The sequence below is a fragment of the Nicotiana attenuata genome, unplaced genomic scaffold (assembly GCF_001879085.1).
Source record: "Nicotiana attenuata strain UT unplaced genomic scaffold, NIATTr2, whole genome shotgun sequence".
NCBI classification, from domain to species: Eukaryota; Viridiplantae; Streptophyta; class Magnoliopsida; order Solanales; family Solanaceae; genus Nicotiana; species Nicotiana attenuata.
In genome coordinates this window covers 85,555-157,643 of record NW_017672176.1, presented here as the reverse complement: position 1 = coordinate 157,643, position 72,089 = coordinate 85,555, and the positions used below count along the sequence as shown (strand labels likewise).

Here is a 72,089-nt window from a genome sequence, read left to right as displayed (position 1 = left end):
TAATTTCACCGAAAAATTCATTTCTCGGGCTCTAGACCTCGTAATTCGACTCCGGGCTTATGCCCGAGTCTCATATTTTTCTACGGACCCTCCGGGACCATCCAATAACGGGTCCGGGTCCGTTTACCCAAAATGTTGACCAAAGTCAACTTTAATCATATTAATATCAAAAATTAGCATTTTTCACACGGAGTTCATATTTAAGCTTTCCGGCTACGCGCCGGGACTGCGCACGCAAATCGAGGCTACTAAAAATGAGGTTTTCAAGGCCTCGGAAGTGCGGAAAAGACAGAAAACGGCTCCGTGTGAAACAACCGTTCGTCCTCGAACGGAACAAGGAAAGAAGTACCTGAGTTGGGGAAAAGATGAGGATAACGGCTTCGCATATCAGACTCAGACTCCCAGGTCGATGCCTCAGGAGGCTGACCTCTCCACTGAACACGCACTGAAGGAAAACTCTTCGACCTCAACTGTCGAACCTGCCGGTCTGGGATAGCTACCGGTTCCTCCTCATAAGACAAATCCTTGTCCAACTGGACAGTGCTGAAATCTAACACGTGGGCTGGATCGCCGTGATATCTCCGAAGCTTGGACACATGAAACACTGGATGCACGGCTGACAAGCTAGGCGGCAAGGCAAGTCTATAAGCCACCTCTCCCACACGATCGAGAATCTCAAATGGACCAATGAACCTAGGGCAAGAACTAATCCCACGAACCTCCAAAGTCTATAACACAAGCTCGGAGCATATCCTCCAATATCTGAATAGTCCGCTCGGACTGTCCGTCCGTCTGAGGATGGAAAGCTGTGCTCAAATCAACCTGGGTGCCCAACTCTCGCTGAATTGCTCTCCAGAAGCGCGAGGTAAACTGCGTACCCCGGTCCGAAATGATAGATACCGGCACCCGATGAAGGCGAACAATCTCTCTGATGTAGATCTCAGCTAACCTCTCGGATGAATAAGAGACTGCTACAGGAATGAAATGTGCTGACTTGGTCAGTCTATCAACAATAACCCATATCGCATCGAACTTCTTCCGAGTCAACGGGAGTCCGGTAACGAAATCCATGGTAATCCTCTCCCACTTCCACTCGGGAAGCTCAATCCTCTGAAACAGTCCACCAGGCCTCTGATGCTCGTACTTAACCTGCTGACAGTTCAAACATCGAGCCACATATACAACAATATCTTTCTTCATTCTGCGCCACCAATAGTGCTGCCTCAGATCCTGATACATCTTCGCGGCGCCCGAGTGAATAGAGTACCGGGAGCTATGGGCCTCCACTAAGATCAACTCTCGAAACCCATCAACATTGGGCACACAAACTCGCCCCTGCAGTCTCAATACACCATCATCATCTAAGGTCACCTTCTTGGCACCTCCACGCTGCACCGTGTCTCTCAGGACACACAAATGGGGATCATCAAATTGCCGATCACGGATACGCTCCAATAATGAAGAACGAGCAACCGTGCAAGCTAACACTCTGCTAGGCTCAGAAATATCCAACCTCACAAATCGATTGGCCAAGGCCTGAATATCCAAAGCAAGCGGTCTCTGGCTGACCGGAATATAAGCAAGACTACCCATGCTGGCGGACTTCCTACTCAATGCATCAGCCACCACATTGGCTTTCCCCGGGTGGTACAAGATAGTAACATCATAATCTTTCAGCAACTACAACCACCTCCTCTGCCTCAAATTCAACTCCTTTTGCTTGAACAAGTACTGAAGACTCTTGTGATCAGTGTACACCTCACACGTCACACCATAAAGATAATGCCTCCAAATCTTCAAAGCATGAACAATGGCTGCCAACTCTAGATCATGAACCGGATAATTCTTCTCGTGGATCTTCAACTGCCTCGAAGCATAGGCTATGACTCTGCCATCCTGCATCAATACTGCACCAAGCCCAATACGGGAAGCATCACAATAGACTGTATAAGGCCCTGAACCTGTGGGCAAAACCAATACCGGTGCCGTAGTCAGAGCTGTCTTGAGCTTCTGAAAGCTCGCCTCACACTCATCCGACCATCTGAACTGGGCACCCTTCTGGGTCAACCTGGTCATCGGGGCTGCGATAGATGAAAACCCCTCCACGAATCGACGATAATAGCCTGCTAACCCCAAGAAACTCCGAATCTCTGTAGCTGAAGCTGGTCGAGGCCAGTTCTTGACTGCCTCAATCTTCTTCGGGTCCACCTGAATACCCTCTGCTGATACGACGTGACCCAGAAATGCAACCGAACTCAACCAGAACTCGCACTTCGAGAACTTAGCATATAACTGACTATCCTTCAGGGTCTGAAGAACCACTCTGAGGTGCTGCTCATACTCCTCCCGGCTGCGGGAGTACATCAAAATATCATCAATAAAGACTATCACGAACAAGTCCAAATAAGGCCTGAACACTCGGTTCATCAACTCCATAAATGCTGCTGGGGCATTGGTCAACCCAAATGACATGACCAAAAACTCATAATGCCCATACCGAGTGCGGAATGCTATCTTAGGGACATCGGATGCCCTAATCCTCAACTGATGGTAGCCAGATCTCAAGTCTATCTTTGAAAACACCTTCGCACCCTGAAGCTGGTCGAACAAATCGTCAATCCTCGGCAGTGGATACTTGTTCTTTATCGTCACTTTGTTCAATTGCCGGTAATCAATGCACATCCTCATCGAACCATCCTTTTTCTTCACAAATAACACCGGCGCACCCCAAGGCGAGACGCTGGGTCTAATGAAACCCTTCTCAAGCAAATCCTGCAACTGACCCTTTAACTCTTTCAACTCCGGCGGGGCCATGCGATACGGCGGGATAGAAATGGGCTGTGTGCCCGGAGCCAGATCAATACAAAAATCAATATCCCTGTCGGGCGGCATACCCGGCAGGTCTGAAGGGAAAACCTCGGGGAACTCCCAAACAATAGGTACAGAATCAATAGAAGGGACCTCTGCGCTGGAGTCGCGAACATACGCCAGATAAGCTAAACACCCCTTCTCGACCATGCGTCGAGCCTTCACATATGAGATAACACTGCGAGTGGCATGACCTGGGGTCCCTCTCCACTCCAAACGGGGCAAATCTGGTAAAGCCAAGGTCACGGTCTTGGCGTGGCAATCCAAGATGGCATGATACGGGGACAACCAATCCATCCCTAATATGACGTCGAAATCCACCATGTCTAAGAGCAATAAATCAACACGGGTCTCAAGACCCTCAAACACTACCACACAGGAACGATGAACTCGGTCGACCACTATAGAATCACCCACCGGTGTAGATACATATACAGGAACACCCAAGGCATCACTAGGCATAACCAAGTACGGTGCAAAATAGGATGACACATACGAATACGTAGACCCAGGGTCGAATAGCACTGAAGCATCCCTATCACAGACCAGAATAGTACCTGTAATAACTGCATCTGAAGACTCAGCCTCTGGCCTGGCTGGAAGAGCATAACACCGGGGCTGGGCCCCACCTCCCTGAACCATATCCTTGGGACGATCGGCTGCTGGCTGGCCTCTACCTCTGGCGGTCCGAGCTCTACCTCTATGATCTCTACCTCCACCTCTATGACCTCTACCCCCGCCTCTAGCTGGCTGGGCGGCCTGTGGATCACCTGATGCCTGTATCATAGGACGAGGACCCTGCTGCTGGGAACTGCTCGAAGCTCGAGGGCAAAATCTGACAATGTGACTCGGGTCACCACAAGCGTAACAAGCCCTCGGCTGCTGAGGCTGCTGACCCTGTCGACCTGAATGTCCTCCCCGGAAACTCTGAAGTGGTGGTGCACTGATGGGAGCTGGTGGTGCACTGAAAGACTGCTGATCAGAATAATGCGGCTGAGAACCACTACCGCCTGAAGTACCATGAGAGACCTGGAGAGCTGACTGAAAGGGCCTCGGAGGATGGCCTCTACCATAAGAATCTCTACCTCCAGACGAGGTACCACTGAATCTACCTGCATGACGGGGCCTCTTATCTGACCCATGACCACCTCCCTCGTGCAAGAGCCATCTCAACTCTACGGGCCGCATTGGCCGCCTCCTGAAAAGAAATCTCACTCCCGGCTCCCATAGCCATCTGGAGACGGATCGGCTGAATCAATCCCTCAATAAACCTCCGCACCCTCTCTCTCTCTCTCGGTAGGGAGTATAACAATAGCATGGCGAGCTAGATCAATGAACCGGGTCTCATACTGTGTGACTGTCATAGAGCCCTGCTGAAGGCGCTCAAACTGCCTGCGAAGAGCATCTCGCTGAGTAACGGGGAGAAACTTCTCCAAGAACAACTCTGCAAACTAGTCCCAAGTCAGAGATGGCGACCCTGCTGGTCTGGCTAAGCAATAGTCCCTCCACCAAGTCTTAGCGGATCCAGATAGACGAAAGGTGGCGAAGTCGACCCCATTGGTCTCCACAATACCCATAGTCCGAAGAACCTCATGGCAGCTATATAAGAAATCATGGGGGTCCTCTGAAGAAGCACCGCTGAATGCGGTGGTGAAGAGCTTGGTGAACCTATCCAGCCTCCACAAAGCATCTGCGGACATAGCCGCTCCATCGCCGGTCTGAGTTACAATACCCGGCTGAACTGCCACAGCTGGCTGAACCGCTGGAACCTGAGCTTGGGGAGCTACCTGCTCCGGAGTACGTGTAGCAGGAGTCCGAACCCCTCCTCCAGCCTGAGAAGTGGCTGGTGCTACTGGAAGCAAACCCGCTTGAGAGACGCTCTCCATAAAGCCTACCAACCTGACCAAAGCGTCCTGAAGAACCGGGGTGGCTATAAACCCCTCTGGGACCTGAGCTGTGCCCACCAGAGCTGCTGGGGCTGGAACCTCCTCGTCATAACCAACATGAGGCTCCACCTTTGGGACTGCTGCTCGGGGCTAAGCTCTGCCCCTGCCTCGGCCTCTGGCACGGCCTCGGCCTCGCCCTCTGCCCCTCGTATGAGCTGCTGCTGGGGGCTCGGGCTGCTGCGCGGTAGAAGAGGAAGTACGTGTTCTCGCCATCTGCGAAAGAACAGACTAGAGAGACAATCAGTATTTGAGAAACAGAATCGCACGACAAGAAGGAACAAAAATGAAATTTTCCTAACTCTGTAGCCTCTGGGATAAATACAGACGTCTCCGTATCGATCCCTCAGACTCTACCGAGTTTGTCCGTGAGTCGTGAGACCTATGTAACCTAGTGCTCTGATACCAACTTGTCACGATCCGGATTTCCCACCCTCGAAAGTCGTGATGGAGCCTACTATTAGGAGCTAGGCAAGCCAATTATTTATTACCTCTTTTAGCAAACCTCGACATTAATAAAACAGCGAAACATTTAATAGAAAAGCGAAAGTCTTAAATATAAATAAACTGGTAGCAACGCGAAAGTTCAATACAATTCTACCCACGAACTGGAGTCACAAACTCACGAACGTCTAGAGAATGCTAAATACAATGTCTGAATAAAAACATAGTTCTGTTTGTTCCGGTACAAAGGATAACAAACTAAAGTAAAGATAGAAGAGACTCCGGGCCATGCGGACGCCAGCAAGGCTACCTCGGGATCTCTGGACTGAAGGCAGCTCCCAAAACTCCTACTGCTGTCCAAAAGCTGCTCCGGCACCGTGATCTGTGCAAAAAGATGCACATAGTGTAGCATCAGCACAACCGACCCCATGTGCTGGTAAGTGCCTAGCCTAACCTCGGCGAAGTAGTGATGAGGCTATACCAGGACTACCAAACAAACCTGTGCAGTTCAATATATATGTATGCAATATAAAGGTATACAGAAATTAACCAGTCAAGGGGGAGGGGGGAGCATGTTGTAGGGGCAGTAACAGTTCAGGTATAAAATCAATAATTAAGGAATGAAATAGTTCAACAATAATATCAACGAGAGTAGGAAATCAACAGTTGCACGGCACCACCCTTCGTGCTTTTACTCTCATTCTCACCCAAACAATCATATATAGTGCACGGCATCACCCTTCGTGCTTTGCCTCACAAAATGATGGCACGGAATGATCCTTCGTGCATAAACACTCATATCATGGCACGGAATGTTCCTTCGTGGAATAGTAATCAAAACAGGGCACGGAATGTTCCTTCGTGCATTAATAATCAAATCAGGGCACAGAATGTTCCTTCGTGCATTAATAATCAAAACATGGCACGGAATGTCCCTTCGTGCATTAACATATTCTCAACACAAGTTGGGCACGGCATCAACCTTCGTGCTTTATCACTCTTCCTCACCCAAACAATAATTACAACCAATGGGACGAGGGGATAGACAAACAGTAATAGAAGTCCCGGCAAGGGAAACACAAGTAGACAATTAAATCCGGCAAGGGAACAACAATAATAACTTTCACATCCCGGCAAGGGAGGTAATCAATATACGAATACGGCCCGGCAAGGGAATAATCACAATTCTTTCTCTTTCTTTCTTTTCTTACTCAATAATTACTTTATCATTCGAGCCAACGCTCCAAAGAGTTCACAAATCATAATTCTTTCTCATACTCTTCACATTATATAGAGTTCATCAATTACACAAGGAAGAGTCACAACAAAATAGGAATAAACACAATATACGGACTCACTGTCAAGCTAGACACCTGTGTATAGATACTCGTCACCATGCCTATACACCGTACTCGATCAATTAGCAAATAGCAAACAAGACTCAACTCCTATTCCCTCAAGCTAGGGTTAAACCAAACACTTACTTCAACTTCCACAGCTAAATCAATCCACAACGACCGCCTTCCCTCCCGAATTCGGCTCCAACTCAATCAAATCTATGAAATAACGACTTTACAACATTAATATAAGCTAAACAAATCAAAACCAATGCCTAAATATAGTTTTCTAAGCTTTCTTCCCAAAATTTCAATAATCGACCCCGGGCCCGCTTGGTCAAAACCCGAGGTTCGAACCAATTTCATATCACCCTTTCCCCCACGAGCCCGGATATACAATTTGTTTTCACATTCGACCCCAAAACGAGGTCTAAATCAAAGAAAATCGAAAAGCCCTAACTCTACCAAATTCCCCCAATTTCAACCCTAGATTACATGTTTTAGGCCTAGGATTTCAATGGATGATGATAGAAAATGGAGAAAGCGAGTTAGATAATACTTACCCAAGAAGATTTGGTGAAGAATCACTCTACAAGTCGCCTAGGGGCTGTGGAGAAGAAGAGCTCGTGTGAATTTTTGAATAAAACCCGTCACTGTTCTGTTTTTAGGCTTTTAAATTAACTGGGCAAAAATGCCCTATGCGTTCGCGACACAGGGGTCGCGTTCGCGAAGCAGGGGGAACTGGAAGCATCGCGTTCGCGATAGGTGTCTGCGAACGCGTAGAGTTAATTACTGGGGTCCCAGATTTTGGCTTATGCGAACGCGTGAATGAATACGCAAACGCGTTGAAGAGGGGCTGGCACTACGCGAACGCGTGAAATTGAACGCGAACGCGAAGAAGGGGACACCACAGGCAGTGCGAACGCGAGCTGAAGGCCGCGATCGCGAAGAAGAAAAAGCCTGTGCAAAAATTGCAGAAAGTCTGATACTTTTCCTAAGTTCAAAACATCCCGAAACACTTCTGAAACACTCCCGAGCCCTCGGGGCTCCTAACCAAACACACACACTAACTCAACAACATCCTACGGACTTAGCCGTGCGACCAAATCGCCAAAATAACATCAAAACAATGAATTAAACCTCAAAATCATCACTTTTTCATCAAACTTCATAAACTATCATTTTTAGAGATTTAGGTCCGAAACACGTCAAATGACATCCGATTTCAACCAAATTTCACAGAAGGCGCTTAAACCACATATAAGACCTGTACCGGGCGCCGGAACCAAAATACGGGCCCAATACCAACACGTTCTAATCAATTTCCTTTTCAAATTTCCATATTAATTTCTGAAAAACAATTTCACAGAAAAATTCATTTCTCGGGCTCTAGACCTCGGAATTCAACTCCGGGCATATGCCCGAGTCTCATATTTTTCTACGGACCCTCCGGGACCATCACGGGTCCGGGTCCGGGTCCGTTTACCCAAAATGTTGACCAAAGTCAACTTTAATCATATTAATATCAAAATTCATCATTTTTCACACAGAATTCATACTTAAGCTTTTCGACTACGCGCCCGGACTGTGCAGGCAAATCGAGGCAAGCCTAAATGTGGTTTTCAAGGCCTCGGAGATACAGAATGAGTGAGAAAACAGGTGATGACCCTTTGGGTCGTCACATTCTCCACCTCTAAAACAATCGTTCGTCCTCGAACGGACAAAAGAAAGAAGTACCTGAGTCGGGAAATAGATGAGGATAACGGCTCCGCATATCGGACTCGGACTCCCAGGTCGATGCCTCAGTGGGCTGACCCCTCCAATGAACTCACACTGAAAGAAAACTCTTCGACCTCAACTGTCGAACCTACCGGTCTAAAATAGCCACCGGCTCCTCCTCATAAGACAGATCCTGGTCCAACTGGACAGTGCTGAAATCTAACACGTGGGCTGGATCGCCGTGATACCTCCGAAGCATGGACACATGAAACACTGGATGCACGGCTGACAAGCTAGGCGGTAAGGCAAGTCTATAAGCCACCTCTCCCACTCGATCAAGGATCTCAAAGGGGCCAATGAACCTAGGGCTAAGCTTGCCCTTCTTCCCAAATCTCATCACGCCCTTCATAGGCGTCACTCGGAGCAAGACCCGCTCACCAACCATGAAAGCTACATCCCGAACCTTACGATCTGCATAACTCTTTTGTCGCGACTGAGCCAAACGAAGCCTGTCCTGAATGATCTTGACCTTATCCAAGGCCTCCTGAACTAAATCTGTACCCAATAACCGAGCCTCTCCCGGCGCAAACCATCCTACTGGGGACCGACATCGCCTACCATACAACGCCTAATATGGAGCTATCTGAATGTTGGACTGGTAGCTGTTGTTGTAGGCAAACTCGCTAATGGCAAGAACTGATCCCACGAACCTCCAAAGTCGATAACACAAGCTCGGAGCATGTCCTCCAATATCTGAATAGTCCGCTCGGACTGTCCGCTTGGACTGTCCGCTCGGACTGTCCGTCCGTCTGAGGATGGAATGTTGTGCTCAACTCAACCTGGGTGCCCAACTCCCGCTGAACTGCTCTCCAGAAGCGCGAGGTAAACTGCGTACCCCGATCCGAAATGATAGATACCGGCACCCCATGAAGGCGAACAATCTCTCTGATGTAGATCTCAGCTAACCTCTCGGATGAATATGAGACTGCTACAGGAAAGAAATGTGCTGACTTGGTCAGTCTATCAACAATAACCCATATCGCATCGAACTTCTTCCAAGTCAACGGGAGTCCGGTAACGAAATCCATGGTAATACTCTCCCACTTCCACTCGGGAAGCTCAATCCTCTGAAACAGTCCACCAGGTCTCTGATGCTCGTACTTAACCTGCTGACAGTTCGAACATCGAGCCACATATGCAACGATATCTTTCTTCATTTTGCGCCACCTATAGTGCTGCCTCAGATCCTGATACATCTTCGCGGCGCCCGGGTGAATAGAATACCGGGAGCTATGGGCCTCCGCTAAGATCAACTCTCGAATCCCATCAACATTGGGCACACAAACTCGCCCCTGCAGTCTCAAGACACCATCATCATCTAAGGTCACCTTCTTTGCACCTCCACGCTGCACCGTGTCTCTCAGGACACATAAATGGGGATCATCAAACTGCCAATCACGGATACGCTCCAATAATGAAGAACGAGCAACTGTGCAAGCTAACACTCGGCTAGGCTCAGAGATATCCAACCTCACAAATCGATTGGCCAAAGCCTGAACATCCAAAGCAAGCGGCCTCTGGCTGGCCGGAATATAAGCAAGACTACCCATGCTGGCGGACTTCCTACTCAATGCATCGGCCACCACATTGGCCTTCCCCGGGTGGTACAAGATAGTAACATCATAATCTTTCAGCAACTCCAACCACCTCCTTTGCCTCAAATTCAACTCCTTTTGCTTGAACAAGTACTGAAGACTCATGTGATCAGTGTACACCTCACACGTCACACCATTTAGATAATGCCTCCAAATCTTCAAAGCCTGAACAATGGCTGCCAACTCTAGATCATGAACCGGATAATTCTTCTTGTGGATCTTCAACTGCCTCGAAGCATAGGCTATGACTCTGCCATCCTGCATCAATACTGCACCAAGCCCAATACGGGAAGCATCACAATAGACTGTATAAGGCCCTGAACCTGTGGGCAAAACCAATACCGGTGCTGTAGTCAGAGCTGTCTTGAGCTTTTGAAAGCTCGCCTCGCACTCATCCGACCATCTGAACTGGGCACCCTGCCTTTTGGTCAAATCTGGTCAGTCGGCGGTGCGATAGGATTGAAAAAACCTCCCGAACCGACGATTGTAGCCTGCTACCTCACAAGAACTCGGAATCTCTGTAGCTGATGCTGGTCGAGGCCAGTTCTTGACTGCCTCAATCTTCTTCGGGTCCACCTGAATACCCTTCTGATTGACAACGTGACCAGAAATTCAACCACTCAACCAGAACTCACACTTGGATTGAACTGGGCATATAACCTGACTATCCCTCAGAGTCTGAAGACTACCCTAAGTTGATGCTCGTGCTCCTCCTGCTGCGGAGATATACCAAAATATCATCAATAAAAGACTATCAACGAACATGTCCAAATATGGCCTGAAACACTCGTTTCATCAAACTCCGATGAATGCTTGGGCATTGGTCAACCCAAAGACACCATGACAAGGAACTCAAATTGCGCCGAGCTACCGAGTGCGGAATGCTGTCTTACCGGGACATCAGATGGCTGCCTAATCCTCAACTGATGGAGCTACATTCTCAAGTCTATTTTGAAAACACCTTCGCACCCTGAACTGGTCGAAGACAATCATCAATCCTCCGGCAGTGGATACTTGTTCTTTAGGTCACTTGTTCATATTAACCGTAAATCAATGCACATCCTCATCGACCATCGTTTTCTTCACAAGTAACACCGGCGCACCCCAAGCGAACGCTGGGTCTAATGAAAACCTTCTCAAGCAAATCCTTGCAAACTGATCCTTTAACTGCTTTCAACTCTGGCTGGGCATGCAATAGGCGGAATGGAAATGGGCTGAGTGCCCGGAGCCAGATCAAGTACAAAAAATCAATATCCCTCGTCGGGCGCATACTCCCGACAGGTCTGAAAGGGAAAACCTCGGGGAAACCTCCGAACTTATAGGACAGAATCGATAGAAGGGATCCCCTGCGCTGGAATCGCGAAACATACGCCAATAAGCTAAACACCCGTTCTCGCCATGCATCGAGCCTTCACAATGAGATAACACTGCGAGTGCATGACTGGGGTCCCTCGCACTCCAAACGGGGCAGAATTGTGGTAAAGCCAAGGTCACGGTCTTGGGCGTGGCAAATCAAGGATGGCATGATACGGGGAACAACTCAATCCATTCCCTAATATTAACCGTCGAACATCCAACCATGTCTAAGAGAAATAGATCAACACGGGTCTCAAAGACCCTCAAAAAACGTACCTCAACAGGAACGATGAAAACTCGGTCGATCCACTATAGAATCACCCCCGTGTATGATACATAAAGCAGGAATACTCAAAGCATCACTAGGCATTACAAGTATGTGTGCAAAATAAGGACGACACATACGAAATACGTGGACCCAGGGTCAAATAAGCACTGAAGCATCACCATCACAAAGACAGATAGCTACCTGTAATAACTGCATCCTGAAAGACTCAGCAACTGGCCTGCTGAAAGAGCATAACACCGGGGCGCTGGGCCACCACCTCCTTGAACCATATCCCTGGGACAGTCCGCTGCTGGCCTGGCCCTTTACCTCTAAGTCGAGCTCCACCTTCTATGACTCTACCTCGCACCTCTAGACCCTACCCCCGCCTCGTAGCTGGCCGGCCGCGGACTGTGGATCCACCTGGTTGCCTGAATCGTTGGGCGAAGACCCTGCTGCTTGGAACTACCCGGAAAGCTCGAGGGCAAAATTCTAACAAATGTTGACTCGGGTCGCCACCAACCGTAACAGCCCGCGTACTGAGAACCTGACCCTGATCGACCTGAAGTCCTCACCCGAAAACTCTGAAATGAGCGGTGCACTGATGGGTGCTGGTGATGCACTTGAGAGACTGCTGATCGGAATTAATGCGGCTGAGAAACTACTACCGCCTGAAGTTACCATGAGAGACCTGGAGAGCTGCTGAAAGGGCTCGGAGGATTGGCCAATCTACCAATAAGAATCATCTACCTTCCAACGACACGACGGTACACTGAACTACCTGCATCGCACGGGCGCCTCGTATCTGATACCTGACTCACCCCTCTTGTGCGAGAGCCCTCAACTCTACGGGCCGCATTGCCCGCTCCTGAAAAGAAATCTCACTCCACGGCTCCCAAAGCATACTGGCGACGGATGTGCTTGAACACTCCCCTCAATAAACCTCCGCACCCTCTCTCTCTCGGTGGGAGTATAACAATTAGCATGGCGAGCATAGATCAATGAACCGATGGTGCTCAATATGTGGTGGACTTGATACCTAAGCCCTGCTGGAAGGCACGCTCAACTTGCCGGATCTGCAAGCAGACTCATCTTGACTATAGCGGGGCAAGAAACTTTCTCCAATAACAACTCTGCAAACTGGTGCCCAAGTCAGAGAGGCGACCCTGCTACTGGTCTGGCTAACAATAGTCCCCTTCACCAAGTCTTTGCGCTCTGGATCTAGACTAGACGAAAGTGCGGAAGTCGACCCCATGGTCTCTCACAATACTCCATAGTCAAGAACCTCATGGCACGCATATAAGAACATCCTGGTCCTTCTGAAGAAGCACCGCTGAAGTGGTGGTGAAGAGCTTGGTGAACCTATCAGGCTCCACAAAGCACTGCGGATATAGCCTCTCCATCGACGGTCCTGCTAGTCACAGATGCCGGCTGAATTGCCACAGTGGCTGAACCGCTGGAACTGAGGCCTGGGGAGCTACTGCTCCGGATAGTTAACGTCTTGTCGCAAGATCTAAACCCCGTCCTCCAGCCTGAAAGTGGCTGGTGCCGTACTGGAAGCAAACCCCATCGAGAACGCTCTCCAATAAAGCCTACAACACTGACCAAAGCGTCCTATGAATACGGGGTGCGCTATACACACCCTCTGGGACCTGATAGGCAGGGCTCGGAGCGCTCTGTGCGGCTGAACCTCTTCATCATAATCAACGATGAGGGCCCGCCTCTGGGACTGCCTGCTGCGACGGCTGAGCTCCTGCCACCGAAGCTCTGCCCTCGCTCTCCCTCGTGGAGCGCCTGTCGGGGCTAGGGCTGCTGGCGCCTGGATAGAAAGAGTAAGCACGTGAATTCTGCGGCATCTGTGAAAGACAGAGTAGAAAGAACAATCAGTTATTTTGAGAAACAGAAATCGCACGACCAAGGAAAGAACAAAAGTGATAGTTTCTAACTCTTAGCTCTCTTTAGAGGATAAATACAGGACGTCTCCGACCGGAGTTCCTCAAACTTACCTGAGTTTGTCCGTGAGTTGTGAGGACCTATGTAACCTATTGCCTGATGCAACTTGTCAAACGACCCGTTAGATTCCCACCCTCGGGAGTCGTGATGGCGCCTACATTAGAGCAGGCAAGAGCCAACTGATTATTATCGTCATTTTTCAACGCTCGATCATTCAATTAAAAATAGACGAAACATTTAATAAAGACAAAGCAGATAAGTTCTTAAATATAAATTAAACGGAGAATCAACGCGGAAGTTCAATACAACTCTAAGCCAAGGAACTTGGAGTCATCAAACTCCACGAACGTCTAAGAATGGCAAAAATACAATGTCTGAAATAAAAACATAATTTATGTTGTTCCGGTACAAAGGATAACAAACTAAAGAGTAACAGATAGAAAGAGACTCCGGGCCATGCGGACCCAGGCAAGCTACACTCGAGATCTCGGACTGAAGTCAGCCCCAAACTCACTAACGCCTTCCAAAAGCTGCTACCGGTACTGTGGATCTGTGCAAAAAGATGCACTAGAGTGTAGTATCAGCACAAACCGACCCATCTGTGTGGGTCAAGTTCCGATGGCCTAACCCTGACGAAGTAGTGACGAGGTAGACCGACACCAAACGAAACCTGTGCAAGGTTTTCAATATATAGTAGCAATTATACAATGCGATACGGAAATAAACCAGTCCAAGGGGGAAGGGGAGCATGCTGTAAGGGGCGTAACAGATTCAGGATTAAAAAGTGAATAATGACGTAATAAACAAGTACAACTACAATTAGCAACGATATGTAGAAATCAAACAGTTGACACGCACACCTTCGGCTTTTACGATCTCATACATTACCAAACAATCATATAAAGTGCACGACAATCACCCCTTCGTGCTTACTCACAAAATGATTGAGTGCACGAGATGAGCCAAACTCTTCGCTGCATAAACATCTCATATCATGGCACGGCAATGTTCCTTCGTGGCATTAGTAGATTTCAAATCAGGGCAACGGAATGTTCCTTCGTGCAATTAATTATTCAACACAACTTCTCGCACCGGCATCACCTTGTCAGGTGTCTTTTATCACTCGTCCTCCTGCATCCAAACATCAATCAACATAACAACTGGGGCGACTGGGTTCGTTTTAGACAAATTAGTATTATGAAGTCCCGGCAAGGATATACAGCAAGTAAATAATTAAATCCCGGCAAGAGGAAACAACAATAACAACTTTCACATCCCGTCGCCGAGGGCGGTAATCAATATACGAATACGGCTCCAGCACATGGGAATAATCACAATTCTTTTCTTTTCTTCTTCTTACTCAAATAATTTACTTTATCATCCCGAGCCAACGCTCCAAGAGTTCACAAATCATAATCTTTTCATAGTTCTCACATTTATTATACGAGTTCATCAATTACAATGAGAAGCAGTCACAATCAAAATAGGAATAAACACATAACCGAACTGTTCACGTGTCATGCTAGACACTAGTGTATGATACTCGTCACACCATGCCTATACACCGTACTCGATCAGATTAGCAAATAGGCAAACAAAGACTCAACTCCCTTTCCGCTCAACGCTAGGGTTAAACCAAACACTTAGTCAACTTCCACAGCTAATTCAATCCACAACGACCGCCTCCTTCTCTCGAGATTCGGTACTCCAACTCATCAATCTATGAAATAACGACTTTACAACATTAATATAAGCTATAAACAAATCAAACCCAATGCTTAAATATAGTTTTCTAAGCTTCTTCCCAAATTCCAAAAATCGACCCCGGCCCGCGTGTGGTCAAAACCCGAGGTCGAGCCAATTTATATCACCATTTCCCCCCACGAGCCCGGATATCCAATTTGTTTTCAAATTCGGACCCCAAAACGACGTCTTATCCAAAGAAAATCGAGTTAGATAATACTTACCCAAGAACAGATTTGGTGAAGATCGAATCTACAAGTCGCCTAGGGCTGTGGAGAAGAAGAGCTCGTGTTGAATTTTTGAATAAAACCCGTCACTGTTCTGTTTTTAGCTTTTAAAATCATGGTGGCAAAGCCTTAGCCGAGTTCTGCATTTAAACGATGCTTTGACGAGCAACGGCCGCGTTCGCGAAGGGTTGACCCAACAGACCATCGCTCGCGATTAGATGAGCATTGATGCGCAGAACACGAAGAGAAAGACTGGGGGCGTCCATCCAGGAATTGTTATACGTGAAGCGTGAAGAAGCCACGCGAACGCGATGAAGTAAAACTGGTGAAGTTACCGCATTCGCAAACTGTTGGAATGCGAACGCGAAAAGGAATTTCTGGGGGTCCTGAAATTGGCTTACGCGATCGCGAGAGTTGTTGACGCGAACGCGAAGAAGGACAGTGGGAAGCATCCGAACGCGAGCTGAAGGCCCCGCGAACGCGAAAGAAGGGAATGCCTGTGCAAAAATTGCCAGAAAATCTGCTATCATCTCTAAGTCCACCAAAACCTACCCGATACTACCTCCGAGAAATACTTCTCCGAGCCCTCGGGGCTCCTAAAACCAATCACACGACACTACTAACTCTGACCAATTTTAACCTGCGATCAAATCGCCAAATAACATCAAAATCAATGAATTAAACCTCAAAATCATCACTTTTTCATTCAAACTTCATAAACTTTTATTTTTAAGATATTTAGCCCGAAAACAGCTCAAATGACGTCCGATTTCAACCAAATTTCACAGAAAGCGCTTAAACCACATATAAGACCTGTACCGGGCGCCGGAACCAAAAATACGGCCCTGATACCAACACGTTCTAACAATTTCCTTTTCAACTTTTCCATATAAATTTTCAGAAAAACAATTTCACAGAAAAATTCATTTCTCGGGCCTAGACCTCGGAATTCGATAGACTCCGTCGCGATAATTGCCTGAGCTCCTGGCATATGCTCGATGTTTCAATTTATTTCTTGACCCTCCGGGACCGCGTCACATCATACCGAGTCCGTTTCGTGTGTACCAAAATTTTGACCAAAGTCAACTTATTTATATTAATACTCAAAATGTGCAGTATTTTTTACACAGAATTTATATTTAAGCTTTCCGGTTACGCGCTCGGACTGCGCGACGCCAATCGAGGCAAGCCTAAATGAGGTTTTCAAGGCCTCGGAGACACAAATGATGATGAGAAAACAGATGATGACCCTTGGTTGTCACATTCTCCACCTCTAAAACAACCGTTCGTCCTCGAATGGACATAAGAAAGGAAGTACCTGAGTCGGGAAATAGATGAGGATAACGGCTCCGCATATCGGACTCGAAACTCCGCAGTCGATGCCTTAGGGGCTGACTCCTCCACTGAACTCTAATGAAGGAAAACTCTTCGATCTCAACTGTCAAACCTGCCGGGTCTATAGAATAGCCACCGGCTCCGCCTCAATAAGACAGATCCTTGTCCAATGCGACAGTGCTGAAATCTAACACGGTGGGCGGATCGCCGTGATACCTCCGAAGCATGGACACATGAAAAACTGGATGACGGCTGACAAGCTAGGCGTGCAAGGCAAGCCTAAGCCAGCTCTCCCCACGGTCCGAGAATCTCAAATGACCAATGAACCTAGGGCTAAGCTTGCCCTTCTTCCCAAATCTCATCACGGCCTCTTCATAGGCGACACTCGGAGCAATACCCGCTCACCAACCATAAAGCTACATCTCGAGCCTTACATCTGCATAACTCTTTTGCCGCAACTGACGCGAACGAAGCCTACCCTAAATGATCTTGACCTATCCAAGGCCTCCGAACTAAATCTCTGGTCCTCAACAAGGACTCGACCCAATACATGGAACCACTACTGCACCGATCCGCCTACTAAGCCAATAACCGAGCCCTCCCGGATCAAACCATCCCCTGGGACCGACATCAGCCTCCATACAACGCCTCTAAGGAGCCATTGAATGCTGACTGGTAGCTGTATTGTTGGTAAACTCCGCTAAAGGCAAGAACTGATCCCACGAACCTCCAAAGTCAATAACACAAGCTCGGAGCATGTCCTCCAAAATCTGGAATAATCCGCTCGGACTGTTCCATCCGTCTGAGGATGGAATGCTGTGCTCAACTCGACCTGGGTGCCAACTCTCGCTGAACTGCTCTCCAGAAGCGCGAGGTAAACTGCGTACCCCTGTCCGAAATGATAGATACCGCACCCCATGAAGGCGAACAATCTCTCAGATGTAGATCTCAGCTTAAACCTCTCAATCAATAAGTGGTGCTGCAACAGGAACAAAATGCGCTGGACTTGTCAGCCTATCAACAATGACCCAAATCCATCAAACTTCTTTCGGGTCAACGGGAGTCCAATAACAAAAATCCATAGTAACCCTCTCCCACTTCCACTCTGGGAAGCTCAATCCTCCTAAAACAGTCCACCAGGCCTACTGATGCTCGTACTTAACCTGCTGACAGTTTCAAAACAGCCCACTTGCACAATATCCTTTTCATCCTACGCCACCAATAATGTTGCGCAAGTCCTGATACATCTTCGCGAGCTGGGTGAATAGAATATCGGGAACTATGGGCCTCCGCTAAATCAACTCTCGAATCCCATCAACATGGGCACACACAGAACTGCCCCTTGCAGTCTCAAGACACCATCATCATCTAAGGTCACCTTCTTGGCACCTCCCGACTGCACCGTGTCTCTCTTAGGACACACAAAGGGGATCATCAAAACGCTGCCCATCACGGATACAGCTCCAATAATGAAGAACGAGCAACGTGCCAAGCTAACACCGACTAGGCTCAGAGATAACCAACCTCACAAATCGATTGTGCCAAAGCCTGAACACCAAAGGAAGCGTCCTCTGGCTGCCGGAATATAAGCAAGACTACCCATGCTGACGGACTTCCTACTCAATGCATCGGCCACCACATTGGCTTTCCTCGGGTGGTACAAAATCTAAGTAACATCATAATCTTTCAATAACTCCAACCCCACTTCTGTGCTAATATATCTATCCTTGCTGAACAAAGTACTTGAAGACTCTTGTGATCAGTGTACACCTCACACGTCACACCTATAGGTAATGCCTACCAAATCTTCAAAGCCATAACAATGCGCTTGCAACTCTAGATCATGAACCGAGATAATTCTTCTCGTGGATCTTAGTCCTGCCTCAAAGCATAGGCTATGACTCTGCCATCCTGCATCAACTACACCTACCTGCATCCAAGCCCGAATACGGGAAATCACACACTAGACTGTATAAGCCTTTGAACGCTGTGGGCCAATACCGGACCGTTAGTCAGAGCTATCTTGAGTTTACTTGAAAGCTCGCCTCACACTCATCTGACCATCTGAATTGGGCACCCTTTGGGTCAATTGGTCATCGAGGCTGCGTCATAGATGAAAAACCCTCCACAACCGACGATAAGTAGCCTGCGTAAACCCAAAGAAACTCCGAATCTCTGTAGCTGATGACTTCGAGGCCAGTCTTGACTGCCTCAATCTCTCGTCCACCTGAATACCCTCTACTGATACAACGTGACCCAGAAATGCAACCGACAACATCAACTCACACTCTTGGAGAAACTTGGCACTATAACTTGACTATCCTCAGAGTCTGAAGGAACCACCCATAAGGTGCTGCGTCCTGCCTCCTGGCTGCGGGAGTAACACCAAAATATCATCAATAAAGGCCTATCACGAACATGTACACTACATACGCTGCACACCTCGTTCATCACATACTCCATGAATTCTGCTGGGCATTGTCAACCGCAAACGACCTTACCAGGAACTCATAATGCCCTTACCCGAGTACGAAACGTCTAGGTACATCTGGGATCCGCCTAATCCTCAACTGATGTGTCAGCCAGTCTCAAGTCTATCTTTGGAAAACACCTTCGCACCCTGAAGTTGTCGAACAAATCATCAATCCTCGCAGTGGATACTTGTTCTTTATGGTCACTTTGTTTTCAATTGCCGGCCAATCAATGCACATCCTCATCGAACCATCCTTTTTCTTCAACAAATTAACACCGGACCATCCTTCGTGCTTTACTCTCATTTCTCACCCCCAAACAATCATATAAAGTGCACGGCATCACCCTTCGTGCTTTACCTCACAAATGATGGCACGAATGACCCTTCGTTGCAAAACACTCATATCATGGCACGGAATGTTCCTTCGTGCATATAGTAATTAAATCAGAGCACGGAATGTTCCTTCGTGCCCATTAATATTCATTATCAAAACAATGCGTGCACGACATCACCCTTCGTGCTATATCACTCGTCCCCCCCAAACAACAATCACAATGGGGCGAGGGTAGACAAACAGTATTAGAAGTCCCGGCAATGGAAACACAAGTAAATAATATAAATCCCGGCAAGGGAACAACAATAACAACTTTACATCCCAACATATGTGAGTGCAGATATTCTTGAATACGGCCGACAAGGAATAATCACAATTCTTTTCTTTTTCTTTCTTTCTTTACTCAATAATTATCTTATCATCCGAGCCAACGCTCCAAAGAGTTCACAACATCATAATTCTTTCTCATATCCATTTATATAGAGTTCATCAATTCACGAGGAAGAGTCACAAACAAAATGAATAAACACAATATACGAACTCACGGTCATGCTAGACACTAGTGTATAGATACTCGTCACCATGCCTATACACCGTACTCGATCAATTAGCAAATAGCAAACAAGACTCAACTCCTATTCCCTCAAGCTAGGGTTAAAACAAACACTTACCTCAACTTCCACAGCTAGTTCAATCCACAACGACCGCCTTCCCTCTCGAATTCGGCTCCAACTCAATCAAATCTATGAAATAACGACTTTACAACATTAATATAAGCTAAACAAATCAAACCCAATGCTTAAATATAGTTTTCTAAGCTTACTTCCCAAAATTCCAAAAATCGACCCCGGGCCCGCTTGGTCAAAACCCGAGGTTCGAACCAATTTCAAATCACCCATTCCCCCACGAGCTCGGATATATAATTTGTTTTCAAATTCGACCCCAAAACGAGGTCTAAATCAAAGAAAATCAAAAAGCCCTAACTCTACACAATTCCCCCAATTTCAACCCTAGATTACATGTTTTAGGCCTAGGATTACAATGGATGACGATAGAAAATGGAGAAAACGAGTTAGATAATACTTACCCAAGAAGATTTGGTGAAGAATCGCTCTACAAGTCGCCTAGGGGCTGTGGAGAAGAAGAGCTCGTGTGAATTTTTGAATAAAACCCGTCACTGTTCTGTTTTTAGCTTTTAAAATCACTGGGCAAAAATGCCCTTCGCGTTCGCGGGAGCAAGGCCGCGTTCGCGAAGGGTTGACTCAACAGACCATTGCGTTCGCGATGAGAATGATGCGAACATGAAGAGAAATACTGGGGGGGTCCAGGAATTGTGATACGCGAACGCGTGAAGAGCCACGCGAACGCGATGAGTAAACTGGTGAAGTTACGCGTTCGCGAACTGTGGAATGCGAACGCGAAGAAGGAATTTCTGGGGGTCCTGAAATTGGCCTACGCGATCGCGAGAGTTGTGACGCGAACGCGAAGAAGGGGACCTGGGAAGCATCGCGAACGCGAGCTGAAGGCCGCGAATGCGAAGAAGGGAATGCCTGTGCAAAAATTGCAGAAAATCTGCTATCATCCTAAGTCCAAAACTACCCCGAACACCTCCGAAAACACTCCCGAGCCCTCGGGGCTCCTAACCAATCACACACACTAACTCGAAAACATCCTACGAACTTAACCGTGTGATCAAATCGCCAAAATAACATCAAAATCAATGAATTAAACCTCAAAATCATCACTTTTTCATCAAACTTCATAAACTTTCATTTTTAGATATTTAGGTTCGAAACACGTCGAATGACGTCCGATTTCAACCAAATTTCACGGAAAGCGCTTAAACCACATATAAGACCTGTACCGGGCGCCGAAACCAGAATACGGGCCCGATACCAACACGTTCTAATCAATTTCCTTTTCAACTTTCCATATAAATTTCAGAAAAACAATTTCACAGAAAAATTTATTTCTCGGGCTCTAGACCTCGGAATTCGACTCCGGGCATATGCCCGAGTCTCATATTTTTCTACGGACCCTCCGGGACCGTCCAAACACGAGTCCGGGTCCGTTTACCCAAAATATTGACCAAAGTCAACTTTATTCATATTAATATCAAAATTCATCAATTTTTACATAGAATTTATATTTAAGCTTTCCGGCTACGCGCCCGGACTACGCACGCAAATCGAGGCAAGCCTAAATAAGGTTTTCAAGGCCTCGGAGACACAGAATGAGTGATAAAACAGGTGATGACCCTTTGGGTCGTCACACATATTGAGACTACAAATGACTGGAAGATTGAAAATCTTCATGTTTCCACAATCATAGGGGGTAAAATAATATGTATGTGAGAAGTTACCCGCCTTATTCTTCAATTTATATTATATCATGTATCACATTAAATCAGAAGTTTACTAATGCAAAAGCAGCCACGGTAAACCAGAAGTTTACTAAGAGATAGCACATGCCATGATAAACTTGAAGTTTTCATTTGCCATTTTTGAATGAGCTATTTAAGAATTCAGATATGCATATATTGAAGAACTAGAAGATTCTTCAAGAAATCTCTTATGTTGCTTGCTCTCATAATAAATTTATTATACCAGCTAAAGTTGGGACTAAGACCCCTGAATTATGAAATATATAAAAGGTGAATATGGGTCCATTCACCTATCGTGTAAATCACTTATAGATGCATATATGAGATGGTTACATGTGTGATTATTGTCAACCCGCAATTTGGCATTTGACATTGCTTTTCTCAAATAAGAGAATGATTTTCAGATTATGAAATCAAGACAGTTCATCTTGATACTACTGGTTTATATCCAAGTTGGTTTAGCATTGCATACCTCCTATTAATGGCTAAACTATTGCTTATGAGAACAAAGCTTCATGTGTAGGTCTAAGATTTTTTAAATTACATACAGCGGCACTTGTATGCATCAAACCAACAATATATGATAAGTCCTCCCCTCACAATTGGTTTAGGATCAGAAACCAAATATTTTTACTATCTAATAACTTTTGATGCGTGGTATATGATTAATTTCTCTACCACAAAGCACAAAGATAGGTTTTCCAAAGAAGATTCGGGATATATATTAGTTTTTTTAACATTAGGGGAATGGAATAAACAGCTGGAAAATATGTTATATGAATCGAATTATCATTAATATGATCCTTACTTGGAAGATAATTCAAGTCAAACGCCAGAAGCATTTCCTGATCAAAAATTAAATATCATATTTCAGCTGCAAATGCTCCTAAAATTAAAGTCCTAGAGGATAAAGTTTACTACACGCATGAAGCGTGGTAAATCGATCGGTTCCAAATGTAACAATCCTTGAAAAATGATAGGAGCAAATGATCAAAATGATCATAATGAGGAGGAAATGAGCTCTAGAAGAGTCCACGACATAACATTTCATGAAACTCCAGAAGAAGTTCAGGTACCTGAAAATAAAGAAAGTGATGAGATCTCAACAAGTTAGAATGCGGAGACTCAAATATTTGAAACAAGGTTTTTATCAGGAGGAGTAAAATACACGATGCACTCTTTTTTCCTTACTAAGTTTTTTCCTATAGGGTTTTCCTTATAAGGTTTTAAATGAGGCACCTAGCAATGCGTATTACTAAATATGTGTACTCTTTTTCCTTCACTAGAATTTTTTTCCACGGGGATTTTCCTAGTAAGGTTTTAATGAGGCACATTATCTTTTAATGAACATCCAAGGGCGAGTGTTATAAATATATTATATTATGGATATTCATTTAGTACTTCGTTGTAAATAAGCTTCCTGAAGAAGCTTATCCATATGGGACTCCGCCGTAAATATGTTTATCTATTTTGCACTCTATTGGAAATAAGCCTCCTAAGAAGCTTATCTCTTCGGTACTCGGTTATGGATAAACATTACCCACGGTAGAAGATTGTCCATACCGGGTACAATAAGCTTATCCTTTTGATACTCCATTATGGATAAACATTACCACGGTAGAAGATTATCCATACCGGGTACAATAAGCTTATCCTTTCGATACTCTATTATGGATAAAAATTTTATCCCGGTAGAAGATTATCTATACCGGGTACAATAAGCTTATCCTTTCGATACTCCGTTATGGATAAACATTACCCCTGATAGAAGATTATCCATACCGGGTACAATAAGCTTATCCTTCTGATACTCTGTTATGGATAAACATTATCTCCGGTAGAAGATTATCTATACCGGGTACAATAAGCTTATCCTTTCAATATTCCGTTATGGATAAACATTACCCCCAGTTGAAGATTATCTATATCTGTTATAGTAGCAGCTTATACAATAGCTTACACAGCAGCTTGCTTTCTTCTATAAATAGAGGAGATTTCATTTTATTATGTACATAAGTTTGAAGTTGAATACTATATCAGTTTCTGTCTATACTTATCTTGTAATGACCCGACTGGTCGTTTTGCTTTTTAGAACCCGTTCACTTAAATAAAATCTTCCGCGCTTGCTTTAACTAATTTACGACCTGCGGGGATGGTTGGTTCGGGATTTCGAAGAGTTTGGGTTGAAATACGCTCATTTGACTCCTTAGGATTTTCTTAAAAGGCTAAGTTTGACTTTGGTCAACATTTTGAGCAAACGGACCCGGATTCGTATTTTGACGGTCTCGGAGGGTCTGCAAGAAAATATGGACCTGGGCGTATGCTCGGAATCGAATTCCGAGGTCTCTAGCCCGAGTAATAAATTTTTATTAGAAATTGTTAAACTAAAATTCTAAGGATTTAAAGAAACTAATTAATGATTGATCACGTTGGTATTGGGCTCGTATGTTGGTTCCGAAGCCCATTACAGGTCCAATATAACATTTAAGACTTTTCCGCAAAATTTGGTGTCAATCCGAGTAGTTTAAGGGCGTTTCGGCTCGTTAGAGCAAAAATTAAGAACTTGAAGTTCATAAGTTTGATTCAATTGGTTTTAGGTGGTGATTCTTAAATTTAGCGTTGTTTCGAGCATTCTGAAGGTTCGAGTAGGTCCGTCTCATGATTTCAGACTTGTCGGTATGTTCGGGCGGGGCTCGGGAGCCCCGAGCATCAATCGGACGAGGCTCGAGTGAAGTTGGAAACGTGCGTCCGATTTGTCGCAGAAGCGGGACCGCAGATGCGGTCCCCTGACCGCATATGCGGAAATCGCTGAAGCAGTGAGCTTCATTTAATACGGGTTCTGAGTCATTTTTGCCACTTTTCACTCCTCCATTGGCGATTTTGGGAGCTTTTGAGAGAAGACTTCCACCTATTATCTTGAGGTAAGTTTATCCCACCTATTCTTAGTTTAATACTTGTGTCTTAGGTAGATTAAACACTAGAATTTAGGTAAAATCAAGGGGTTAGAGCAAAACCTAGGGTTTTTACAAAAGTTAGATTTAACTACGAAATTTGTTATGAAATGGATTAGAAATCATATATTATTGATCCTTAGGTTATGGAGAACAACTACCTTAGGTTATGGAGAACAACTTCCTTCGAAAAATTTCGGAATCCGGGAACGTGGGCCCGGGGTCGAATTTTAGGAAACTTGTGTTAATGAATGGAAAATTGCTTAAATAGCTAGAATTCGATCTTGTGAGCTTATATTGACTAGTTCCTACCTCATTTAACTAGTTTGGGATCGTTCGGCTCCGAATTAAGGGTTTGGGCTCATTCTTGGTATTGGAAGTGCACTTTGGAGCGAGGTGAGTCTCCTTTCTAACCTTGCAAGAGGGAATTGTCCCCATAGGTTTAATAATTGAGTAATTTGCTACTAAATGCGGGGGCTACGTACGCACTAGGTGACGAGAGTCCGTGCATAGCTACTATTATGTTAATTGTCCGGGTAGTCTAGGACTCGTATCATGCTATATTTGTGAATGTCTCTATATTTTCTTGCTAATGTGATCACTTAGGATATGCTAGAGACTTGGAAAGGAATATAAGCGAATGTATACACTTGTTGGACGCTTGTATGAATTTACTTGGAAATAAATGCACATTCATGTGTTTTCTAGATATTAATTGATATTTGTGGATTGGGCCGATCGCCTCAGTAGAAATAGATGCATCTATGGTTCACGCCATTCGACCCTCTGGCAGTGCACAATTTATTTTCTGTTGAATCGGGCCGTCGACCTCGGCATAATGTGCGCATGATATCTATGTGAAATCTTATCCATGACTTGTCCTGCTAAATACTTGAAAGGTAATTGGCTGCCTGCAAAATTGTTCAGAACATGACTTATTATCTCTTGCTACAAACTGTTGATTATCTGTGACTCCCATGCTTAGCATAACACCTTATTATATTATTTGACCCTAGTAAGTATCAAGTCGACCTCTCGTCTCTACTTCTTCGAGATTAGACGGGATACTTACTGGGTACATATTGTTTATGTACTCATACTACACTTCTGTACTTAATTGTACAGGATCTAAGGCAGGTACATCTGGCTATCAGTCTGGTGCGCGCCCCTGATTCATAGTTTGCGACTTCCACGGTGAGCTGCTCCCTTCCTGTGCCGTTCAGCAGCTTGATGGAGTCTTTCTTTACTTTTGCTGTCTATTCTATCACGGACAGTAGGATAGTTTTATTCTTTTGTACATTCTACTAGTTGCCCATTACTTGTGACACCAGGTCTTGGCACACACGTTAGTAGACTATCATTTTGGGGTTGTATAACTATTTTTGGCACATTACTGTTCATTCCTGGTTTGACTTTAACTTAATGAATTGCTACACTTATTTTGGTAAAAGTAAAAATGAGTACTTAATTATATTTTTGCGTCGGCTTGCTTGACAATGGTGTTGGGCGCCATCACGATCTATTTTGGAAATGGGTTGTGACAACATGGTATCAGAGCCCTAGGTTCACGTAGGTCTCACAAGTCATGGGCAAACCTAATAGAGTCTTGCGGATCGGTACGGAGACGTCTGTATTTATCTTCGAGAGGCTATAGGGTGTTAGGAAAAACTACTCTTTATTCATTTCCTATCGTGCAGTGTTTGGCCTACTAAATTTCTCTCTTCTATTCTCTCACAGATGGTGAGTACACGCACGGCTGATGTTTCAGACCCGGGAGGAGCTGCTTCCCTTGTTGCAAGAGGCCGAGGCAGAGGCCGGGGGAGGGCACCGGCCCGAGGTACGGGACGAGGGCGTCCCATAGTTATCCCAGTAGTACCACCAGCAGATCCTGCGGGAGATCCTATCATCGAGGAGCAGGGCAAGGTGCCCGCAGTTGAGCCTACCCTGGCAGACTTTATGACAGCACCGGGATTCCAGGAGGTCATGGGTCGTATGCTACGATTCATGGATACCATGACTCAGGCTGGTTTATTTCCAGCAGATCCAGCTACATCACAGGCGGGAGGGGGAGCACAGACCCCTACTGCTCAGGCTCACGGTCATGGAGCTGTAGTGTATCAGACTCCGGGTGCACTACCCGCTGACGGGGCTCAGCCAGTCGCTGCAGGGGTGCCTGAGCCCAGACCAGCTGCGGATGGAGATCCGCAGAAGTTGTTAGACAGATGGACCAGGCTACACCCTCCTATCTTCGGAGGGGAGCGTCATGAGGACGCCCAGGACTTCATTGATAGGTGCAGGGATAGACTGCACAACATGAGGATATTGGAGTCGCATGGGGTTGACTTCACTACTTTCTAGCTGGAGGGCAGGGCCCGTAGATGGTGGCAGTCGTATGTTCTTGGCAGGCCAGCAGGTTCTCCTCCTATCACTTAGAGCGAGTTCACGCAGTTGATTCATAGTTTGAGACTTCCACGGTCAGATGCCGTGACCGATTATGAGGCAAGGTTTTCTGAGCTATTCCGCCATGCATTGATGATACTTCCTACTGACGCGGAGAGGGTGCGGAGATTTGTTGCAAGGTTGCATTCTGGCATCAGGGCCAACATGGCCCGAGAGGTGGAGATAGGGACTCCTTATCAGTTAGTAGTGGAGATTGCTCGGAGGATTGAGGGCTATCGTCTGAGGGGTAGGGAGCAGATGTAGCAGGATAAGAGGGCTAGGTTCTCCGGAGAGTTCAGAGGTGCCCCGGCTAGGGGCAGAGGTCAGTTTGGGAGGGGACAGCCCAGCAGGCCCCCATATTCAGCACCACCACCTGCTCGGGGTGCTCCAGCGCATCCCTATTTCAACGCCATGCCAGAGAGTTCATACCGTCCACCGGCTATTCAGGCTTCTTCTAGTGGGTCTACAGGCCATCAGGGTCAGCCATCGGGATAGTAGGTTGCCGCTCCGCGAGGTTGTTTTAAGTGCAGAGATCTTGGTCACATGAGGAGGTATTGTGCCAGGCTTCGGGGCAAGTCAGTACAGCAGGACCAGCAGCCTATGGGTTCAGCACCAGTTGCCCAGCCGCCTAGGGGCGAGGGACAGGGGGTAGAGGCCATCCTAGAGGTGGAGGTCAGACAGGGAGAGGTCAGCCAGCTACTGCTCAGACAAGTGGGGGCCAGCCAGCCAGCGCTCCAGCCAGATTCTATGCTCTTCCGGCCAGACCAGATGCATTGGCCTCAGATGCCGTTATCACAGGTATCATTTCCGTCTGCGGCAGAGATGCTTCGGTATTATTTGATCCAGGGTCCACCTATTCATATGTATCATCTCTGTTTGCTCGTTTTCAAGCGTTTCCACTCTTGTGGGCGATTCTGTGGTTGTGGATCGGATCTACCGGTCCTGTGTGGTCACATTCTGTGGTTTTGAAACTAGAGCAGATCTCCTGTTGCTTGAAATGATCGACTTTGAGATCATCCTGGGCATGGATTGGTTATCTCCACATCACGCCGTCCTAGATTGCCATGCCAAGACTGTTACATTAGCGATGCCAGCGTTGCCAGGGTTGGAGTGGAAGGGTTCCACAATTGATACATCTAGCCGGGTTATCTTTTTCCTGAAGGCTCGGCAAATGGTCGAGAAGGGGTGTCTGGCATAATTGGCTTAAGTCCGGGACACCACCGTAGAGTCTCCGATGATAGATTCAGTTCCAGTAGTTCGAGAGTTCGCCGATGTGTTTCCTTCTGATCTTCCGGCATGCCACCGGATCGTGATATTGATTTCTGTATTGATTTTGCTCCAGGCACCCAGCCTATATCTATCCCACCGTACCGCATGGCTCCGAAAGAGTTGAAGAAGTTGAAGGGGCAGCTTGAGGAGTTGTTAGCAAAGGGGTTTGTTAGACCCAGTGTATCGCCTTGGGGTGCACCACTGTTATTCGTGAAGAAGAAAGATGGGACTATGCGGATGTGCATTGATTACCGCCAGCTGAACAAAGTCACCGTCAAGAACAAGTATCCACTGCCTCGCGTCGATGATTTATTTGACCAGTTGCAGGGTGCTAGGGTGTTCTCTAAGATCGACTTGAGGTCGAGTTACCATCAGTTGAAGATTCGGGACTCGGATGTCCCGAAGACTGCATTCCGGACTAGATATGGCCATTATGAGTTTCGGGTGATGTCTTTTGGCTTGACTAATGCACTAGCGGCATTTATGGACTTGATGAACAGGGTGTTCAGGCCTTATATTGATTCCTTTGTCATCGTCTTCATTGACGACATCTTGATATACTCACGTAGCCTGGGGGAGCACGAGCAGCATCTGAGAGTGGTGCTTCAGACCTAGCGAGAGCAGAAGCTATATGCTAAGTTCTCCAAGTGTGAGTTTTGGCTAGAGTCAGTGGCATTCTTGGGGAATGTTGTGTCAGGAGAGGGTATTAAGGTGGATCCCAAGAAGATTGAGGCAGTTCAGAGTTGGCCACGCCCTACTTCAGTGACCGAGATCAGGAGTTTCCTGGGGTTAGCAGGTTATTACAGACGATTCGTGCAGGTCTTTTCATCTATTGCATCACCTCTGACTAGATTGACCCAGAAGGGTGCTCCGTTCCATTTGCCCGATGATTGTGAGGCGAGCTTCCAGAAGCTCAAGACAGCCTTGTGTTACCTTCCGGTTCAGGGATGTATACTGTATATTGCGATGCTTCACACGTTGGTCTGGGTTGTGTATTGATGCAGGAGGGGCGAGTTATTGCATATGCCTCCCGTCAACTGAAGATTCATGAGAAGAATTATCCTGTGCACGATCTGGAGTTGGCGGCAATTGTTCATGCTCTTAAGATATGGAGACATTACCTGTATGGGGCGTCATGTGAGGTTTATACTGATCATCGCAGCTTACAGCATTTGTTCGAGCAGAGGGATCTCAATTTGACGCAGCATAGGTGGCTTGAGTTACTGAAGGATTATGACATCACCATTGTTTATCACCCGAGCAAGGCAAATGTGGTCGCAGATGCCTTAAGAAGAAAAGCAGAGAGTATGGATAGCTTCATTCATTCCAGCAGAGGAGAGGCCACTAGCTTTGGACATTCAGTCCTTGGCTAACAGACTTGTGAGGTTAGACATTTCGGAGCCCAGCCGGGTTCTTGCGTGTGTGGTTGCTCAGTCTTCATTATTGGGGCAGATAAAGACCCGGCAGTTCGATGATTCACATCTGGCGGTTCACATAGAGACGGTGCTTCAGGGAGGTGCCAAGGAGGTTTCTATTTGTGAGGATGGTGTTTTGCGGCTCCAGGGTCGTCTATGTGTTCCTACTGTTGATGGTCAGAGGGAGAGGATACTAGAGGAGGTACACAGTTCGCGATATTCCATTCATCCGGGAGCTACGAAGATGTATCGTGACTCGAGGCAGCATTATTGGTGGCGGAGGATGAAGAAAGAGATAGTAGAGTATGTGGCTAGGTGTTTGAATTGCCAGCAGGTCAAGTATGAACATCAGAGGCCGGGTGGCCTACTTCAGCAGATGCCTATACCAGAGTGGAAGTGGGAGCGCATTACCATGGATTTCGTGGTTGGGTTGCCGCGGACTTTGCGGAAGTTTGATTCATTATGGGTCATTGTTTATAGGTTGACCAAGTCGACTCATTTTTGTCCAGTGGCGACTACTTATACAGCAGAGAGGTATGCTCAGATTTACATTCGGGAGATAGTCCGGTTGCACGATGTGCCTGTTTCCATCATATCAGACAGAGGCCCTCAGTTCACTTCCTATTTCTGGAGAGCTATTCAGAGTGAGTTGGGGACCCGTGTAGAGCTTAGCACAGCATTCCATCCTCAGACTGACGGGCAGTCCGAGCGGACAGTTCAAATTTTGGAGGATATGCTTAGAGCATGTGTGATTGACTTTGGGGGACAGTGGGACCAGTTCTTGCCCTTGGCGGAGTTTGCGTACAACAACAGCTATCAGTCCAGCATTAAGATGGCTCCATTTGAGGCTTTATACGGTCGGCGGTGTTGTTCTCCTATCCGGTGGTTTGAGCCGGGTGAGGCTAAGTTATACGGTATAGATTTGGTGCAAGATGCCTTGGACAAGGTAAAGTTGATTCAGGAGAGGCTTCGCACAGCTCAGTCCAGACAGAAGAGTTATGCGAATCAGAAGGCGCATGATGTATCATTCATGGTTGGCGAGAAGGTTCTCTTGAAAGTCTCGCCAATGAAGGGTATTATGAGGTTCGGGAGGAAGGACAAGTTGAGCCCAAGGTTTATTGGCCCCTTTGAGGTGTTGAGACGAGTTGGGGAGGTTGCTTACGAGCTTGCTTTACCCCCAGCTTATCGGGAGTTCATCCGGTTTTTCATGTATCGATGCTTCGGAAGTATCATGCCGACTTGTCCCACGTGTTAGACTTCAGTACTATTCAGCTGGATGAGAGTTTGGGATATGAGGAGGAGCCAGTTGCCATTATTGATAGACAGGATCGCCAGTTGAGGTCCAAGAGGATTTCTGTGGTGAGGGTCCAGTGGAGGGGCCAACTAGTCGAGGAGGCGACCTGGGAGTCCGAGGAGGACATGCAGAGCAGATATCCACATTTATTCAGCAGCTCAGGTACTTTCCTATGTCCGTTCGAGGACGAACGTTTGTTTAAGAGGTGGAGAATGTAACGACCCGACTGGTCGTTTTACTTTTTAGAACCCCGTTCACTCAAATAAAACTTTCCGCACTTGCTTTAACTAATTTACGACCTGCGGGGATGGTTGGTTCGGGATTTGGAAAAGTTTGGGTTGAAATATGCTCATTTGACTCCTTAGGATTTTCTTAAAAGGCTAAGTTTGACTTTGGTCAACATTTTGAGCTAACGGACCCGGATTCGTGTTTTGACGGTCCCGGAGGGTCCGCAAGAAAATATGGGACCTGGGCGTATGCCCGGAATCGAATTCCGAGGTGCCTAGCCCGAGTAATGAATTTTTATTAGAAATTGTTAAACTGAAATTCTAAGGATTTAAAGAAACTAATTAATGATTGATGACGTTGGTATTGGGCTCGTATGTTGGTTCCGAAGCCCAATACAGGTCCAATATAACATTTAAGACTTGCCCGCAAAATTTGGTGTCAATCCGAGTAGTTTAATGGCGTTTCGGCTCATTAGAGGAAAAATTAAGAACTTAAAGTTCATAAGTTTGATTCAATTGGTTTTAGGGGGTGATTCTTAGATTTAGCGTTGTTTCGGGCATTTCGAAGGTTCGAGTAGGTCCGTTTCATGATTTCAGACTTGTTGGTATGTTCGGGCGGGGTCCGGGAGCCTCGAGCATCAATCGGACGAGGCTCGAGTGTAGTTGGAATTTTTGAGAAGTGCTGAAGCATCTGCTTCTGTCATAACCGCACCTGCGGTTGGTCGACCGCAGGTGCGAGACCGCAGAAGCGGTCCATCTATCGCAGATGCGGCCCAGGGTAGGCCAAGCTAACCGCAGAAGCGGCTCCCAAGCCGCAGAAGCGGTCGCAGCCCGCTTGGCCGGTTCCGCGGGTGCGTCCGATTTCTCGCAGAAGCAGGAACGCAGATGCGGTCCCCTGATCGCAGATGTGGAAATGCTGAAGCAGTGAGCTTCATTTAATACGGGTTCTAAGTCATTTTTGCCACTTTTCACTCCTCCATTGGTGATTTTGGGAGCTTTTGAGAGAAGACTTCCACCTAGCATCTTGAGGTAAGTTTATCCCACCTATTCTTAGTTTAATACTTGTGTCTTAGGTAGATTAAACACTAGAATTTAGGTAAAATCAAGGGGTTAGAGCAAAACCTAGGGTTTTAACAAAAGTTAGATTTAACTATGAAATTTGTTATGAAATGGATTAGAAATCATATATTATTGATCCTTAGGTTATAGAGAACAACTTCCTTCGAAAAATTGCGGAATCCGGGCACGTGGGCCCGGGGTCGGATTTTAGGAAACTTGTGTTAATGATTGGAAAATTGCTTAAATAGCTAGAATTCGATCTTGTGAGCTTATATTGACTAGTTCCTACCTCATTTAACTAGTTTGGGATCGTTCGGCTCCGAATTGAGGGTTTGGGCTCGTTCTTGGTATTGAAAGTGCACTTTGGAGCTAGGTGAGTCTCCTTTCTAACCTTGTATGAGGGAATTGTCCCCATAGGTGTAATAATTGAGTAATTTGCTACTCAATGCGGGGGCTACGTACGCACTAGGTGACGAGAGTCTTTGCGTAGCTACTATTATGTTAATTGTCCGGGTAGTCTAGGACTCGTATCATGCTATATTTGTGAATGTCGCTATATTTTCTTGCTAATGTGATCACTTAGGATACGCTAGAGACTTGGAAAGGAATATAAGCGAATGTATACACTTGTTGGACGCTTGTATGAATTTACTTGGAAATAAATGCGCATTCATGTATTTTCTAGATATTAATTCATATTTGTGGATCAGGCCGATCGCCTCGGTAGAAATAGATGCATCTATGGTTCGCGCCATTCGATCCTCTGGCAGTGCACAATTTATTTTCTGTTGAATCGGGCCGTCGACCTCGGCACAATGTGCGCATGATATCTATGTGAAATCTTATCCATGACGTGTCCTGCTAAATACTTGAAAGGTAATTGGCTGCCTGCAAAATTGTTCAGAACATGACTTATTATCTCTTGCTACAAACTGTTGATTATCTGTGACTCCCATGCTTAGCATAACACCTTATTATATTATTTGACCCTAGTAAGTATCAAGTCGACCTCTCGTCACTACTTCTTCGAGATTAGATGGGATACTTACTGGGTACATATTGTTTATGTACTCATACTACACTTCTGTACTTAATTGTACAGGATCTGAGGCAGGTACATCTGGCTATCAGTCTGGTGCGTGCCCCTGATTCATAGTTCGAGACTGCCATGGTGAGCTGCTCCCTTCCTGTGCCTTCAGCAGCTTGATGAAGTCTTTCTTTACTTTTGTTGTCTATTCTATCTCGGACAGTAGGATAGTTTTATTCTTTTGTACATTCTACTAGTTGCCCATTACTTGTGACACCAGTTCTTGGCACACACGTTAGTAGACTATTATTTTGGGGTTGTATAACTATTTTGGCACATTACTGTTCATTCCTGGTTTTACTTTAACTTAATGAATTGCTGCAGTTATTTTGGTAAAAGTAAAAATGAGTACTTAATTATATTTCCGTGTCGGCTTTCCTGACAATGGTGTTGGGCGCCATCACGATCTATTTTGGAAATGGGTCGTGACATATCTTTAGTTTATTTATTTTACAGTCATTATTTTATAACACAATTTATTATTTAAAATATCTGAAAAAACGGTTTTAAATCTTAACAAAAATTACTTCTAGATATGAAGGGACAAACTTCACATAAAGAAAAGATTGAGGGCCAATTCAACATTTAAATTATATCATAAACAGATTACTGGCATCGCGAGGGAGATTACCCAATTCCCATAACCCGACTGAATAGTGAAGCCCTAATTCATCACTGAAACCAGTGGACCAAAATGGGAATTTCTTTTTTTAGTTTCAAAAGCATATTAGAGAATCCCCATTTGGTTAAAGTTCATTGATTTGCAGCTTATAAAGGTGAAAAGGGTAAATTTATGCTCAAAACTAGCTCTGTATTTTTATCATTGCTTCAAGTCTGAAACTTTATTCTTTACTGAGGTTTTTGTTTTGACCCTTCTTGCATTTGATGAAATTCTATGGCTTAATATGCTTGTCTTCTTTGCTAATTTTCTGTTTTACAGCAAATTATGAAAATGCTGTGTAAAATTATTTTTGAACCCCATTTTCGAATCTTGAGATTCTTGGTTGAAGTTGGAATCTTATTGATTTTTTTTTGAGGGGGGGAGGTGGGGGGTTTCTGTTTTGACACCTTATTGTAAAAATTTGATGAAATCCTATATCTTTCTCAGTCGTCATATGTTTTAATTTTATGTTTCATGATGATATGATGGGAATCGGCTATTCTGCTTGAAATAACCTGCATAGATGGTACTCACATATAAAAATGCTTCTTTTTTGTTTTTTCCTGCGAACGAAAATTTTGTCGTTTGCCTGGTTTTTTGGTGTTGGATGTTGATCCCTATCGTGTATTTGGAATTTGGTTTTGTTCCAAGATCATGATAGCTTAAGATGTATTTACTTATAGGGAAAAACATGCTTTTAATCTTGTATTCGAAGATGCTTGGCTAATCCCCGTGCTTTTGTGTCCTTTCTTATAAATTATGATTTTAAGTAGTACATTCAGCCTTGATAAGTAACTCTTGTTAAATTTATTTTATTTCCTGATCAGGTATTTAGTTTTCAAGATTGTTACCCTTCTAAAAAGAAGTTTTTGAAGATCGTTACCCTTTGTGGCTGTGTGGTCATGTACACTACTTCATGATGGGAACGGAAGGTAAAACATTGTTTTGTTTCTGTCATTGGGGCGGAAAGAATAAGGTGCTTCCAGATGGATCCACTTCATATGTGGGAGGTATTACTGATCAGATTATTGTGAAGACAGGCATAAAGTACAATGATTTTGTGAATGCAGTTTTTGACCGCTTAGGCATTGATCCTTCAGATAAGGTCTTGCAGTTTACAGTGAAGTTTGATAGGGCCCAATTGATACGGCTGAGAGACCAAGAAGGTGTCGATACACTGTTACAATTTAATGATGGTTTTGCCCATGTTTATGCGTCAAGTTCAGAGAAAGAGTCTAATTCTGCAGTTGCTCCTAATGTGGATACCACTAGGTAATAGCCGCCTTATACTGGTCCACATGATCTTTATTATGGCAAACTTTTTGACTACCTAAAGTTTGATTGTAAATAATGTTGTATAATCCGCCACAGGGTTTCAACCACTGAGGTTGAAGCAGTCTCTCTCGGAAGTGCCGAGGAAGAACAAGTTAGTGCTGATACTCCTACTCCTACCCCTCCACCTTCACACCAGTGGATCACCGATGGAACTCCAGATGCTGCTGCCAACTGGAGTGAGTTACTTGTTGGGGAAGGACAAGCTTTTGAGAATGCTGATGCGTTTAGGCTTGCAGTTTTCAAGTATTCAATTGCAAATAAATTTCACTACAGAATTTTGCACAATAAACCTAGATACATTAGCATCCATTGTGCTGCTGATGGGTGCCCATGGAAAGTGAGTGCTGGCATCGAGAAGAAATCTCAAAATGTTTCCATTAGGAAATTTGTTGACTCTCACTCACATCCTCCTCTAGATTCATCACAGCTGAAGCCTCGGATCAGGATGAAGTGGTTGGGCGGTATCATGCAAGAAGAAATATTGGGTAGTCCTGATTGTTTGCCTAGAAAAGTGTGTGAGGATGCTGAGAAGAATTTGGCAATCAAATTGACCTACCGTCAGGCTTGGAGTGTGAAGCAGAGGATAAGGGAGGCAATTGATGAGAAGTCAGGTGAATCTTATAAATTGATTCCCTGGCTATGCAATCGCTTAATTGAGGCAATGCCCGGAACTATTGCTACATGGTCGTGCACCGAGGAGAACAGATTCAAGCGGCTCTTCGTGTCATATGACTGCTCAATACGTGGCTTCCATGTTGGATGTAGACCTTTGATCTTTATTGACGTTTACAACTTGAATGGGCTACCCAACAGCTCCTTTATAGTTGCTTCTGCTTTGGATGCAGACAATGAGATGTATCCTCTATCTTATGGCGTTCTCCTCTCCATGAATGAGGATGATCTTATATGGTTTCTAGAAAAGCTAAAGCTTGTTGTGCAAAATCGCGAGGTCGTCATAGTTTCAGGCGCAAGTCTTCCTTTTCTCTCCAGCTTGGACAAAATGTTTGGTGATGAAAACCACAGCTTTTGTTTTCACTGTGTAAAAGAGAATTTCAATAAATTCGTTGATGGTAATACTGCCTTTAAAGTGCAAGGGAGAGGTAAGGAGATTGCACTGAAGTACTTGACTGACATCGCCTATGCACGAACACTAGATAGTTATAATGAATCTCTAGGCAAGATCTGTTCTTTCCGCAGAGAATTGTATGATTGGGTAATAGCTAGCCAGCCGGAGCGTTGGTCTAATGCCTTGTTCAGGAAACCTCGGTGGGATCAGCTGAATTGTAATTCTATGGATGCTCTGAACTCTTTTATAGAGGAGGAGAAGTTTGTACATGTCCTAGAGTTGATGGAGGCTTATCATGAAAAGCTTTATATATTATTACAGAATAACAAGCTCAAAATTGAACAATGGAACCTTCAGATTGGTCCTCGGGTCGCTGAAAAGATTTTTGAAAATCAAAAGGTCGGCGATAACCTAGCAGTGACGGTTTTATCTGATATCGAGTTCAAACTACGAGAGCTACAGGGCAGAGAAGAAGTTGTAAATCTCAAACTCTGGACATGTACATGCTTAGAGTGGCAAATGACAGGCATACCATGCAGCCATGCATGTAGTGCAATTACATTGGCAGATATGAACATTTTCCAGTATGTAGCTGATTGGTACAAGAGAGACACACAGGAACATATATATGCTGAAGTTATGGATGAACTAGCAAAATTTGATATACCACATCCAGATGATATCGTTTCTTCGGCTTCTTCAGGTAATGATGTCGTGTTGTGTCCACTTTCACCGCATGTCAAAAGACCTCCTGGCCGTCCCCGGAAAGAACCCAAAGGACCCCAAGTTGAAACTGTAAAAAGACCTATACGCTGTTCCAAGTGTGGTGGTGTTGGACATAATAAACGTACTAAATGCAGTTCTGTAGCACAGTAAATTATTGTCCAATGTATCAACAATTTTATCAGTGAACCCTTTCTCCAGTTTAAGCTTTCAGTGCAGGGTTTATGACTGAACTTTATGCCCTTCAATGAGACATACTATTGAGTGTAGCAGTACTTCGCAATAACTGCTTTAAAATTTTGAGTCCACCTGTGTGAGCACGCTCGCACAGCTGGTCTCAAGTCCGGGTAAAGGAAAGTTTTGCTGGACTGAAGGCAGCGTAAAACCAGACAATTTATGATAAATCCTCACAATACATCGTACATAGATGAGATGCTGACCTAGGCACATTTTCGTGCCAGTAGAAGATATTGAGACCTTTTAGTTCTTTTTATTTTTAAATTTGTATAATATTGGCCTGAGGTGAGTTTCAATGGAGTGGCATGAGAAGTGAGAATTCATAAAGCCGACCCTTTAACCTCTTCGCCATTGAGGTCTTAGTTATTTTAGTATATGTTGAGCGTGAAATGGGGATTTATATTCAGATCCTATGTACCAAATAGTTGGTAAAAAAGACCGTTAGGATGTATTTATAGGAAGAAAAGTGAGAATGACATTTTCTTACCCTCTCAACCAAAAGTTGTTGTAGTCTCTTCCATACATAATTTCCTATTAGTAACAACATCAACAACAGAAGAATAACAATAACAACAACAACATTGGGATTTTGAGGCTAGTAGGAATTATCCTCAATAAAAATATGAGGAGATATTTCACTAATTTGCAATTTAGATATATCAAGAAAGGAATTAGAGATAACTGTGTACAAATTATTTGTTGAGTTCTATCATTTTCTCAACTTTCGGCATGTTTAAGTCATAAATCAGAATACAATGATACTTTCTTCGTTCAACCATTTACCCACTAATTCAAATAGACAAGTACATTAATATTTCATGGTCATAGCCGATTTCTCGTTCTCTAAGTTATAATCTTCCTTGACTAAAAACGCCTTTGGATTTTAAATAGTTATTGTGATACTAGCAAAAGAGCAGTTTGGTGCACTAAGCTCCCGCTATGCGCGGGGTTCGGGGAAGGGCCGGCGGATGAAAATAAGAAAACAAGGATGAACTAAGATTCATTGAGAGCCTTTCTTTCCATACTAATACTTCATAACGATCATACATTTTATGGACTTATCATTTGTATTTTGTTTACAAGCAATTAAAATATTGTTGAAAGTTATAATTTAAGTAGAAATGACACTAGGTAGTCACTCTACTCTCTAGGGTAGGGGTAAGGTCTGCGTACTCACTATCTTCCCCAGACCACATTGTGGAATTTCACTGGATGGTTGTTGTTGTTATTGTTGTAGCCACTAGGGTTGCTATTTAGAAATTAGTCAATGCGTCCTGAATTTCATTTTTTCAGTTCAAATTTTCGGGACAAAAAATGCCATAAATTGTTCTGGAGTTAGGATTTTATGTTTAAAATTGTAGGATAAAATAAGTACTGACTAATCTTAAAATAGCATCCATAAGAATGACTATCTATGTACTCGCCCCATAATTTAATTACAATGGTGAAAGGAATAGTTCTAAAAAAGAACTAACTGTTCAAATGTAAATTATCATTCAATCATCATCATTATTGTTGAATAAACCATCATCTCAATTTATTTAATCCTTTTTGGCTACACTGTAAACTTGATTAATTTTACAGGATCATAGTATCACTTGTTTTTGAAAAAAACAACAATAAAAGCAGAAAAAAAGTTGATGGAAATTGAATTCCATTATTCTATTTTTCCCTTTATTTTTGCAAAAAATAACTTTTAGATAGTTCTTCTATGTGGGTAGTGGCGGAGCCAGAATTTTGGAGTCAATACATAGTATATATATAATTTTTTTTACCTAACTACACAGTGAATTTTTCCCACGAAGGGGTGCCAAAATATATAAAAGTAAACATACCAGGAAATTAAGGGAAGTCAATACATAGTATATATACATATAATTTTTTTTTACCTAACTACACAGTGAATTCCCCCCCCCCCCCCCCCCCCGAAGGGGTGTCAGTGGCCGAGCCACCTTATAGGAAAGGTCGCGGAAAAATATACTGTGTAGGTAAGTAAAAAAATATTTATATGTATATATACTATGTATTGACTCCCTTAATTTTCGGGCGTGTTTACTTTTATATAGTTTAACACCTCTTACTAAAAATAATTGGAATGTGGTCCCCATTTCTTGCTGACATAGCACTCAAACAACCAGAGTCCACAGTACCAGTTATAGTGACAGCTCACTTAACTGTTGTTCATACAGCAATACGACAAACTAGCAGTGGAAATTAATCTAACTCAACAACAACAAAAAGAAAAAAAACTAATTAAAAAGGGAAAGAAGAAGAAAATCTCAATTTTCTATAGCTAAAGTCCTAAAGCCTTCAGAGTAAAGACACAGGATTTATCATATCAAAATCTTTCTCAGATCTGTTTCTAAATTTCTGCATGTTTAATCCCCATTATTAAGCTCAGATCAATTAAAATCCTTTTCCAATTTCTCAAAAACCTTTCTTTCTATACAAACCCAATTCAAGATCCAATTTTTCACTCAAACCCCAGTTATAAAAACTAAGATTTTAGCTCTCTCGTACCCAGTTTATCTTCAGAAAAGATTAAATTTTCCCCAAGATCCAATCTTTTCTGCATCTGAAATTTGAGGTTTTCAGTGCTTATCAACTCCAAGATTCAATTTTTATTGTTGATTTTGTAATTTTGAGTAAATGGTCAGTTTCAGATTTGAGGTGAGTAAGCCATTATCTTGATTTTTTCCTAAAAATCTCTGTTTTAGCTTAATCTTGGTACTTTGTTTAGATGATTTGCATTTGATTTGGAGACTTAAGAGTTTTGTAGAAATGAAGGAATTGAATTCAACATCTGACCCAATTGGGCAAAACTTGATAAAAGTTATAAGCAATGTGTGTTTCTCAGTTTTTGTATTCTCTGTGCTTATATTTACTATAGTTGCTATTACATACCAACCACCTGATCCATGGGAATCTTCTAGAGCTTTAACTAGAGTTTTCACACAAGTTGAAAATGCCACATTCAAAATTGATAATTCTGTCCTAAAAACTGGTGAAGATGTTGCCACTACTCCCATGGCAGCTCCTGATGGAGCGTTTCCTTTAGTGCCGATTACTGAAGCTACTATTGAGAAATCTGAAGAGAAACTGCCCAATGTGACTTTGAAATCAGGATGTGAGGATGTGACTGTAGTGAATTGTTCCGATCCTCGGATCTTGATCACGATTCAGAGGTTCAATTTGAAGGCTTTTAAGTCCATTGCGTTTTTGGATTATCGAACACCTGTTAATGGATCGAAGCCGACTGAGTGTGATGTCGCGTGGAGGTTCAGGAATAAGAAAGAGAGATCTTGGAGAAAGTACAGGGATTTCCGGAGGTTTAAGATTGGGTTTACTGATGATTGTAGTTACAAAGTGGTTCACGCAGGTCGCTGGCATTCAGGAGTAAATGCCCGTCGCCCAAGACTCCGTGGTAATTCCACTAGAACTAGTCCGAAGGCCAAAATTGCTCCACCTGTTCTGGATGAGGAGATCAATGATACAATTCCGATCTTGGGATCAGATTCAGCTTTCAAGAACGGGAGATACTTGTACTATTCACGGGGTGGTGATTACTGTAAAGGAATGAACCAGTACCTATGGAGTTTTCTATGTGCTTTGGGTGAGGCTCAGTACTTGAATCGTACGTTCGTGATGGATTTGAGTATCTGTTTGGCAGCTTCTCACACTCGTAGTCATAAGGATGAGGAGGGAAAAGACTTTAGGTTCTATTTTGATTTCGAACATTTGAAAGAGACTGCATCCATTGTCGAGGAAGGTGACTTCCTTAAAGATTGGAAGAAATGGGATAAGACACACAAGAAGAAAATCTCCGTAAGAAAGGTTAAGGACTACAAAGTGTCCCCCTTGGAACTAATGAAGGATAAGAGCACAATTATATGGAGGCAATTCGACGCTCCTGAACCTGAGAACTATTGGTATCGGGTCTGTGAAGGGCCTTCCGCCAAATACATCCAGAGACCGTGGCAAGCTTTGTGGAAATCAAAGAGACTTATGAATATAGTAACTGAGATTAGTGGAAGCATGGACTGGGATTTTGATGCTGTTCATGTTATTCGCGGAGAGAAAGCACAGAATAAGAAGTTATGGCCCCACCTGGATGCTGATACATCCCCCGATTCCCTTGTCGCAAAGCTTCAAGGAATTATTAAACCTTGGAGGAATCTGTATGTTGCCACAAACGAGCCATTCTATAATTATTTTGATAAGCTTAGATCTCACTACAAGGTGCATTTGCTTGATGATTATAACTACTTGTGGAGTAACACAAGTGAGTGGTATAATGAAACAACGCAACTAAATGGTGGCCACCCAGTTGAATTTGATGGGTATATGAGAGTTGAAGTTGACACAGAGGTCCTTGTTCGAGCAAAATCACGGGTTGAGACATTTTACAACTTGACAAAAGATTGCAAGGATGGAATTAATACATGTTAGACAGGTAGGAGATATCTTTTAGTGCTACGTAAACGTTATTACACTTGTTTCCCCTGTTTCAATATTTGGTTAGTTCTGTATTGGAGGTTTTTGAGTTCTTTCAAGCTGTGATAATAGTTGTTCGTTAATGTATTGGTTAAACGCTTGTCTCGTTACACATCTGTACAATATTCAGCACTATAATCTTCACTAGATTGAGATTTGTTGCCTCTATATTGTCTCCAGAAACTTATCGTTCATCTTATTTAGTTTTATTCTCTTCTTTTTCCAAGGACGGATATTGAAGCTCGACTTCTTTAGCATAATGTTCAAGAACTGAAATACTGAAAATTAGCTGAAGTGCCTGTTTAAACATTAAGTTATTTCTTGTATGTTCATATGCATGTATTGGTTTATAGGAAAAGTAACTCATTTTCCTATTTGAATGAGGGTTTTGACTCATTTTAGATGAGATCAAGATCATAGGTTTGTTTCAATATGCAATGAGGGACCAGTTCCAGCTTTGTTGAATCTCATCCCATTCAAAACAAATCAATGTTCTTTTACCAAATTTACAACATTTTTTGCTATTCAAAACCAAAGTATTTTTTCTTTTGTGTATTCCTTTTCACTTGGAATTTTCATGTGAGTGGTAAATTAAAAAGTGTTTGTCAAACAATGAAAAATACAACCTTCACACTTGAGTAATATGACAAACTCCAGCCAGAAATTATGAACTTCTTGTCACTGGTCCACCACTAGTGTTCCAACACCTGCTTGGTGGTACTTGATTGTGTATTGGTGCATAATCCTGCAAAAGGGAACAGCAACATTAATAAACTTTTTACTGAATTAATTAACTTGTTACTTTGTTTTTATTTTATTGTGTCGAGGGTCTATCGAAACAGCCTCTCTACTCCTCCGGATGCATACATCTTACCCTCCCCAGACCCCACGTGTATCCGGATGCATACACACTACCCTCCCCATACCCCACATGTGGGATTTCACTAGGCTGTTGTTGTCGCTGTAATAAACTTGTTATTTTGTAGCCATTCTTGCTATTATAGGTCATAACCCTTGTGATAGTTGCAACTTTGTTGGTTTTGTTTCTCTTCCCAAGACCTCTGGTGTTTCTTAACAGACCAATATCCTTTTTCTGTTCTCTTTTTCTTTGTGAGACCTCTAAGTACTGATTATGTAATTTTTATTTATAAGGTTAGTGCCTGGATCAGTTTGCACACACCTCGACTGTTTGACTCCCATCAATATAAGTATCACGTAACTATGTTACTCGGACTCTCCAAAAATGTTGTCATACATGTGTCAGATGCTCCAAAAATGGACTTACTTTTGGAGGATCTGATGTACACCCGACGACATTTTTGAAGGGCCCGAGCAACATAATCAGGTAACTCTGCCCACTAAAACTTAGATAGATGGAAACAAATCACCTAACATTTTTCTTTATTGAATTTAAGCCCTGGTCTCTCGTGATTTCACCTACAGTCAGATCTCTCTATAACAGCATCCTTATAGAACAACACTTTTTTATAAAAGCTAAATTTTTCCTGAACCAAATCTCATGTTCTATTATAATATGTGTTTTCTATAACAGCAATTTGTTATAACATCCAAAAATATTCGGAATAAACGAGATTGTTATAGAGAGATTTGACTGTACTTTATTATTATCTTCTTGTTGAAATATAGTTGTATGAAATAAGATTTTGGGAGCATTGTTAAAGAAAATACCTCCATCTTTTCTAAAAGCTCTTTGGCTGTTGTAGCTGATATGACAATATTTCTGGCTGAAGGCTTAATAAATCCTTCTTCTACTCCTTTGTCAAATAATCCAAGCAAGCAATCATAATATCCATCTATGTTCAATAATCCAACCTGTTTCAACATATTGCAATCTTTTACTAGGATTATATCTATTGTTGGTAACAGTAGATATGCTGAAAAGGAGGTACTCTCTCCGGTCCACAATAAGTGATTTTTTGACTGTTTTTGTACATATTAAGAAATTTACTTTTTAAAATTAATCAGCAATGAAATTGACCATATTAACATTTACTATCTCTTCACATAAATACTCCTAACACACACTCCAACACTATTTACTCCAAAGGCAATGTAGGAAAAAAATAATTAATTCATTCTTGAAATTTAGAAAAATCAGATATTTTGGATCACGAAAAAAGGCCAAAAAATCACTTATTGTGGACCGAAAGGAGTATCAATCAATCAACTACGTCTAAATTTCAAATGGACTAAAACTATATGACATGTAAATCTCTAATCATATATATTAAAATGATTCTTGATAATCACCAAAACATATCATAAGATAATTCTGTCCAAGTCTTGGTCGATAGAGTTACACATGATCTATGCTAGTGGGAGGTAATAGGTACTTCGTGAAATTAGTCGAGGTACGCAGAAGCTAGTTCGGATACCACAATAATAAAAAATTTAATAAAGCAAAAATGCATAGGCTTGTGATATTCTAGAAATGTCTATCTATCCTTTTCAAGGTAGGAAGGGTGTCGAGTTGAATGTCAATACAATCGTGTCATTGCTATCTAATTTGATTGATGTATCTAACTTGTGGTTTCATGCATGAATGTTTAATTAACAAATATAAAAATAAATGCCTCTTATTACTAAAGATTTAATGGTGACTAGCTAGATTATTTGTTCACCTTTTTTGTCCTTTTCTGTTTATTAATTTAAATAGCATTGTTTATTTATAGCCATACTAGCTACAACTATGACATAAAATAAAATAATGGAAAAGAGTTCTCAAAATCTTGGATTCACATTTGGTTAGGATTAGTTTATTATTGTATTGGTTGAGTTTATTTGGTGAAAAATATGATACAATAAGACAGACTTGGTATGTCTACATCACATCATGAAATTATTAAAATAAAAATAATCCAAAAGGAGATCTCAAATCTTCATTTCACATATGATTTGGATTAATTAATTTTCTTTTGAATGAGTTTATTATGTGAAGTATGACACATGCATTGATTGAGATTCTCTTCTTATTAAGAAAGAAGAAGAGAATATTCATAAGAAAGATATATTCTTAAATAGTAAGCGTAGTTGATGCTTACTTTCTCGCCAAAAATAAAGATTTTAATTGGAAATCAAATATCAAACAGTTAAATATCAGTCAGCAATCCCATTGGTCATTAATAAATTAAAGTATCAGAAGTTGACTATTTATATAACCCTATCGAGGTTGAGGGCTAGCTCAATTGGTTGGGGTGTCAATGGTTCGGTTTGGTTGATTATTTTACAAATTTGTACTATATTAATTCTTCGATTAATATTCTATTAATTATAACCAAAACTAGACTTTTCGAAGTCGCATCAAACTAAAACAGGAGTATTTTATACTTTTTAAATTTTGTAACCTGCTATTTCCTTCACCTATAAAGTTTATTAATTAATTAGTTAAAAAAAAAAAAACAAATCCAAGCATTCAATTTCAGACATTTTCAACATGTATTACCTAGAATATTACGTCAGCAAAAAGATAGCTATATTATCAGTAATCAATTTTTTATTCAATATATAAGAGTATCTCAAATTTTTTTATTTGAACATACACACATATGATAGTATGATTAAAAAGAGAAGAAAACTAATTAATATTCTTACTGGTTTTTCATGAATTCCAAGCTGTGACCATGTTATGACCTCAAGCAATTCTTCCATTGTTCCATACCCTCCTTCAGTATCAAAGTCAAATAATAATATATATTATGAATTCAAATTTCAAATATATATGAATCAAAGTATATTAAAAACCATATATAATTAGGGTTTTAATTACCAGGAAGTGCAACAAAAGCATCTGCTCTACGAGCCATCTCAGCTTTCCTTTCATGCATATCAGATACTACTAATACTTCTCCCACTGCATGGCCCGATATCTGCTAACGTTTAATTAAATATTGAACTCATCGAGTTAAAATCTTGAACCCGTTTTTCTATATACATACGTATCTTTTACTGTATTTAAAGCGGGAGTGAAATAAAAAGAATTAAAGGGGGAAGGAATGGAAGGAGGGTGTTTGAGATTTTATTTCGTACCTCTACTGGAACAAGAGCTCTTGGAATAATTCTAATCAATTGACAACAAAAAAAGGAAAAAAATGAATAAAAGTTAATCATATATTCGGAAAATTGGTTCCAACTTGTGATACAAACAAAAACCCCTACCAATTCAAAATTTACTATGTTTCACTTGTTGAACCACAATAAAATCCCTTCTTGGAAAAAATTACTTATACCTCGTGTTTACATTAACTCAATAAATATATAACATGCGTTGTTCAGGTACTTTTACTATTTAATTGTGAAAAATTAACACACATTCTCATCTTAGTTTTGTGAGTACTTAAACACAAAAGTTACAGTATTTTGGTATAAACAATACGTGTCAATAAATTTTTCCTCTTTTTTTTCTCCCTCCAATCCTTCCAAAATTTAATCATACAAGAAAAAATAGAAAAAATTAATAGGGTTTGATGGTAAATTAAAACTCAACTGTACCGAATGTTTACACCAAATATAGAATAAGTAATCATGAAAGAAGCATGCGCAAACACTTATGCATCAATTGATCTGGCGTAAAACTTAATGCAGACAAATTTTTACTAGGGTTTTGATTGAGGGTGAGGGTGAGGGTGAGGGTGGGTTGTGGGGTGGGGTGGGGGGGGTGGTTGAAGGATTCGCACTTACCCAAGAACATTGCATCCACCATCATAAACAGCTTGAGAAACCAACCCCATAAGTCCAATACTTCCTCCTCCATAAACTAGATCCATCTTCCTCTCCACCTAAAACTTCTCTTTATTAATAATAACAACCTCTAAAATCCAATAATATTTTTATCAAAACAGAAATAGAAGAGAAATTTGTATAAATACACATATAAAGAGAAGAAAAAGAAAAAAAGACCAGTTCTCTTCCAAGATCAAGAGCAGCATCACTGAAAATTTTCCTATTGCCTGAATTGCTTCCACAAAAGACACAAATTTTCCTGAATTTGTCCATATGAATATGATATTTAATTTTCCTTCAACTTCAAAACAAATAGCTACAGATTGATTTGAGTACTTTTAAAGAGTTTCACTTTAAGTGGTCAACCAAATGATTTGATATATATAAATAAGCAATATTAAATTAAATAATTATAAAAAGTTACCATTATGATAGGCTTGCATGACATGTAGGTAGGGCAAGGTGCATGGCCCGTTGTAACAGGAATACTAATTATTCAACTTTTTTTTATTATATCGCAATAAAATTCTATTTAAGTTTTTTTTTTTCTAAAGTCAAAGAAAATTATCACATTTTCTTTATTGCGGTGGATACACCAAAAATAGCCCTTTTCACCTTCTAGGATCAAATTAATTTCCTCGATATTTTTAAAAGGAATTAACACAAAAAACGCTCATCAAACCACTTAACTAAAACCGACGAATGTATAATATATGTGTAATTCATGTATAATACGAGTATAATATATGTATAGTGATTATATATAATCAATGTATAATATGTACATACCAGTTAAGAAAAGTAAACAGCAAAACCGGCTGGTTATGAGTATAAAGATCACTATTTTAAAATTTCTTTTGAAATTAGTCTTATTGTCCTTTAGAACTCTATTAAGGTGGCTATACTGATACCATTTTGGAATTTCGTTTGTCATTAACTCCTAAGAAAGTCAATCTACTTTATTTAAAGGCAATTTTGTAAAATTTTATTCAAACATATTAAATCCACAAGTAGCAAAGACAACATTGTTCTCAGACATTTTTAATTATTTTGTAAAATTGATACTATATAATTTTTATAGTTTAAGATACCTTACTATAGTTATTTTATTCTGAAATACTCCATATAAACAAATAGAGGAGTACTGAAAATTCATTGAGATATTAAATTCTTCAACAATATCACCACCAGAATCTTAGAGGATTATTCGGAAACTTTTTGAGGTTGGAGAATATCCAAATGATACCAAGTGGTAACAACTATTGATTTTATTACAGGTCAGTAAAAAAGAATTACATCATCAATGACAAATAATGCAATTTCTTTGTTCTATTGCGTAGAGTTATCAAAGGATTACGTGGCACGTCAAACATATATACTGTATTTATCATTCGTAGCTATATTTTTAGCAAATTTACCATTCGTAGCTATATTTGAATTTATAGCAAATCAATAAAATAAGAGATTAATTATTTTGAATTAAGAGACAGCAACAAGCTCTTGTAGCTCAATTGGTTAGAGTATCTACTTAGTTAACGGAGAGTAGAGTTCGACTCTTAGCAAGAGAATTTTATTTTTCTGTATTTATGTATTTCGCCTTGGTTATATTCGTTGCGCGTTTGAATACAGTCGATATAGATTGTATCCTTTGTATACACCCCAGTATACAGTCGATACATGTTGTATTCAATATGCGAATGGTTACATTATACAGTCGATACATGTTGTATTCGTTACGCGAACACATACATTTGACATAGGCTGTATTTGTTGTGTGTTTGAATACATCATACAAGCTAGTAACAATTGAATAGCAGCTATGAATGGTAATTATGCAAATTATAGTTACTAGCCTCTAATTTATAGTGCTTTATGAAAATTCCTCTGTAACAAATCATGTTTTTTGGGGGGTTTACGACTTGGCCTTCAATATCTTTATTAGGCCCTGACTAAATCTGAATTTACATTGGAAAATCCCAGGTAAAGGGTTTCTTAAATTTTATTCACAAGAATATGAATTAGTTGTCCTCGTTTTATCCTTAAAAGATAATAATTAACCCTTGTAATATATTTTAGCAAAGGGAAAAAAATATTAGGTGGTTTTTTTTATTTACCTAAACATTAGTAGACAGAGTTATCCGATATCTTTAATCTTGTTATAAAATAATAAAAGAACAAGAGCAATATTGCAGAGAAAGAGAGAGAGGGAATTCTTATTGAATTTTGGGATGAATTACAATGGAATAGAACCTTCTATTTATAGGGAGAGGGTGACTTAGCCACCAAGTAATAAACCCTAGAATCTCTCTAAATATAGACATTCACCATAAATAAAATTCTATTTATAACACTCCCCCTGAATGTCTATTCAACAGATAATGTGCCTCGTTAAAACCTTAACTAAAAGAAAACCCAATGGGAAAAAAAATTCTAGAAAAAGGAAAAAGAGTACACATGTTTAGAAATGCGCCTATTGGTTGCCTCTTTAAAAACCTTGCAAGGAAAACCCAGTGGGACAAAACCTTGTAAGGGAAAAAGAGTGCAACGCGCATTAACTCCCCCTGATGAGAGCATCAATTCACATCCTTGAGCCTTCACATCCCAATCTTGTGCACTAGCTTCTTGAAGGTTGACGTCGACAAAGATTTTATATCAGTTTCAATATATTTTCATAATGACATAACATAGAGATCTCTTCATTCATATATTCAGGTACCTGAATCTCTCATGAGATTTTATAAAGTGTTATGTCATGTGATCTTCTAGATCACTTGCCTCCTTTACTATGATCATTTGCTCATCTTCTTTATCAAGAAGTTTATTTGAAACCGATTTGTCTATACGCTTTAAGCGTACTATAGACTTTGTCCTTCTAGGACTTATTCAAATAGGAGCATTTGCAATGAGAATATAGTTACTTTCTTTGGGTCAGCAAATGCGTCTGGCATGCTTTGCAATATATTGCAAATGAATTATCCTTTTATGAACTTCAAGTTCATATTATCTTATTCGAGGATCTAAATGTACAAATGATAATTCATTCCACATAACTTTTTCTCAACTGTTTATCATGTCTCCTCCACATGTTAGAAAAACTAACTTGTTACCTCAACTTTGAGAATCCACCTTTGTGCGTTATGGTGTTAATCAAAATATACACCGCACATCAATAATAATAAGATGGAATTATTTGGTTCCTGACTCTTAACCACTTGTGAGGGGAGAATGTAATATACTTTCGTATATAACCTATATCAAACTGATATAGATAACTATGTTCTCATAAGCAATAGTTTAGCTACTAAGTGGAGGCACTCAATAAATTATTTTGCTAAACCAGTTGTGATGTAAACCAACTTATCAAGATAAACTATCTTGAATAGAAAATCTGGAAATTATGCTCGAAATTAAATTATTGATCAAGTTACCTCGCAAAACACCATGTTGCAGGTTATTAATAATCGCACATGTAACCATCTCATAGATGCATCTTATGTGGTATACATGGCAGGTGAATGGGCCCATATTCACCTTTGATATTTCCAGCATTCATGGGATTCAATCCCAATTTTAGTTGGTCTATTAATTTATAAGAACAAGCAATATAAGAGAATTCGTAAAGAACTTTCTAGTTCTTTAATATTTACCCATGTGAATTCTCGTTTATTTTTGCACATCATGCTTAAACTAATATGGCTAAACCAATTATGCCAACTGAATAAATTATCAATATTGATAAAGTTCATATTTACACCATGACGTGTGCAATTATCAATAAACTCCAAGTTTATTATGATATAGGTTTTTATATCAATAAACTTCTCTTTATTGTGGCATTTTTTTGTTTGGGTAGTACAAACTGGAGAATAAAGCGGGTAGCTTTTCATATACATATTATCCCGCTACAAGTTGTAGTAATAGAAGATATTAAATCTTTCCTTTATTTATAGTCTCAATATAATCAACCGTTTTCGCGTATACTTTGAAAACTGAATAAGTTTCTTTGAGACTTACTACAACACAATACCTTATTGTTAATTAATTGTGTTTCTACAAAATAGTATAATTGGCTCTTGCAGAGTTCTCAATTAATTTTGTAGTACCACATATTCATCAACACCCATATGGTGAATATCTCTTTTAAAGAGAAAGTTATACCATTATGGTTATGGTCAAAATTATATGCAAGATCTGTTTCTTGCATTACCGTTGTCTTTTAACAATCACAATGCCAAAATATTTTGGCGTACAATAGGTACGTGACCAATGACCATTCATGCCATAATAATGACATTATTTTCTTATATCATCTCAAACCTCCTTTTAGAGGTGAGTGTGGTATATTCACTACCACTAGCACGTTCATATTCTTTGAAGAATGAATATGTATTCATAAATCAGATGTTGTCACATTCACATCATGAATGGACCATAACCATCTATATGTGCTTTATAAAATCTCATGTCAAATCGATGACAAATATTACTTTCAGAGAGGGAAGGATTATTTTGAGAATCCTTATTATTCTCATTTTCACAATGATGACGATTATAATTTCGTCTATTGCCACGTCCACATCCATTGATACCTTCATGGTAATAATTTTGTCTTCTTTCAGACTTATCACATATTGCTATCACATTCTCTTAAGGGAATGAGAATGGAGCAAATTCAATGGGACGAGTTTTCAATTCTTTGCCCACAGTCATGGCAAGGGATAACTATTTTACCACTCTGGGTGGTTATAATTTCTTACTAACTCCATGAGAGTTATAATCAAAATTTATTGTCTTTGCTCGTATTTAAAATCAAATTATAGAATGTCAAGAATCTAAAAGAGAAAAATAAAGTAAAATACTTACCTTAAATCCAGAATTTAATCGTGAAGGAAGTTCATGGAACAATTGACAACCATTATGCTCCATCCCAAAACTTCTACTCAATTGGTTAGAGTCTCGTGCTGATAACGTGTTATAAAATAATAAAAGAACAAGAACAATATTGCAGAGAATGAGAGAGAGGGAATTCTACTCAATTGTTTTTTCTTCTTTTTTCTCTTGGGGAAGGGGGGGAGGGTGATTAGAGGGTGGGGTCTTCGATCTTTTTTTGTGATGTTATATATTGCTTGCTAATGGTTTTCCTCTCTCCAAATCACGAGGATTAATTTAAGTCTTGTTTGACCAGTGACATCTCTTTCGTAATCAGAGAAAATCACTGGTCATTAATCATTATCAACTAATATTACAGGGAACCTCTAATGGAAAATACTTACTTTCAACTTGAGTCCTAAACGTAATTAATAATTTAACCTTAGCAATTACACATTAAACTAAATTTATATATCACTTAATCATGCTTAAGTGATAATAAATGTATACATATATACATACATGAAAGGGAATTCATTATTTTTATATAAACACATGGTGTCGATAAGGTTTTCCCTCTCATAATCTGTAAACGTAGCTTTTTTCTTTACTGGCATAACTACTGTGAAGGATATCTGTGCCCGTCTTTATTACTCACGTATTAGAAAAGGGCAGCATGGTGTACTAAGCTCCCGCTATACACAAGGTCGGGGAAAGAGTCGGATCATAAGAATCTATTGTACGCAGTTTTCTGGTCACATGACAGCAACTTTATTACTCACATATTAAAAAAAAAGAATCGTCCGGTGCACTAAGCTTCCGCTATGCGCGGGGTCCGAGGAAGGGCTGGACCATAAGGGTCTATTGTACGCAGCTTTATCCTGCATATCTAAAAGAGGATGTTTCCATAGCTCGAATCCGTGACCTCCTGGTCACATGGCAGCAACTTTATTACTCACATATTAAAAAAGTGCCGCCTGGCGCACTAAGCTCCCGCTAGGCGCAAGTTCCGGGGAAAGGCCGAACCATAAGGATCTATTGTACACAACGTTATCGTGCATTTCTGCAAGAGGTTGTTTCGACAACTCGAACTCGTGACTTCCTAATCACGTGACATCAACTTTATTACTTACCTATTAAATAAATAAATTACTTCGGTATCTTTAGAAAGCAATAATTTGTCTATAAAAGGATTCAAGTGACTGAACCAAGAATATTAATGGGCAACACACAGAATTATATAAATTGCAAGCGTGCAATCAAGGTTATGATGATAAGAAGGGAGGGGCCTATCATCCACTTCAACAACCACTAATTAAATCAAATTCCATTATAATAAATAAAATTTTAAAAAAATTCCATGCTTTATTCAGTTAGTTGCAAATATAATCATGTAACTTTTCTTCTTATTGAGCAACTTATTAATAATTGTAATTAAAAAGAAACAAATTGATATCTACAAACCACCACCATCCACCAATGAAATGATGAATATGGCAATAGTTTCTTTCCTTTTCTTGATTTTTCTATCATTCTTTGTCTTTGGAAAACACGTGGAATAATTTGCTATGTTACACAATCATGCATTCTAGAAAGAAAGAAAGAAGGGGTTTGATAGTTTCTTAAGAGTCAATTTAATTAGGTTAATTAATTAAGTACTTGGATTTGATCATGCATTTTAAAGTTGTTTTAATAAATTGACACTAGTAGTACCAAGAACAAGTAAACCTAATACCAAATTCGTAAACAAAACAAACCTGATCACAACACTAAAGTAAAACTTGAAATAATGTATATTAACCAAAAAAATTCTAAATCTCTCAAGCATAATTACTCATTTATATATATATATGGATCTACGATAATAATAGTTTAATTTATGACAATTTTTAGCAAGAAGAATGTTTATAAATTTTAGCTCCGGGTGAATACGAAGCACGTGGATACAAGTTGTGCTTTAGAATGAAAAACAAATTTTAATCTGCTTTCTCTACGAACATAGAAGCTATAAGTAATGTAATTATGATTCTCATGGAGAGTTCGAGAACGCTGGTGCGTGCTTAGCACATGAAAGTCAGACGGAAAGTGTTGTTTCCGTTGGCGGGCAAATGAGTAACATGTAAGAACTTGTCGTTGGGGGAAGAACAACAACTGAAAACGGCTGCCAATATACTATAGGCTGAGAAGAAAAAGGAAGAATCCGCCGGAGAAGGGGCTTGCATCTGGTTAACTAGTTGGTGAGGTGATAGCTTACCAAGTCGATAATTAGTAGACGGTTCGACAGATTAATCAATCACGTGGCCTAGACTCCTACGATAAAATGAAAAGACTTGAAGTTCGTAAAATAAACATTAGAGGGTAAAGACTTCAATTTTTGAGCTTACTAGAAAAATGACCAAATACATGCTTGTCAGAATATGTCCAAATTCTTTCTGTTTGAATTGGATTTTGTAACGTCCAATTTATTATTTTGTAACAGCCATGATTTAATTCTTGTAACACCCAAGATTTAATTCTTGTAACTGTTGTAGTTAATTGGGTAACGACTCCATTTTAATTTCTGTAACAGCTTGTCACGATCCAATTCCCAACCCGGTCGTGATGGCGCCTCTCGTGAAGACAAGGCCAGCCAGAACAACGCAACACCTCCTTTGAAGCAATTAATTAATATTAACAATTCTAACACATGCTTAATATAGTCATTAATGCGGAATTAGCGATAAAAACAAAGGAAACCATCCCGACACAGCCCAAACCGGGGTGTCACAAGTCATGAGCTACTACAGAGTTTGCTATAAGTCTACAAAGATAATATCCGGTACAATAGTCTGAAGAAAACATAAGTGATATAAGATAGGGGAGACAAGGGGCTGCGGACGTCATCAGCTACCTCGTATCTCCAAATCGCTGCCTGGTCTGGAAGGAAATCAGCGCTCAGGTGCAGACTCTGCTATGCCTGAATCTGTACACATGGTGCAGGGAGTAATGTGAGTACTCCGACCCAGTGAGTAATAATAATAAATAATAACCGAAGGCATGAAAACACATAACTGCACAAAGCAATTCTATATCTGGCAGTAAAAACAGTAAAACAGTAAAGAATCGAATGAAATCTCCTTTTAAAATCAGGTAAATCAACAAGTAAATAGTGAGTAGAAATCTGCCCCTCGGCTCAGCATCAATCGCTTAGAACAGTATCAGCCCCTCGGGCTCAGTATCAGTCACTCAGCATAATAACAGCCCCTCGGGCTCACTCTCATATCACATGGGTACCCGCGCTCACTGTGGGTGTGCAGACTCCGGAGGGGCCCCTTACGGCCCAAGCGCTATATCAACATAAGGCCTGAAAGCCTTCACACATCACACTCGAGGCCTGAAAGCCTCCTCACATATCACTCGAGGCCTGAAAGCCTCCTCACAATACACTCGAGGCCTGAAAGCCTCCTCACAATACGCTCAAGGCCTGAAAGCCTCACTCAGTCCAGAAACATCATAAGCCCCTCGACATCAATAAAATAATAGTTCTCAGCCCCATACAGCAGTGAAAATGTCATTAAAATCTCATAATTCAATTAAGGCGGCTGAGTTTGCAAAACAGTATAATTATAGGGACTGAGTTCAAATGACGTATCAATATAGTGAGGAAATAGTGATAACAATCCCTGAAGGATTCAAGTAATCGGCATTAAGCCCAAAACATGGAAATAAGCCCAAATAACGATGATAAACAAATCAGCTTAGTCAATTATGTGGTAAAATATCAAATGGGACGGACCAAGTCACAATCCCCAGTGGTAAACAACCCCGCGCTCGCCATTAAGCGCGTGTTTCACCTCAATATAGCACTACGTTGTGCAAATCCGGGGTTTCAAACCCTCAGGATATCATTTGCTATCATTACTCACCTCAAGCCGGCCAAAATCCTAGCTCGCTATTCCCTTGCCTCGCAAATCAACCTCCTCGTGCGTAGAATCTGATCAAAACCACAAGGAATACATTACAATAGGCTACGGGAACATAACCCAATTGAAAAGACTCGAAAAATATCGAAAATTACTAAATTGGCAAAATCCGAGCCTCGGGCCCACTCCTCGAAAAATCAGAAATTCACTTCACTGGATTCCTCATCTCGCCGCGAGTCTATACATATCAAATTTACCAAAATCCGAGCTCAAATGCTCCCTCAAACCCCAAATTTTCATTTCAAAAGTCAAGCCCTAATTCTTCCCTTTTTAATCAATTTTCCATGAATTTTAAGTGTTGAATCCACAATAAAATGATGTTTCTAGGCCATAAGACTCACCTCCAATCGATTCCCAGTCAAAACCCTCTTTAATCCTCGTCAAAAGCTCTCAAGGTTACTCAAAAATTGTGGAAATGGGACTTGGTTCGCGGATGAAATGTTTAATAAAACCCTTCTGCCAGCCCAGATTTTACTCTGTGTGATCGCATCCAAGCCTCTGCGATCGCATAAGACAACTTCCCTAGGCCTCCAAAATGGCCTATGCGAACGCGACCCCTTCACTGCGATCGCACTGCTTCACCAATCAAACCTACGCGATCGCATACCCTACTCCGCGATCGCATTGAACAAAGTACCCCTCAGGACCTCGGGTCCATTTAACACTACGCGATCGCAATACACCTCATGCGATCGCAATGAACAACCTCCTCAACCTATGCGATCGCATACACTATTCCGCAATCGCGATGAGTAATCATAACAGCTCCCCAAAACCTTCTACGCGATCGCAGTGGTCCTCCTGCGATCGCAAAGAACAGAAATGTCTGCAACATTCCAGTTGAAATCTGCAACTTTCAAAAGCCAAGATTGGTCCGATTGACCATCCGAAATCACCCCGAGGCCCCTGGGACCTCAACTAAAAGTGCCAACCCATCCTAAAACATCATTCAAACTTGATCCAATCATCAAAACACCACAAACAACACCAACACCATCAAATTACATCGGATTCAAGCCTAAGTTTCTTAAAAACTTTCGAAATACGCATTTGATCAAAAGCCCGACCAAAACACCTCCGAATGATCTGAAATTTTGCACACACATCCAAAATCACCTAGAAGCTACTGCAACTCTCGGGATTCCATTCCGACCCCCGAATCAAAATCTCACCTACCAACCGGAATTCGCCAAAATACTAACTTCGCCAATTCAAGCCTAATTCTACACCGGACCTCCAAATTCAATTCCGATCACACTCCTAAGTCACAAATCATCCTCCGAAGCTAACCGAAACACCGGAAATCACATCCGAGCCCTCTAACTCAATAGTCAACATCCGGTTGACTTTTCCAAAACAAGTCTTCCTTAAAGAGACTAAGTGTCTCATTTCCATCCAAAATCAATCCCAAATCAATTCATTCACCCGAGACTCTTGTAATAAGACATAATGAAGCAGAAAATGGGGAAAACGGGGCAGTAGCTCACGTGACGACGGGCCGGGTCGTCACACAACTACAGATTAATTTCTTCAATAGCTTTGCCTAACAAAGGCAGTCTTCTTTGTTAATAATCTGACATAGAAAAAATACCTTCATCTTCTTTTCTACTTCATATGAATTCTGGGCAATAGTTTTGTGCAAATTCCAAACTTCCAGCCACGAGTGCACGTGTTTGGAGGTACTGTGAAATCTTGGGGAGCGACCAGTCTTAACGATTTGCACCCAATCGGGCCGAAATCGATTTCAAGACAGTGGCTTGCCACGACACAATTTTTTTGATAAGTTGTTCTTGTTTTCTTCTTGTTCTTAGTCAATATTATCTACTCATGTTTGTTACAATTTGAAAGCGATTCTACATACAATATTAACTAATGGCTACCACTTTGAACAAAATACTTCCTGATATGTCATAGCTTGAGCCTTTAGATGGAAATAATTATAAGCGTTGGTCCCAGAAACTTTTAATTTTTTTTGAACAATTAGAACTTGATTACATTTTGTTTAATGAACCACCTGTTAATGTTGTTGCTGATAGTTCTAATGCTGCTACTACTTTTGTTGTTGATGATGCTACTAAGAAGAAATTTGAAAAGGATAATAAAATTATTCGAGGTCATCTGCTTAATCATATGACTAACCCTCTCTTTGATTTGTTTATAAATTAGAAATCTGCTAAAGTCATATGGGACAGTTTGGAGAAGAAATATGGTGCAGATGATGCCGGGAAAAAGAAGTATGTCGTTGGAAAGTGGATCAAGTTTCAGATGGTTGACGATAAGCCAATTATGGAGCAGGTTCACGAGTATAAAAACTTGACTGCTGATATTTTGAACGAAGCCATGGAGATGTGTGAGATTCTTCAGGCTAATGTTCTACTTGAAAAGTTTCCACCTTCCTGGAGTGATTACAGGAATCAACTGAAACACAAGAAGAAAAACTTAACTCTTCAAGAACTGATCAGTCAGATGAGGACTGAGAAAGCAAACCGTCTCAAAGATGAGGAGTCTGAACAGCTTAAGGATAAGATGAAATCTCTCTCTCTTAATTCTTCTAAAGCTAACCTAGTGGAATCTTCTAGTACTTTTATGAAAGACAGATTTAAAGGAAAACAGAAGAAAGCATGTGAAGAAGCAGAATTACTTCAATAAGCCGGAGGGCCATATTCAAAGGTCGAAAGGACCTTGCTATGTCCGTGGCAAAATTGGTCACAAGGCCTTTCAGTGCAACCAGAGACAAGGACAAAGCTCAAAGCAGTGGGGAAATCTCCAGTCCAAGCTAACCTTACTGAGGGTGATGATGTCATTGCTGCTGTGGTCGTTGAGGCAAACATGGTGGCTAAGAAGTCTGACTGGATACTGGACACAGGCGCTTCAAGGCACCTTTGCGCCAACAAGGAGCTCTTTCACGATTTTGAGGAATCTACTGATGGCGAGTGTGTCCACATGGGTAACTCCACTACATCTGGAGTTATGGGTAAACGAAAAATTCTCCTTAAGTTAACTTCTGGAAAAACCTTAGCCTTGAACAATATTTTGTATGTACCCTCCCTTCGTAGAAACTTAGTTTCTGGTTTGCTTCTCAACAAAGCATGTCTTAAACTTGTTTTTGAATCTGATAAAGTTGTTATTTCTCGTGAGGAAGACTTTGTTGGGAAGGGTTACCTTAGTGGGGGTTTATTTGTACTGAACATCGCTCAAGAGATTACTAATAATGCTAGTACTTTCAATTCTGCTTATATTGATGAGTCTATTGATTTGTGGCATGGTAGACTAGGTCATGTTAATATTGCTTCTATTAAAGACTTAGAAAAATGGAATTAATTCCTGCAGTTAATATTGATAATTTTTCTAAGTGTGTTGTTTGTGTAGAAGCAAAACATACCAAAAAGCCTTTTAAGAATGTAACTAGTAGAAAAACAGAATTACTTGAACTAGTGCTTTCAGACTTAGCGGATTTCAAGAACACTGTTAGTAAAGGTGGAAAAAAATACTACATCACCTTTGTAGATGACTTTTCTAGATACACCAAGGTATATCTTCTTAAGTCAAAAGATGAAGCTGAAAGCATATTTTTGAAATAAAAGGCAGAAGTAGAGAATCAATTAGACAGAAAAATTAAGAGACTTAGGTCTGACAGGGGTGGTGAATATAGTACTAATACTCTAGAAGCCTTTTGTGAGAAAAACAGTATTATACATGAGGTTAGTGCTCCCTATACTTCCCAACAAAATGGTGTAGCTGAACGGAAAAATAGAACCCTTAAAAAATGATGAATTCTATGCTTTTGAGTTCGGGTTTATCTGATAATATGTGGGGGGAGGCTGTTTTATCTACATGCTATGTTCTTAATAAAGTCTCTCATAAGAAGTTAGATAAAACCACGTATGAGTTATGGAAAAGGTTTGCCCCTAACTTGAAAATTCTAAAAGTGTAGGGGTGTTTGGCCAAGGTATTGGTCTACCTGATTTTAAACAAGTAATTGTTGGACCTAAGACTTTTGATGCTATTTTCATTGGTTATGCTCAAAATAGTGCTGCTGTAACGACCCGACCGTTCGTTTTGAGCTCTAGCGCGCCGTTCAGCAGTTTGAGGCCATGAACAGCTTCAATTCAGGTATTATGACTTGTGCGCACGGTCGGAATTGAATTCCGGGAAGTTCGGAGTTGATTTGGAAAGAGAATTCTCATTTCGGATGCTTTAAGTTGAAAGAATTGACTAAGATTGGATTTTTAAGTAAACGACCTCGGAATCGGGATTCGAAGGTTCCACCATGTTCGTGTGATGATTTCGGACTTGGGCGTATGTTCGGATCGGGTTTTGGAAGACCCGGGAACGTTTCAGCACCTATTGTGGAAGTTAGCATTTTTGGAAGAATTTCATAAGTTTGGGTTGAGGTGCATTTCAGTGTTATCAATGTCTGTTTGGGATTTTGAGTTTGGGAATAGCTTTGTATGGTGATTCTGGTGTTGGGAGCGGAATCGGAAGTGAATTCGGAGGGTCGTGGTCATTTTGGAGTCATTTGGCTAAAGATAGAAGTTTGAAGGTTTTTGAGAAGTTTGACCGGAAGTGGACTTTTTGATATCGGGGTCGGATTCCAATTCCGGAAGTTGGAGTAGGTCCGTTATGTCGAATATGACTTGTGTGCAAAATTTGAGGTCAATCGGATGTGATTTGGTCGGTTTCGGCATCGAATGTTGAAGTTTGAATTTCTCAAGTTCATCAAGTTTGATTTGGGGTGTGATCCGTGATTTTAGCATTGTTTGATGTAATTTGACGCCCCGAGCGAGTCCGTAATGTGTTTTGGGACTGGTTGTCATGATTGGTTGGGGTCCCGGGGGCCTCGGGTGGATTTCGAATGGTTAACGGATCAATTTTTGGAATTTGAAGAAGAAGTGATCAGCTGCCTTCTGGTGTAACCGCACCTGCGAGGCTTGGGCCGCAGGTGCGGAGCCGCAGAAGCGGCCTTTGGGTCGTAGAAGCGGAAATGGGCCGGCCAGGCTGGGACCGCAGATACGGTCGTTTTGTCGCAGATGCGTGATAATAGGCTAGATTCATTTAGTTTGGCGACTATTTATGCCCCAACTTGATTATGCTTCACTGTTCTAGGATGGTTAAATGACGATTAATTGGCTCTAATTGTGAATTTCATGCTTTGCAGGAGCGAGTTGCGCTTATGAGGACTTAGGACAGTGTTTGAAGCTAAATTGAAGCAAGGGAAGCCCCTCGGAGCTGAGTACTGTGAAAGAAGAGAGCAAAGAAGAGCTAAAATGATGACCCAACTTAGCGCGGCCACTCCCGCGCTAGCCCAGGAACTCGAGACAGAATAATATGCTATATGCGCGGCCATTAGCGCAGCCGCGCTAGTCCAGTTCGGATTTCATAATTGCAGGGGTAAACTTGGAAGTTTGGGGGTAATTCCACTTAACCTATAAGAGGTCCAGCTCGCCCAAAGGGACATAATCAAGGTTTTTACAATTGAGTTGAAGGCAAGAAGAGGCAAGAGGCAAGGAGGATAATTCGACATCGGGTTCTATCTTTCTTCCTTTTGTATTTATCATTTATGATGAATTTTGATGCTATGATGAATATGATTATGAGTAGCTAATTATTTAGTCTAGGGCTTTGATGGAACCTGTTGAAGGATGAACTTCGTGTTATCTTAATATAGTTTGCCCAATTTAATCTCTATTTGTTCAACTACGTTCTTGTTGTAGTTAATTGATAGGATCCTAAATTAGCTGTGCCTATTTAGTATGTATTACTCGGGAGAGAGTGCATATTTAGGTAATTGTTGAACAACACCACTCCCAAAGTATATGAGGGATCAATAACCGAGGGTTTAAAGGTGGGATTAGGGATAACGAAGCATTGGGTATGATCTAAAGTGAGCTGTAATAAAAGCCAGCTAGCGTAACTCGGGAGAGTGCATCTAGTAAATTGTCATAATTACTCGGGAGAGATTTACGGTAGTAAGAGTGCTCATGATCGACAGAGACGATTATGAAAATCTATATAAAACATAACAGGAAGGGATTCCATCAATAGGGAAAATCACAACCTTAGATCCTTCTCTTATTCGCTTACAACTCAATCATAGTTAGCTGTTAGTTTACTTAACGTTCTTCAGTTATAGTTAGTTAAAACATCACCAATTGTTATTCAAAATATTTGGGAAGTTGACAGCGAAGAATTTAGTGAGTCTAACAAAAGTATTTGGTAGGTTAATTCCCTGAGGATTCGACTCTGGGCTAAATACTCAGATTATACTTGCAACGTCCGCTTGTCCTTTTTATAAGGCATAGTTGGGCGTGATCAAATTTTGGCGTGACCACACCTGCGGAAGGTGAAGCGCAGATGCACAAGCTGAGTCTAGGAGGAGGACCACAGAAGCGGATGGTAGCTTGCACCTGCGGAACCGCAGAAGCGGTCAAGTGATCGCAGGTGCGGAAATGCTGGAATCGGTAAGGTTGTTTAAAACGGGGGTTTAGCTCATTTCAACCCCATTTTCTCCATGGGAGCCGATCTTTAGGCGATTTGGAGCTCCATCTTTGTCATCCATGTCAAGGTAAGTGGTTTCTACTAGTTTTGAGTGAAACACTTGGATTATAGATGGATTAGAGCATGAAAATTAGTGAAAATTTGTGGGTTTTTGGTGGAAGACCTAGAAAATTATATTTTTGATTTTTACCAGGATTGTGGACATGAAAGTGAGAGTAAATTATATATTTGAGTTCGTGAGGCCATGGGTAAACTTTATCTTCAAAAAATTTCGGAATCCGGGCACGTGGGCCCAAGGGCATTTTTGTCAACTTTTCGATCGGGAATAGGAATTGTTACAAATTGGATTATTATGACTAATTGAACATATATTAATGGATTTGCATAATTATTGGCTAGTTTTGGAGCATTGTGCATCGAATTGAGTCTTCGGAAAGGCGTGGAAGGCCGGTTATGGGACTTCGGAGCGAGGTGAGTCTCCTTTCTAACCTTGTAAGAGGGAATTATCCCCATAGGTGAGTTAATTGGTTATGTGCTCCTATTTGTGGGGGCTATGTACGCACGAGGGGACGAGAGTCCGTGCATAGCTACTATTATGCTTATGTCCGGGTAGTCTAGGACCCAAAAGCATGTTTTACTTGTAATATTTGAAATCTTGTTGTCAAATTGAAATTATTAAAACATATTGAAATGTATAAAAGAATATATAAAAAACTAGACATTCGTTTCTTGACTTTTAAAAAGAGAGTTTTCCTTTTATTGGATGATTGATTCCTTGATGGTTTCTTGATTGATTGTTTGGAGTGTTTATTTAAATTTGACCGCATCGCATGTATGATTCCAGCAGGGTAATAGATGCATCTATGGTTCGCGCCATTCGACCCTCTGGCAGTGCATAGTTTAAATATTGTTGGATCGGGCTGTACGTCCTCAGCATGATTTGCGCATGCTTGTATTGCTTGCCTTGTAATATACTGAAGTTGATATTGCTTCTTTCCGTCTTGAGAATATATGTATAAATGATGAAAAAGGAAATTGGAAATTTTCATATAAAAGAAAGAATTATTTACTTGCTTTACTCTCTTGAATTACATTCATGTTTATATAAACCCTCGACTTGTTATATTGTTGATGTTTCATCATTGGACCACTAGTAAGTGTCGAAGTCGACCTCTCGTCTATACTTCTTCGAGATTAGGCGGGATACTTACTGAGTACACGTTATTTTCGTACTCATGCTACACTTGTTGTGCATTTTTGTTGCACGGGCACCTGCATCTCTAGCGGCCTAGTGGGCGTAGCAGCATGGTTGATACGGAGACTTAGGTGAGCTGTACTTCTCGAGACGACCCGCAGCCAGCAGAGTCTCTTTTAGATTTCCCATATTTATTATCTGTCCTATTTGTATTCCCGGATAGTTGTTGTATTATTTTGTTTCCTAGAGATAGCTCATGCACTTGTGACACCGGGTTCTGGGATGATTATGGGGTTATGCAAAATTAAGTTTGTTAAAGACTTCAAGGTTATTTCTGTGAATTTCATTATTTATTGGTTAATTTATAAAGAAAATGATTTCAACAAATATTAAAATGGGAATTTAATTAACTTATTGGTGTTGGCTTGCCTGATAGTGTATCCGGCGCCATCACGACCCTTTGTGGATTTTGGGTCGTGACAACATGGTATCAGAGCACTAGGTTCCCTTAGGCCTGACGAGTCATGAGCAAGTCTAGTAGAGTCTCGCGGATCGATACGGAGACGTCTGTACTTATCTTCGGATGGCTACAGAGCTGTTAGGAGTACTTCCCTTCTTGATTCCTCATCGTGCGATTTGATTCCTTTGAGGCTTATGCCTTTGTTTCCTTCCTATTCAATCTTATGCGACGTGGAGCGCTTATCATAAATCAGGAATCGAGAAATTTTAAAGGTACTACAGAGGTGGTACGGGATGCTTCTCCCGGCGTGGTTGATTTGACTATTGTCGTCGCTTGTGGAATGAATATTTTGTCGTTTCATCTCGGTAGCTGTATTTCTGAGAGCTCTGGGGCTAGGCACGAGTTGCCATGATTCTTATGAACGCTTGTCGCGCAGTATTGACGTGATGGTAGGATGCTTGCCTACGTGTCGGGGCAGTGAATGAATTAAAAGGAGGTTTACTCAGTGCATGATTTAGAGATTTGGTATTTTATTCCCGGCAGGGGAAAGGTAATCGGGCTAAGAATGTTCAGATTTGGGTCGATGGAGTAACGAGGCTTGGTATTTGCGAGCGTGGTGGAATTTCCATATGTGATAAGGTACCGTTGTCCTTATCGGGTGTACGAAGTTCGCCGGTGTTAAAACCTTCTGCAATTTGCCTTTGGGGCCGGATATTGTATGATAGCAATGGAGAAGCGGCTGTTAGAGATCGGGAAGTGCGGTGGTTCAGGATTGAATCGATGTTTATGATGTCAATGGCTCGGGAAGAGATGATTTTCGGAGAGGTTTGACGTTAGTAGCGGTCTATGGGTTCAAGAGCTATTGGGTTAGATTTTGATCTAAGGCGTCAGCTGAGCAGCGAAGGATGATGAAGGACATGTGGAAAGTGTCATGCGGTGGTCAGGATTCTAGAAGGCCAAGTGTAAGGAGCGGAAGTTGGATAGTTGCTTAAGGAAGAGGGTTTGGCTAAAGTGGGAGAGTGGCAGAGCAGCACGTGGATCCAGTGGCAGGATAACTACACCCTTGAGAAAAGATTGGAGTGATTTGGGAATTTTAGTGGACGGTGATTGAGTCTATGAGCTTAATTTGAAATATTGGCTAGCATAACGGTGGGAGATTTGATATGACGGAAAGGAGCCGCTTGATATGAAGAAGGATACAACATAACTTTGAATTGGAAGATATTGTCGCACATTTATTTAATGTCCAAGAGGAGTGAATGGACTTGTGCAGCTGGTGGATGAGCACGGGCTCAGAATGGTCATTGATGTCGTAGTAATTGTACCCCGTGCAGCGTCGTCGAAAGATGTCGACCCGTAGTCTCTGCATTTGGGGATGTCTCCTATGAGCAGATTAGCGATCGTGTGGCTGGCAAAGCTTCGACAAAAGATTCTAATTAACTATCCGGTTAGAGGTCTAATATATGAATGTTGCTAGAGATTCAGAGTGTTCATGAAATGCTAAAGGAAGGATTTCGAAGAATCTGGCGTTTAATTGTGCAAGGTCGTGTCAATAAGGGATAAGGTATCTTGGTGGGTCCCAAAGTTGTGTAATAGTGGCTTCAAGCTAAGTGGGAGAGTCCCACCGCCTACAATTGGGTTGTATGATTATCTTCTTGTGAAGATTCGGGTTATCGGCGTATTGGTAAGTTATTTCAGCTAAGGGAAGAGAACATCAGTAGTAATTTGAGCAAAGGCATTGAAGAATGTGTTCTACAATTGGCATCATCGATGCATGTTCAGGCTTTGGGAAGACTAAGGAATTATGCTTCGCGTGGAAGTAAGTTGCAAGGAAGGTGATTCGGCCGCGTGTCTCCTTGATAGGGTGGTCATGGGCTAGCGGAGCCTTGCAGTTGATTATATTCGGGACCATGACAGAGTGGGTGACTCTCAATAACGGTCCTAGTGAATTCAAAGGTTTAAAATGCGGTGCCTAAGGATTTAAGCCTGCAATGTGTTTAGGAATCGGGCTTGCGCAGCAGCTTATGATAAGAGGCTCAGAATGTTCTAAGGTGTTGTGGATTGCAGTGTAGCAATTGGGAGGAAAGGGAGAAAAGGACTTCGGATTCGCAGAAGAATTATCAGAATGGATATGCTAGTCGAGATGCGAATATGCGCACAAGGTATGATGTGGTTTGTGGGATTTGAGACAGCATGGTCTCATGTTACAAGGCCACTCAGGTTGAGTGCATTATGTGTTGAATGAAGTTATTATTATTCTAAGACAATTAAGGATAAATTGGAAGAGGTTGGATTGGTTAGCCATGGTTGAGTTGGCCTACTGGTGGCAGTGATCAGTTCCTTCAGCGTGATTTAAGTTAAGCAAGTGATTTGTGATGGTACGTGTGAGGCTTGACGGCCGTCGTAATTGAATTTACTCGGAAGTGTTCTAGTATTACGGCCTGCTATGTGTAGGCAGATCTCGGAAAGGGCTATGGTGGCTTAGGCCACTACTTGAAGAATTTCATCTTCTGCGGTTGTGAGAATTCACTCGTGTGTTGCTATGGTTCTCTTGGAATGAGTTAAGTGAAAGGTTTCTATATGATGAATTATTAGTTTATTAGTGGTTCTGGAGTTATGATAAAAATCATGTTCTATCGCATGGCTTGTTAGGTGCAGTGACCAGTATGAAATTTGAAGGTGAGGATCAAGGTTGCGGTTCGGTGTTTGACGAGGATGTCACGAGCTCGGATGAGCAGGAAGGGGATTTGGATATTTGGAGTAAGTTGGTATTGTCTATAGCGTCGCCTGAGATCGGTGATTTGTGAAAAAGGCTTCGCATCCTGGTTAAGGATTCTTGATCGCTTTTCAGCGTTATTGCGACCGGTGGTATGGATGTACAGACCTGTTATATGTTACGGAAGGTCATGGGAGCGTGTCCCATGGGGAGGTTGTATAAGTGTGGCATGTAGTCACTTGACTGAATGAAGAATTAAACCAAGTATGAAGATTGTGGTGATGTCGTTAATTTGAGAATTGATGCATGGAGGGCACTCGATTTATTGGGTTGTGGACCCGTGGAGGATTACTTCGGTTATGATGGTTATTCTTGTGTGTTATGGGAAGAAGGGGTTATTATGGACCCAGAAAAGATTATTGGCCTAGTTCGGTACGATCAGCATCGGCTTAAGGTTTGTGGATGGATTTAAATATGAATATGGGCTTTATATCAGGCCGAATGTGTTCATTTCAGCATAGCTCTCCTTATGGAGGAGTATTCGGACGTTGGATGTTAATTCATCATCGGCTATTTCATGTAATGCTATATTGTGCCGTGTGAGTTGCGAAACGGCTTGGTAAATTTCTTATGTGTTGAGGTTCTGCGTAGCGATGGTGTTATGTGAACAGGATGGCTCTTTAGTTTCAGAACATTTACCGCACCTCAGTTGTGCTTGAGTTTGTTAGCTAAGGGCGCTATATGTCCCCTCAAGGATGGTATTATGCACTTAGCGTGCTTGTGACCGATATTCGGTATTGTGTTGTAATGAGAAATTTAGCTCGATGTGTACCTCCTTATGCGAATTTTATGCGTGGATCGGGTGGCACGCCGCCATGAGTATGTTGTTTGGATCGGGTTGCACACCGCAACAGTGTGATGATGATTACAGTCCCTTATATTTTATTCTGTGTGTTCTGTTTCCATTTTCTGAGGGAAGTTCATACTAGCTGCGTGAGTGGAGTAGTCCCTTCCAAAGTTCGTCTTCCTTATGTATCATGTTCGAGTTGGTAGCCTATTGGCACGTTGTGGCATCATATGAGGCTTTTGGTCATGTCTGGGGTGGCTTGTTGCCTGAGCAGTTCGTACTGGGTAAGACAAGGTTATTGGGTCTAGGATCAGTGCAATAAGATTGTATGAAGTACATTAAAGAGCAAAGATCATTATTTGGGTTCAGAATAAGGTAATGTTCTTGTTAGGAGTGTAGCCTCAATGATTTGTTGACTTGGCAGTTGGTTATGGATTTCTACGCGTCTCCTCCATCATGGCAGCATTGTAAGAGTTGGAGCAAGACTTAAATGTATCATGAGGTGCATTGTGAATATCAGATTTAGGGAAAGTCGGCTATTATGGTCAGAGAATGTCATTATGGTCCTGTGAATGACGTGGTGCATAGTATGAATTCAGCAAAGGTCTGCAATCTTGTATCGGTGCATCATGTGGTGATTTATACAGTGTTCTTATATTGGGAGCAGGCCTGGCAGAGAATTTCGGATGTTAAAACTGGGCTATAAGGCTCATTTGTTTGAATAAAAGAGAATATCTTCATATTTGCTCGAGCTAATGTACTCAACTAAGTTGTGGTAGCACGGGTAGGTGCACAAGGTGTTTAACTGTGATTTCAGACAACTCCAGCACAGTTCTTAGCACGTTCGAGGACGAACGTATGTTAAGTGGGAAAGAATATAACGACCCGACCGGTTGTTTTGAGCTCTAGCGCGTCGTTCAGCAGTTTGAGGCCATGAGCAACTTTATTTCAGGTATTATGACTTGTGCGCACGGTCGGAAGTGAATTTCGGGAAGTTCGGAGTTGATTTGGAAAGAGAATTCTCATTTCGGAAGCTTTGAGTTGAAAGAATTGACTAAGATTGGATTTTTGAGTAAACGACCTCAGAATCGGGATTCGAAGGTGCCAGCAGGTTCGTATGATGATTTTGGACTTGGTCATATGCCCGGATCGGGTTTTGGAAGACCCGAGAACGTTTCGGCACCCATTGTGGAAGTTAGCATTTTTGGAAGAATTTCATAAGTTTGGGTTGAGGTGCATTTCAGTGTTATCAATGTCCATTTGGGATTCCGAGTCTGGGAACATCTCCGTATGGTGATTCTGGTGTTGGGAGCGCGATCAGAAGTGAATTCGGAGGGCCGTGGGTCATTTTGGAGTCATTTGGCTAAAGATAGAAGTTTGATCGGAAGTGGACTTTTTTATATCGGGGTCGGATTCCGGTTCCGGAAGTTGGAGTAGGTCCGTTATGTCGAATATGACTTGTGTGCAAAATTTGAGGTCAATTGGATGTGATTTGGTAGGTTTCGGCATCGAATGTTGAAGTTTGAATTTCTCAAGTTCATCAAGTTTGATTTGGGGTGTGATCCGTGATTTTAGCGTTGTTTGATATGATTTCAGGCCTCGAGCGAGTCCGTAATGTGTTTGGGACAGGTTGTCATGATTGGTTGGGGTCCCGGGGGCCTCGGGTGGATTTCGGATGGTTAACGGATCAATTTTTAGAATTTGAAGGAGAAGTGATCAGCTGCCTTCTGGTGTAACCGCACCTGCGAGGCTTAGGCCGCAGGTGCGGAGCCGCAGAAGCGGCCCTTGGGTCGCAGAAGCGGAAATGGGCCAGCCAGGCTGGGACCACAGATGCGGTCGTTTTGTCGCAGATGCGTGACCACACCTGCGGAAGGTGAAGCGCAGATGAGCAAGCTGAGGCTAGGAGGAGGACTGCAGAAGCGGATGGTAGCTCGCACCTGTGGAACCGTAGAAGCGGTCAAGTGACCGCAGGTGCGAAAATGCTGGAATCAGTAAGGTTGTTTAAAATGGGGGTTTAGCTCATTTCAACCCCATTTTCTCCATGGGAGCCGATCTTTGGGCGATTTTGGAGCTCCATCTTTGTCATCCATGTCAAGGTAAGTGGTTTCTACTAGTTTTGAGTTAAATACTTGGATTATAGATGGATTAGAGCATGAAAATTAGTGAAAATTTGTGGGTTTTTGGTGGAAGACCTAGAAAATTATATTTTTGATTTTTACCACGATTTTGGACATAAAATTGAGAGTAAATTATATATTTGAGTTCGTGGGGCCATGGGTAAACTTTATCTTTGAAAAATTTCATAATCCGGGCATGTGGGCCCGAGGGCATTTTTGTCAACTTTTCGATCGGGGTTAGGAATTATTACAAATTGGATTATTATGAGTAATTGAACATATATTAATGGATTTGCGTAATTATTCGCTAGTTTTGGAGCATTGTGCATCGAATTGAGTCTTCAGAAAGGCGTGGAAGGCCGGTTATGGGACTTCTGAGCGAGGTGAGTCTCCTTTCTGACCTTGTAATAAGGAATTGTCCCCATAGGTGAGTTAATTGGTTATGTTCTCCTATTTGTGGGGGCTACGTATGCACGAGGGGACGAGAGTCCGTGCGTAGCTACTATTATGCTTATGTCCGGGTAGTCTAGGACCCAAAAGCATGTTTTACTTGTAATATTTGAAATCGTGTTGTCAAATTGAAAAGCTTAAAACATATTGAAATGTATAAAAGAATTTATAAAAAACTAGACATTCGTTTCTTGACTTTTAAAAAGAGAGTTTTCCTTTATTGGATGATTGATTCCCTGATGGTTTCTTGATTGACTGTTTGGAGTGTTTATTTAAATTTGACCGTGTCGCATGTATGATTCACGAGCGGGGTAATAGATGCATCTATGGTTCGCGTCATTCGACCCTCTGGCAGTGCACAGTTTAAATATTGTTAGATCGGGTCGTACATCCTCGGCATGATTTGCACATGCTTGTATTGCTTGCCTTGTAATTTACCGAAGTTGATATTGCTTCTTCCCGTCTTGAGAATATATGTATAAATGATGAAAAAGGAAATTGGAAATTTTCATATAAAAGAAAGAATTGTTTACTTGCTTCACTCTCTTGAATTACATTCATGTTTATATAAACCCTCGACTTGTTATATTATTGATGTTTCATCATTGGACCACTAGTAAGTGTCGAAGTCAACCTCTCGTCTCTACTTCTTCGAGATTAGGCGGGATACTTACTGAGTACACGTTATTTTCGTACTCATGCTACACTTGTTGTGCATTTTTGTTGCACGGGCACCTGCATCTCTAGCGGCCTAGTGGGCGTAGCAGCATGGTTGATATGGAGACTTAGGTGAGTTGTACTTCTCGAGACGACCCGCAACCAGCAGAGCCTCTTTTAGATTTTCCATATTTATTATCTGTCCTATTTGTATTCCCGGATAGTTGTTGTATTATTTTGTTTCCTAGAGATAGCTCATGCACTTGTGACACCGGGTTCTGGGATGATTATGGGGTTATGCAAAATTAAGTTTGTTAAAGACTTCATGGTTATTTATGTGAATTTCATTATTTATTGGTTAATGTATAAAGAAAATGATTTCAACAAATACTTAAATGAGAATTTAATTAACTTATTGGTGTTGGCTTGCCTGATAGTGTCCGGCGCCATCACGACCCTTTGTGGATTTTGGGTCGTGACAGCTGCGTATAGATTTATGTCTTTGTCTGATAGTTTTATTTGTGCATCTAGAGATGCAGAATTTTTTGAGCATGTTTTTTTATTGAAAAATAATGTACCTAATAATTTTTCTACATCTATGTCTGTTAATTCTCATATTTTGCCTTCTTCTAGTGTAACTGCTAATGAGCATGAAAATGAACTTAGAAGGAGTAAGAGGCGTAGAATTGATGCTAGCTTTGGTCCTGACTTTATCACTACTTTCTTGACTGAAAATATTGATCTTGATGTTTTGAATTATGAATTAGTGTCTATCTATTTAATATAAGAAGACCCTAAGACTTATAATGAAGCAATGAGGTCAATTGATGCTAGTTTTTGGAAAGAGGCCATTAAAAGTGAATTAGACTCTATAGTTTCTAATCACACTTGAAACTTTTCTGATTTGCCTAAAGGTTTTAAACCCATAGGTAGTAAGTGGACATTTAAGAAGAAATTGAGACATGATGGGACAGTTGAGAAATATAAGGCTAGACTTGATATTAGGGGTTTTAACCAAAAGAAAGGCATTGATTACTTTGACACTTATTCTCCTGTAACTAAGATAGCGACTATTAGAACTCTTGTTGCTTTAGCCGCTATTCATAATTTAGTGATACATCAAATGGATGTTAAAACGGCTTTCCTAAATGGTGATTTAGAGGAAGAGATCTATATGTCTCAACCTGAAGGATTTGTTCTCCACGGATAGGAGAATAAATTATGCAAATTGAGAAAGTCTCTGTATGATCTAAAGTAGGCACCTAAGCAATGGTATGAAAAGTTTA

General features: G+C 41.7%; 3 protein-coding genes across 5 annotated transcripts; 2 read left to right on the top strand and 1 right to left on the bottom strand.

The window, feature by feature from the left end:
- Positions 1-34,393: 34,393 nt before the first annotated feature.
- Positions 34,394-37,830, top strand: LOC109212174. 3 transcript variants are annotated; one of them, XM_019375797.1, is made up of 4 exons: positions 34,394-34,561; positions 35,265-35,369; positions 35,508-35,709; positions 35,809-37,830. In XM_019375797.1, the coding sequence occupies exons 2-4, from the start codon at positions 35,354-35,356 to the stop codon at positions 37,712-37,714; spliced, it is 2,124 nt and encodes a 707-aa protein (XP_019231342.1). In that variant the 5' UTR covers positions 34,394-34,561; positions 35,265-35,353; the 3' UTR covers positions 37,715-37,830. The 3 variants fall into 3 exon arrangements, with proteins under 3 accessions (XP_019231342.1, XP_019231341.1, XP_019231339.1); XM_019375796.1 differs by having other exon boundaries at positions 34,394-34,552; positions 35,265-35,709; XM_019375794.1 differs by having other exon boundaries at positions 35,265-35,709.
- A 2,179-nt stretch (positions 37,831-40,009) lies between these two features.
- Positions 40,010-42,460, top strand: LOC109212172. Its single transcript, XM_019375791.1, has one exon. The coding sequence runs from the start codon at positions 40,580-40,582 to the stop codon at positions 42,245-42,247; it is 1,668 nt and encodes a 555-aa protein (XP_019231336.1). The 5' UTR covers positions 40,010-40,579; the 3' UTR covers positions 42,248-42,460.
- Positions 42,461-42,767: 307 nt separating this feature from the next.
- LOC109212175 (cytokinin riboside 5'-monophosphate phosphoribohydrolase LOG8-like) lies at positions 42,768-47,397 on the bottom strand. Its single transcript, XM_019375798.1, has 7 exons — positions 47,210-47,397; positions 46,991-47,088; positions 46,340-46,370; positions 46,080-46,179; positions 45,905-45,975; positions 43,982-44,125; positions 42,768-43,037 (listed from the first exon to the last, which is right to left on the bottom strand). Exons 1-7 carry the CDS (start codon positions 47,303-47,305, stop codon positions 42,957-42,959), a joined length of 621 nt encoding a protein of 206 aa, XP_019231343.1. The 5' UTR covers positions 47,306-47,397; the 3' UTR covers positions 42,768-42,956.
- Between the last annotated feature and the right edge of the window lie 24,692 nt (positions 47,398-72,089).

Coding starts and splice junctions, on each gene's coding strand:
- LOC109212174 (XM_019375796.1), top strand. CDS start 35,354: ATGATGGGAACGGAAGGTAAAACATTGTTTTGTTTCTGTCATTGGGGC. Junction 35,710..35,808: donor CCTAATGTGGATACCACTAG/GTAATAGCCGCC, acceptor AATCCGCCACAG/GGTTTCAACCACTGAGGTTG.
- LOC109212172 (XM_019375791.1), top strand. CDS start 40,580: ATGAAGGAATTGAATTCAACATCTGACCCAATTGGGCAAAACTTGATA.
- LOC109212175 (XM_019375798.1), bottom strand. CDS start 47,305: ATGGACAAATTCAGGAAAATTTGTGTCTTTTGTGGAAGCAATTCAGGC. Junction 44,126..45,904: donor TTGGAATTCATGAAAAACCA/GTAAGAATATTA, acceptor ATGTTGAAACAG/GTTGGATTATTGAACATAGA. Junction 43,038..43,981: donor AGCTTTTAGAAAAGATGGAG/GTATTTTCTTTA, acceptor TCCCTTTTGCAG/GATTATGCACCAATACACAA.